Raw genomic sequence first — 71387 nt, 5'->3', positions numbered from 1 at the left:
GCCCTAAGCGCCCTGGTCTGGTGGGAGGTGTTGGGGTTGGGACTAAATGATCTTTACCCTGTAACATTTTGTGATTCTGTGAAACCTTTAAGACACAACCAGGCTGAGCTGGGTCGGTGGGCACGACTGGGTCAGTGTCCAGTGGCATATACACTTCCAGTGTTAAGCTTCATTTTTAAGGGTTTGCATTGAAACATGAGAAAATTTGCATTGAAACATACGAGTATTTTTCTAACTTGGAGTAGACTTTTAAGACCTAAGTATTGCCCGATAGGAAAATGGAGTGGACATTACCTTTGCATTCTATGGATCATGCCCTTGCCTCCACTCCTGTTTTAACCAATCTGCAATACAATAGACAAAACATGAGAAGTATTAGACAAAATAACAGAGGGAAAACCTAAATTTCCTTGTCAGAATATCTGTTTATATAAGGCTGACAACGTTTCCTGGCGTGTGCCATGAGCAGTGGGATTTCTGTGGGCGCAGACGAGGGGACACTGATCAGACGGGACACGCCGAGCTCTGCCGGGCAGCTCGATAACATCAGGTCATTTAATCCTGCCAGATATCTGCCAACGGGGCAGCCACAGGGAGCTGCTGAATTGTGGAAGAAAGAGATAGCCTCATCTCACTCCAGTCATAAAATCGCAGTGCTTTTTCCTCAGGTGACCAAGGCGCCAAGCAGCATTTCCCTGCCCAAGCTGGAACAGGAGCCATTGGGGAAAAGTGCTTAAAAACCTCACTAAATATTTTCCTACTTGAAGGTATTACCCAGTTTTGACAGGTTTATCTAGCAATACCACTGATATCCTCAGCAGTGGTGTTCCTGCAGTGAAAAAAGAGCACTTGCTCCAAGGGTGGATATCTAATTTTTCAAAAAACTAAAAGCAGTCCTCTCATGCTGCCTGCCCTGAACTCTTACCTATATTTTCTGAGTTCCTGAATCTGCCTTGCTGGGGGGCTCAGGTCGTGCCATGAGCTTAGCTGGGCACTTCCCGTCCTGTCCTTTACTGACATACCCGTAAAAATCTTCATTGTTATGGTTTTCGAAGATATTGTGGTGTAAAGGATCACATTTGAAGCTAAAAACAACCAGAAGTCAAAAGCCAGGCAGTGCCATGTGGGGTCAGCACATCTGTGTGCAGGAATCCTGTGGTGTTTGGTCCTTCTGTGACTGAATGCTTAATTAAATGCTAAATTGATAATTAAAATAGTAGATATGCAACTACTGGTCACAAGTGGGTACTGGAGAACAGAACTGGGATGTGATGAGCCAGTGCTGCTGCTGGCAAATTGAAATTCAGCAGGCAGCAAGTTTTTGGTCCTCCTGCCTGCTATCTGGGTTGACACCCACAATGCAGAATTTTGTTGCCAGTGAATTATGGTTCAAAGCTGCACCCACAAAGCCATTGTAGAAGTGTTTCCATTTCAATCCATCAGAAACACCCTGCTCAGCCAGAACTAGACTTCAGTTCCCTCCCAGGACAGTGAATGTGAGTAACTCAAGAGATTTATCCCCATGAGCTTGGGTGAAGGACTAATATTAAAGAAATGCTTTTTGTTATCAACTCTTCCTAGTCCATTAGGACTTATTCAGTCATTCCACTGTCATTACAGTCCATGGTTTCTGAAATTTCATCCTTGGATTTTCTGTCAATTGTTTTTGAAGCACTGGACTGGGGAAGGAAGGCTGTGAGGAGGCATCTTTTAGCATATCGAGGTCTTTTTTTTTTCCTCCTTTAAAAAGAAAATTGCCATTGTGTAACATGCCTGAACGAGGAAGTCTGGGGTCTCTGGACAAGCCTGTTCAGCCAGTTAACATCAGATTCCTTTCATTGCTTGTGCATGTCATGATTACTCTGCTGCTGAGCTCTGGAGGAGCTGGAGGAGGCTGGGAACCTGCCCCATTCATTATTTTGGGTGAGCACAGGGGTCAAGGCCCCCTCCCCCCTGGCTGGGCACCTTGCACACCTTGCACATCCTGGGAGCAGTTCTGACAGCTTTGATTTTCCTCACACACAAAGTGTTGGTACAAGATGTAATCTGGGAATGAAAGGGATGTGGACAGGATGAGTGGGGACAGCTGCTCCCAGATGCCTCCCCATTAAATACCCTGTGCTTCCCATGGCCTCGGGACAGGAGAGGTGTCAGGCTGCAAAGAGGCACAGATGGAAGTGGACAGGATTAAGCAGCCCTGATTAACTATAAGTATTTTTTCAGTAATGTAATGGCACTTAAACAGAAAGGGGAGGTGGGGATAAAGAAGGGAGGATATGTCCTCAGCAGCTTCCATCCATCCTGAGGACGAGCCAGCTGGGACTGAAAGGGGTCACCTCTGTCTGTGGGCTCATCCCTGGTGAACATCACTTGGCTTCAGACAGAAGGAGTGCCTGTTCCTGCTCTACCTCATCTGATTTAGTGATTAAGTGAAGAAGACATGTCCTGTTGTAGAGATAGACCTTGAGCCCTCTTCAGTGAGCAGCAATGACTCTGGTAGGTTTTGGCTCAAGTTTATGCAGTGCAAGAGATTTCCATCTTTTAACTAGAGTGCACCAGCATTTTTTCATTTCTTCTACAGGAAGAGGTGATTCCAGCAGCTGCTCATTTATTTCCTGCTGGCTCTCCTCTGGTGGTAAAGTGTTATGTGGAGTCGTGGGGTGGAGACAGACACACGACAAACCTCAGCAAACAGCCATGAGTTTGATATGCTGCCCTTTTTACAAGGGTTTTGGATTTCCCAGGCTGAGAGAGTTGTTTGGATGAGACCTCTCTCTGTGCAGCTCTCTGGCCAGTGGTGTATCTGCAGCTCAGCTAGAATGGGCTTGGCTGAGTCTTTGCTTGGGTTTGAATCCAGCCTATCCCAATCTTATCTGGGGACTTCTTTTCTTCTAGGCTGGTTGGGTGTAGGGGGCAGCTTCAGACCAGCTGCACTGGGACAGTAAAGCACATGGGTGGGGAAATTCTGCTGACCTCTAAGTGGAAAGAGTCTTTGCTGACCACACAGAGTTCTCACTGTTTTTAAAAACAAATCTGAGATATAGTAAAGATGGATGAAGTGTAAACACAATTTAGCTGTGATTTTCTTCTGATATAAATGGATGACATTCAATTTTTTTAAAACTGGTTACTCTGACACAGTAATAAGGGCTCTAGGAGGCTTAAAGGTATGTTGGAAAGGATGAGTTGAAGAATCCATTATGTTCTGATCAGAGATTCATGGAAGAACCTGATGTGCAGGATAACTGAGTTGGTTTCTGATGCTGTGATTAATCTGTGTCACTTTATGGGCTTTGGCTCAATGGCTCAAACCAACAGTTAGTTTTATTTAAGCTAGAATGAACATTTTCTGCTGTCTGCTGTTTGTCCTCTCAACTGCTTTCTTCATGCTCATGAGGTTCTGCAGCGCTCTGACTGTCAGCAAAACCTGGTATGAAAGTGATGATGCTGTATCTTGTTAAAGTTGTATTGCTAATTCCAATTTCCCTCACCTCCTTAAATAACCAGTGACAGCAGAATCAGCTGACAAGTGCTTTAATTTTCCTCTCAGTTCCAAAGGCACCAGCACAGGGAGGTCCAGAGCTTTCCCACCTGGACTAATGGGAGCAGTGAGGAGATCCAGGAATCATGGATCAGGCCCCCTCACCATGGGTTTTATGCTCTCAGCTGCATCTGCTGCTACCAAACCTTCCTTACATTTCACCATGTACTTAAGGGCTGCACAAAGAAGGATGAGCTAATCCAAAAGAGAAGGAATTTCCACCTCCACTAACTTTTACTGTAATCTGAGAAAACTCTTTCCAGATTGTTTGTGGGCAAATTGCTCTTGTTAATGACCAGAGTGGAGCTGGAAATATCGCCTTTCCTGCTGCTGCCAGCCCCTGGCCTGCTTACAGCCAGCCCTCACTCTGCAGCCTTGACTCCCAGCATGTGAAAAAGGGGAGCCAGAGTTCCAAGTGAGATATTTAAAATTCTGCAAGAAATGGGTTGGCTTTAACCAGGGTTTTCTGCTTTATTTCTCCTATGAAATCAGTGGTTCTGTGCCTAGAACAGGAGAGATCTACTCAGCGATAGGACACTTCCAGTTTGATAAAATGTAATTTAGTTTAAAAAGTAATGGAAAGCCACTATAAACACGTGGATGCCAGCAGTGCCCCTAAAATACCAGTAAGCTGCATTCTCAGTCATTTTTCCAACACTCCCAGCTTGTGTGGGTGATTTTGGGTCTGCCATATTCAGCTAGAGGGAATTAGACTGCCAGTCCATTTATCCTGCCTTCCCTGGCAGATAAACACCAGCCACTAAAGACAGTCCATCTGTCCTCCTCTGTGCAGGACACAGCACCCAGAGCAGCTGGGGCTGCCCCTGGATCCCTGGCAGTGCCCAAGGCCAGGCTGGACACTTGCAGCACCCTGGGACAGTGGAAGATGTCCCTGCCATGGCAGGGGGCAGAGATGAGCTTTCAGATCCCTTCCAGCCCAGATCACTCTATGATTTTATGACCCACTGAGGCATATTTATCAGCCTCCCTGTCAGGGTGCAGGCTCCTTCTGCAGCTCCTTTCTGATAACGGCCTCATTTTTCTGTCTCATGGACAGAGCAGGTGGTACTCATTTTTTCAATTTTTTAAATTATTATTTAATTTTGTATTGACATATTGACATGGAAAGTACAATTCTGTAGTCAGTTAATTAACCTCTTTTTTTGTGCGTGTTCCATGGAAAAAAGTCATCTAATGAAGTAAAATTGCAGAATTTTAACTGAGCAGATACAATTTCTTTCAGATCCTGCTGGCTCTGCTGGCTCTCTGTGAAGGATGACAGTGGTGGGGGTCTCTGGCCCCCATTTCCCAGTGTGGATGGCATTTCGTTACACTCATTACCCAGAAACATCATGGTTCTCAAATAAAATGTTAACACAGAGAGTGAGTTGCTCCCTCGAGGATGGGAATGTACCAAGAGAGAAACTTCCAAGAGGAGAAGAGTGCTGTTTTCATGAACTCAAGTGCTGCACTTGGAAATGGATAATAGTGGCTGGTTTGATTCTGTGTTTGTACATGAAGCCAAAACTTCACCCTGAAGCTGTTCAGCTACCACAGGAAATTGGTTTCTTACAAACAACTTAATTCAGCTGCATGCTCACTTTGGGGGAAATTTTTAGATAAAGCTGATTTAAAATAGTCTCAATCATCTTTTTTTTGTAATTACACCTGGAAAAAAAAAAGTCTGAATCCCTCAATCTGCCATGGCTGGGAATATTTCCTAATTCTTTATACTTTTATAGGCTATAGTGGGAAAATGTTGCCCTCACAACATAAAGTCCTGACCTTGCTTCTTCATGCTGTGTACAAGATGTGTAAAGGAATTCAGAAATGGTGCAACACAGAGTATTTCCATGTCTTGTCCTCTTGGACTAAGTCAGTGGGGAGCAAGGAGGTTTGGTGTAGTTCCCTCAGTATCTTTAACTTTTACCTGCAAATGAGCAGAATTACTTGCTCAGAAACCACTTGCACACTGTGGCAATGAAATATAAGTTGCCAAAGTCTCCTAAAGGTGAATGTGCACACAGCAGCCATCAGGAATCTGGCATTATGCCTCAAAAAGGGTCTTTTACTTTGCAGGTGGGTCCTGCCCATTTCTCCATAGGTCATGGTGGAGATTATGTTTTAGGTCAGCAGCCTGATGAGGAGTGGGCCTGCCAGGTGAAGGAATGCCAGATGGCTTGTTTCCCCTCCTTAGCACATGATGAAAGCTGAAAGAAAAGCGTTTGGAGCTGTCTTGGATTGCTGAGAGCTCGTGGGGTAAGCAGGACTAAAAGTGCCATGCAGTCTGTGAACAAACCCCAGCAGAATTAGTTCTGTACCAAGCAATACCAATTTTCCATCTTCTAACAGATTCTGACAGTTATTGTTTAACGTGGCTTGGCAGGGCATGAAAAGCTCTGTTCTCTAAACAAGACCCCACCTTATTGTTTACCAGCATCTTCTTTTCTGTTTCCTGTAAGTAGAGGCAGCTTCCCTATTCTTTCTGCCAAATGAAGAAGGCATTGAAATAACTCCTGTGGGTAGATGAGCCAATCTGTCCTGGACAGTCCTTGCCCTGGACATTTTTTGTAATCATAGGACTCCAAAGGTGGCGTGCAGGTGGTGGGCACTGCCATCGGAGAAGCTACTGAGAGTTGAAAAGTGACAAAAAACCACTCTGGTGAGAATCATGGGATATTTAGACTGAACTCAAGTTCATCTGGCAATACTTGGCAAAAAAATTAATGGCCAAAAGACTTTAAAATTGAGACATTTTTCTTTTTCTTCCTTTCCCTCTTCTTCTTGCAAAATTTTTGTCAAACTTTTTTTGGTACTTATTCTATGTGTTTGTGAGCCTGTCCATCTGTTTCCTTCACTTTCTCTTTTTGAGTGGAGGGCTGAGAGGCTGGCAAAGAGATAGACTCCAGATGTCAAGGAAAAAAAAAAAAGACAGGAAAAAAAATCCCAGAACTGATCCCACCAGTGAGTGTTCTGAATCAATGAACTCCACAGTTAAGAGCCCGAAGAGCCGTGCTCTAACAAAGGCATTATCTGTGCCAGGAGCAAACCTGCCCCACTGTATTTGTACTCCAAGCTTATTCATATTCAGAGGAAGTGCCCTGGGTCGGTGAGTGCTCAGCTCCCTAACCCCAAGGTCAGGTTTAATTGCTCTAAAAGGTGGCACATGGCAATGAATGAGCTCTAATGATTTAGATAGTATCTATTTCACATCAAGAAGTTTCCACTCTGAGCAGACCCTAATTGAAAGTAATCTGAAAATTAGGGAAAATAAAAACCATGCCCACAATGACCTAAATACCTATTTCCTTGAATTTTATGCCCTAAATAACCTGATTCCTGGGAAGTTTAATTTTTCCCTTCTGCTAAATATACAATTGCTGGGAGAAATGATTGGTCATAATCAAGGTTTTTAAAGCTGCAACTGTTAAAATATTATCATTCTACTAAGAATTTTGGAGGGGAAATCAGCCAGTGTAGCTGGAGGGAGTGAATATCCCCAGGCTGTCGGAGTGAATGTTGATGGGAACTCTGCTTGTACAGTACTGCTTCCACTTCTTTATATACATGCAAGTTTAGATTCTAGATATGATTTCCATATTTATATATTTATGTAGTTACTTACATGCACTAACAAGATGCCCAGTGGGGATATTGATATCTTATTGATGGTTCCCTGATATGGGAAATGCCTGCTGAAGAGATGCTGAAGACTTCCCAGATGTGTTCAGGTAACTGTGGCACATCAGGCATCTCCCACCCAGCCACTGTCAGCAGGATCAGGACAGCCACATGTTCTTCCCAGTGCTTTGTCACATATCAGACCCAAGTCCAGCCTGACCAGACCCTTCTGGACATGCTGTGCCCCAAGTCACTGGGTGCAGTGCCTGAATTTGGTCAGGGAAATCCCAGGCAGTTCACCCTCCAGTCAGGCACATAGTCCTACACCCATCTCTGCAGGGGCTGTGGGAATCTGGTTTGCAAGCAATTAAAATACTGAAGTATTTGTTTGGAAAAGCGAGTGATTTCTTTATGACCTTGAGCCATCAAAGACTAAGTATGCAATTAGTTTTAGCTGCAGTGAAGTATTTAAAGTCAAGCATGTGTTTTAGGGCTTTGATAAATCAGGGCATAGCAGAAACAAATTTGAAAATAAAAAATATACAGAGAGTGAAGGGGAGAGTCATTTCATAGTGCAGCCCTGCCATTTTTGCAGGTTACTCACGTTACACAGATCTTTTGCCTAACAACATTGTTGGAGGTGATTGCCTGTGCATGGACAGAGCTGCTCCTGCTCTGCCCGGGGGCAAGGCTGGCAGAGCCCAGAGCCCTGCTGTGCTCAGCATGCACTTCGGGGTGGGGGAAGCTGCAGAAGCAGAAACCCAATTTATGTTGCCTTCAGGTATAGGTGGAGAAACGTCTACTTTAAATTTGAGTATTAGTTTTAGCAGAGGAAAATGATCATTCTGGAACTGGCACAGGGTGCCCAGTGCAGCTGTGGCTCCCCATTCCTGGAAGTGTCCAAGGCCAGGCTGGAGGGGCTTGGAGCATCTTGGGATAGTGGAAGGTCTCCCTGCCCATCAAGGGATATTTCAGATGATATTTAAGGTCCTTCCAGCCCAAACCAATCCGGGATGATTCTATAATTGTTACCATAAACAGCCTTAGGGGCACAAATCGTGATTTAAAACTTACCAAAGAGAATTTCATGTTTATTCATTTACAAATTAGTAGGATTTAAACTTTCAACAATTTTTCCAGGAGGCTCAGCTGTGGGGAGGAAGGTGGCAGTGGCTTATGGGCTAAACTAAAAAGACCTCGCAAGTCTCCATGGGGACGCTGAAGACTGGGAACTGGGAGATGTGTGCACATCCTGGCTGACTTCTAGGGGAAGCTAAAGGGACCCCAGTTCTGCAGTGATCACCCCTGTGCTCAGCAGTGTGCTATGTGCATAGTGGGAAACAAGACGACCCACCTATTTCAGGGGTATTTAATAATTTTCTCACAGTCTTTTGTCATGCTGAATCTTACACTTGTTGCTATTTCTTCTCACCTGTGTAATATCTTGGTATTGTTGCTTATTTCTTTATGGCTTTTCTAATATAAAGTCTTAAGAAAACATAAATGCAAAAAAAAGGTGTGGGAGGAAGACCCCAAGGACTATGGGGCGGGGATGCCGTGGGAGGACACTCTTGTGTGCATCAATCAGCTGCGGCTCCCTCCCCTAGTTCTGGAAAGTTCTGAGTTCTCTCCTTACCCATTGGTTCGTATTTTAACACCGCCCTCTCCCCCCTCTTTCATTCGTGTACCCCTAATCACTCCCCTCCGGCTCCTCCCCTGGTCCCCCTCTCCATTGGATCTGTGTACCCCGGACCCGCCTGCTTGTCACATCGTTATAAAGCCTGGCCCCGTCACTCTTCTGGGCTTCTTGCTGCCTGCTCCGCTTCAGGCTGGTTGTGTCCCTGCTTCGCTCCTCTCCCCCCCACCCCCGGACCCTTCGTGGACCCTCTGCATCGCCCTGAGTAAACCTGGTTGGGTTCCCGGCAGTGTGTGCAGAGCCCTCGTTCCTTTCCTGGCCGGTAAAAGAAGAGCTTATCCGGGACTGAGTGCAAGGTGGGCTGAGGAGGCAGTTCCCCTGGAGCTGGTCGGCCCGCCCCCGCCCAGGATTTCTCCCCCGCGGGGAAGAAGTCGTGCTTCGGATTCCCGCAAAAAGGAACACAACCCTATGTATGAAAGGCTTTTCTTTACAAAAAGATAGAAACACAGTGGACAGTTAAAAGCCTGGAGAGCACCATGCCCTTGTCTGTATGAAATGACGATCTTGGGTCTGGGTGTCTTTCCTACAGTAATGGACCAGCAGTCCGTGGGTGCAAAGGATGCTTCTGGTGTGTGCAGAGTGAGCCTGTGACTCCAAGGAGTGCAAAAAGGGGCTATCCAACCACCCTATTGTGTTAAAATGTCCCTTTCTTCCTTCCTCTGCTACCATCCAGGCATCTAGTTGCAAAACGTGGACATTTTAAACTGTAACTTGCCTTTGCTGAGCTATTGAGCCTGATTGTGTCTGAGGTTTTGGAATTTCCCAAACACAATAAGTATGTTTGCATGCAGTAGTCAGAGAGGAAATCACATGTGAAAGCACTCAGTAAGGAGATGGTATTTTGTTGCAATGCTCCATAAACCTTGTGTTTACATGGGGTTTTTAAAGAGAATTCAAAGCATATCTCCTTTTTGTGATGCATCAACAAGCATATCAAATGATTGTTCAAAACGCTTGTGCTTTGTGCAAGAATAGAAACCAAATGGTTGAGTAATTTCCAAGAGGAAAAAACCCAACCTGTTACAGCAATTCCATGGTCTGTTTAAAATTTCTTTATAAAACCTTTTAAATAATAAAACTCTACACTCCCAATTAAAAAAAACCTACTGGCATTTTTGGGTTCATGTTTCTAAATACTCAACATCTTAGGGCCATTACAGGGACAACATTTTTCCCCACTCCAAAGGTTGTTCCTGTTTCTTTTGCAGTGGCTCTCAGCCCTTTCCCTGATGTGTGTATGGTGCCATGGGACATCTCAAATCCCATGTCCTTGGCACAGCTTGGAAAAGAGAGGGGAGGGGAGGGGAAAGAATTCTATGTACGGGAAGCTGAAGAAGGAAAAAACCCAATTTATGTTACCTGCAGGTACAGGTGGAGCAATCACTTAATATAATCAGTTTATATCTTCACCAGACCTTGCACTGACCGCTGCTGCAAGCAGATGAGGAGGTCTCACTCTCACAGGGGTCATGTGCTGCTTGAACCTCCACAGATCTTAGCTGTCAGTCCCCAAACTTCCAGCCACCTCTCATTTTTGACTTCACTCCTTTGCTGGGACATTTCAGGGCTGCCCACCACCAAGCCAAGTTGGTGCCACTCCACAGGCCCAGTACTGGTTGTAGTAATCAGAGGAAACTTCAGTGATTTCAATCTGGCATATGGTTCTGTGTTTAATGCTGTTTAATGAAAGCTGCTTTACTCGTGCATGTGTATGTGCCATATTTTTCCAATTACTTCTCTACAGCTGATCACTCTCAAATGGAGCTCTGAGGCTGCATGATGGTAGGTCAAGGCACACTGGCTCCCTGCAAACACTTGTGATATGATAAAATCTGTTCTTGACAGAGCTGCTTTGTTGATAATTTTCTTTTGCAAGAGGCTGGCTGCTTAGATAAAGAGGAAGTTCCATGCAGTGGCAGAGTCAAACCCCTGGTACTTCCCCTGCTGAGCACTGTGTGATTGCCTCTGCACTGCAGGGATCTGCCCCAGGGTTCATGGGTGCTCTCCGATGCAGGCACAGCTGGCAGTGCAAGCCAAGCCCCAGGTGCACCTTACAGAGTCATCTTTCCCAAGCCCCATCCTCACAGAAAGCACGGACATCACGTGTTCCAGCCTTTTACATCCTGCAATTCCCCAAAACAGTGCCACATGCCAGGCTCAGGTTAGGTTAACACTCTGATTTTCCACGCTGCTGGAGCTCCAGGAGCACCATTCTGATGATCAAAGCAAGCTGGTCAGCCCATGCCATGTTTGTCTGCAAGGAAATTGGATGTTTATGTTTATCCCAATTGATCCTGATGGATGACACTTTTGTTCCATTTAGCAGCTGCTTGGCCCATTTAATACCACAAAAGGAGATTAAGATCCAAAGTATGTACGGCTGTGTTATGAGTAACAGCCGCTTAATAGCAATAACACTGGATAACAAATGCAAGTTTGGCTTTCAGCTATTATTATTGCCTAAAGGTTGGTTTGTTTTTCATATAAATAAATACATATCTGTATATTAAATGAATATACCTAAGGGCAAAGTGATGCATTTCCAGATAAACCCTCCAACTGTTCTAGATTTCTCAACCAAATCATTCTGGAAAATAATGCCTAGGAAAAAGTGTAATGTGTCTTGTGAGACCATAGGTAGAGCCAAGCTCAAGAATTCCCCCATGGAGCTGTGCAGAAGGGCTGCAGCCAAATTGACCACCCAGGGGTCCATCAGTCACAAAGTGGCTCACAGGAAAGCTAAGCAGACTTTTCCAGAAGGAATGCCAATCTGTTCTGCCAGTCTGCCTTGGGTACACGGAATTAGCTCATGGGATGCTGGTAAGAACAATGCTCCTTCACCAGCAGCACCAACAACCCTTCTCCCTGTTGGAATTGCTGAATGGAATACACATAATTCCTGTCCCTGCTCACCTCCTGTGCCTGAGCCAGGGTCTGCCTTGGGAAAGGGACCTGGGCCAAGGTTTATCTCATCCAGCGCAGTGTGGCTGGGTTGGAGACCTGCAGCCCAGAATTGTCTGTTTATTTATGCCTGTGCAAATCCATTCTGTGCACGGGATTGCCGTGACTTTCCAGGACAGGCATGTGTGTGGGAAGAGCCTTGTCCAGCCAGGCAGTTCCTGACCACTGGGGCCAGAAGGGAGACAGTTTTCAGACAGAAATCTCCTTGATTTCTGCATAAAAATAAATTACCACTGACAAGACAGCTAGCATAGTCAGGGCCCTTTTATTACTGACTACACAATGAAGAAGTCCATCCCGGCCTTGGACACTTCCAGGGATGGGGCAGCTGCAGCTTCTCTGGGCAACCTGTGCTAGGGCCTCACCCCCCTCACAGGGAGACAATAAAAACTTTTCTATTGCAAGCATGCCTCAGGTCAGTGTGAGGTCTGTGGGAATCCAGGGGATCCTACCTGGAATACACCTAGCAGGGCTCTGGAAAGAATGAGTGCAAAGCATTAGTGAGCATCAGGAGCTCAACGGAAACAGGACTGCAACAAGGGCAGTGAGACGTGATGCTTTAAGAAGCATCAGGCATGAGGACTGAGTCACTGCATGAGATAAACATCCCCTTCTGATGTTGTTTCCTCATATGCTACTGCACACAGCAAAAGCATTCTGAAAACAAACAGCAGTTTCTTTACTGCATTTAATTGCTTTGCTTGGGTCTGTTTAATTCCCTGTTCAGTTCTGAGCATTGGACAAACTCAAGACTTAATATTCTCCTTGTTTTAAACAGCAAATCTTATTTAAGAAGTCTTAGTACAACACTCTCAGGCACAGGGTGGGATTTTTGGGCTGTCCTGTGCAGGGCCAGGAGTTGGATTCAGTGGTTCTTGTGGGTCCCTTCCAGCTTGGGATATTCTGTGATTCCACGGTTCTTGTGTTACTCAAATCACATTTGTGTCACTGCTCAGAAGACGGAGAATCACAACATTCTTGGTGATTTAGTTCTCCCTTTCTGCACGTGGCTCAGATGGAAAGACATGACTCTGAATGTCACACACCACTTTCCCTTTCAACCTTTGTGACTGGTGTTGGAAGTTGGTGGCCCTAAGAGCCATCAGCAACTTCCTGAAGCAGTCCTGGACAAGGTTGGGTTGTTGCTGGAGATTTAGAAAAGCATTAGAGAGAATAATGGATTAAATGTGCAAATAGTCAGTTTAAGGTGGTTTTCAAACGTCTCCATGATAGACAAGCTGCAGTGGAAGTGTCTGGCAGGGAAACAGCCTCTTGGAGAAACTAAGGTGTGTGACTGGGGAAAAAGAAAGGTTCCCTTTGTCTCGAGAGCAGAAAAGTCATCGAATGTGATGAAGGTTTAATCCCTGCAGATGGTCTTTAGCCACAGCATCTTTATTCACTCCTCACCAGCATCTGTCGAAGAGCTGTCATCACCGCTGATACCAAAAGCCAGGCAGGGAGCGATTTGTACAAACCCCACTCAAGATAACAAGCTGGTTAATGGTGATACTCCCTGTCAGCAGCCCGCTACACTCAGACTGACAGTTCCCTTTCAGGCCCGGGGAGCTCTTATCCACTGTGACAGGGCCCCACGGGTGGAATGTGGGGAACAAAAGCCCTACACAAAGGGAGCACTTTGGGGCTGGAGTGTGTCTGGCTTCCCCGGGCTTCCAAGAGGCCACACAGTGATGGCGGATGACGAGGCTCTAATTAATATTTCATTCTCAGAGTGAGTTATCCCTTGGGGGAAGTTAAAGGTTTGCACATTTTGAGGCAAAGTACTGAGGCTGGTGATCTTGAATAAGGAGAGTATGTTGAAAGGAGCTGCTGCAGTCTTTAACCCTGAGCAAGGGACATGTAAACCATACAGCATTAGTGCACAGTTTTAATTGTATAACTTGTTCTAGGTCCTATTTTAAGGTCTGCTCCCATAAATTCATACATAAGTGCTTGTAGAAAACCTTTGCCCCCTCTTCCTTTTCTGTCTCCTCAGGATTCAGACATCTGATATTCCACATCGTGTGGAAGGTTTGTTCTCCAAACCAACCCACCCCACTAAATATGTTTTACAGCAGCGAATGAAGTGGCTGTGGGCTGTAACTGCTGAGTTCAGCAAAGAAAGGGAAAACAATGGCCAGTGGAGGGGAATTTCTGCTGCACAGCCACGTGCTCCTCACAGACAGCAGGAAGGCAGGGAAGGGACAGTGAAAGGACAGTGGGTTTTGAGAGACGACGAAGCAAAAGAGCTGTGGCCATAGCAGGGGTCTGGCCCACGGTGTCCACTGCCCAGCCAGTGGTAAGAAATGAGTGTGAGCTCTTCTGCAGCCCAAAGATGAACCCAGGGTGCCCTGGTGACCTCAAGACGAAAGGGTTTCCCTTGGGCTGCTAAACAGAGTTCATAAATGAAGAAGTAGGGTAAACACAAAGACTTTTAAGATGTGTCGCCTAATTGACTCCTAAGTGACTGCTAATTATTTGATTGAGTTGAAGGTGAGAGGAAGACACGTGGTCACACACAGTCTCCAAACACCTGCAGTGTGTGATGGGAGGAGTGAGCTAGGAGCAAGCTGAGTGAGCCAGGGAGTGAGCCAGGAGGTGGACAGCCTCCGGCTGGTCTGTGCCTTTCCCCGAGGAAGAGTGCACCGTGGAGCTCAATGTTTAGCAAATACAGTGAGCTGGGGTACAGAAGTATGTGAAGTTTGACAGGAGAATGACCTGAAAACGAGTCTCAAAATGTGTCTTCCCTTCAGGCTGGAAACAGAAGAAAATAGAATTAATTATAATTATTATGCTTTCAAAAGAAGAGGAGAAGCAGGCTTTCTCTTCTGATATGCAGAGAAAAGCTTCCAAACAGTTTACACAAATGCCGTGAGTCCTGCGGGGCGGGCGCTGAGGTCCGCGGCAGATGGAATGGAAAGAACGGCGCCTGCAGCGCGGGATGGCGTCGGGCCACGGCTGGAAGCAGCCCAGAGCCCGGGCAGAGCCTGCCCCGGCCGGGGGAAAGATGAATGTGAGGTCTGTGAGACCAAGGTGTGCTTGTGCCAAATGTCAGGGTTGGAGTGATTCTTGTCAGTATAAAGACAGAAACAACAGAAACACGACTGTCGTGAGTAGCGGTTTACCAGGAGCAGCCAACAGCCTCTCTGCACGTGTGCACAGAAAACACCTCCCTGGCCGGGCCATCCTTTGTACGTGGAGCAGCACGTTTATGAATTCACAGGTGCAGAGGTAATACCAAAGGTGAACCGATTGTCCCACACCGGCACTCAGGACCTTGTGGCAGCCCCGGGCTCCTGCCCAGGAAGGCTGGCACAGCGGCTGTCACCCCTGGTCCCTGGATGGGAGCTCCGCGCTGCTTTTCCAGGCGCGGCTCCTCCCGGCTGCAGCGTCCGGGCCCTGCGGCGCTGCCTGCGGGGGCTCTGCGGAGCTGGGGCACAGCCGGCGCTGGCTGGGTGCCCTGGCTGAGTGCTCGCTTTCACCTGTCACAGCGCAGCCTCAGCTGGTGGTCCTTGCGGGTCCCTTCCAGCTCGGGATATTTTATGACGAGCCGAGGCTGCTCGCCTGTCCCCGAGCCGCGGGAGGTGCTCGGGAGGTTCCTTTCCGACGGGTCCCATTTTCCTGGCTGCGGCTGTTTCTGAACTGTGAACTCCCCCAGCTGGCGATAGCTCGATATCGCCACCAGCCACAGCAGCCCGCCCGAAATGTCCCTGCGAGGACGGACTGCGAGGATTCCCCCAAAGTCGCGGAGCCGGGGACGAGCGCTCGGCCGGTCCGGAGCAGGGGGCTGGGCCAGGAGCTGTCCGTGGGGGACTGCTGCGGCCATCAGAGGGGAACAGGTAACTATGCGTGCTGCAGGTGGCTCGGGCCACTGCCAGCACAAGGTGTCCAAGAGCAGGGAGTAGAGTGAGAGGTGGGAATGGCCTTGCATCAGCAAAGAGAAAAAGGCAGGCTGCACATGTCCCCAAGGGTCAGGAATAAATGGTGAGATGCTGCATGTTTCAGTGAGCACAAAGAAGGGGAAAGGCTGGAGCATCTGGTGACCCCCAAGAGGGAGGAAGCAGAGGGAAACAGACATGTATGTTGGTCCATGGGAGGTGGATGATGAGCTGGGCAGTGGGTGGACATCTTTGAGTGGACCATGAGGTGCCTTACTGGGACACTCAAGACCATGCCCAGGCGTCTGGGGCTTCTCGTGGTAATGTAGCAAGCAAGTATGGGGGTGGGTGACAGATGGGGCAGTGGCAGCAGAGCCACCCCATGCCTGTGCCAGCGGTGGGTCCCTGCTTGCTCCTTCAACCACCCTCAGGGACCCCTGGCTACCTCCCCACCCCTCCTTCACCAACCCCACAAAAAGTCCAGGCCCAGGCAATTGTGTACAAAACCTGAAATAGTTTTACTTTGCTTTCTTTTTTTTTTTTTTTCCTTTTTTTCCTTCTTTTTTTAAACTTTGCTCTAGGTTTACTTAAGATTTTGTGAAGTCGATACAAGAGCATTTGATATGAATCGGTAAATAAAACACTGTCATAGATAGATAGCCACGATAAACTTTGTTAGAAATGTACATGTCGCGAAAAAATAATAATACTAATAATAATAATCATAATCATAATAAAAAAAGCCGGCGCGACGCCTGGGCCGGCGTGGCCCCGGTGGTGGTCCCGGTGGCCCTGGCACACGGCGGCAGGTGGCTCTGGTTCCCTGCAGGCGCCGCACCCCAGTAATGTGTGTATATAAACAAAGCCCATAAGAAATGTACAAATATAAAAAGCTACAAACATTAATAAATTACATCGTCACAAAACACGGAAACACTCCACAAGGTGCTAGTAAAATAACTGTCTCCCTCCTCATACAAGAAGTTACGCAAAGAGCTGGTACCGGCGGGCAGCGCCCGGAGAGACCCTCCCCGTATAAAAACCCGGCGGTGGTTATTCCAAAAGCTATGTACAAGCTACATTCTAGGAAAAGGGGCCTGGCTGCAGGGGCGGCGGTGACTGAGAAACGCGCCCGCCACCTCGCTGCCCCACGCCTCGAGTCCAGCGGTCCCCTCCTGCCACGTGGCCCTTCCTGCTCCTGGCGCTGCCGCTCCAGCGGCTGCGGCCGCCCGCCCTGCCCTGCCCGCTGGCCGGGCGGGACAAGGGGCCTGAGGCCGGAGCCGGGGCCAGAGCAGGGCCCGGCGCGCTCCTCCCGTGGCCGAGATTAGTATTAACTTTTTGCGGCTAGTCGCTCTCAGCACTCTGAGAAAGGACATCTATATTAAAAAATATTTATAGCAGGATTCTGTACAGTCCGACCGCTGAAAGTTACAGGGATTCTTGTGGTGGTGGCCCAGAACTGGGTGGCGGTGTCCCCAGGGCCACTAGAGCAGCAGCTTCCCGTTCCGGTGGATCTTCAGGATCTTGCCGAGCCGCTGCTTGGCCGTGGCCATCCCCTTCTTCGTACGCTTCCCTGGAAGGACAGCAGGGGTGGGGTCAGGACCCACACCCACCCCACACCACCCCGTAGGTACAGACCCTCCAGCTGCCTCCTGCCTCCACGGCCCTGCTGCCAGCCCTGCCCACCACCTTCAAGGACACCCACCGGCACCCCTCAGGAATGGTGCTGCTGGCCACAGGACAGGGCTTGGCTGGAAGCACAGCCCCTGGAGAGCCAGCCCTGCTGAGACAAGGCACAGAGCACACCCACCCCCATGGACACATCCACACCTGCTCCTGCACAGCTCTGCTGGGCACCCTCCTGCCCCTGCAGTGCCAGCCCTGCTGCCCTGCACCCTCACCTGCCCTGGCTCACTGCTCAGGGTCACCTGTTTGCCCACAGGGTGACAGTCAAACCCAGCCCCACCAGTGCCATACTGCTCCTCAGGGAGAGGCTGCACAGACACACAGACACACAGATACACAGACACACAGACACATGTCCTACAGCTATTCGCAGCTCCAGGCTCCTGGGCACCTCTCTGCCTTGGACCTGTTTCCCACCATTTCACCAAAAAGCGCAATTCCAGGCAAATACATTCTTTTCACTCCAGCCCTGCAGAGAGCCACAGGTAGCACCAGCTCCTAGTAGGACCCAGCCCCTACCACAGGCTACACACATCCTGCCCTACGGCCATCCAAGCTACCAGGGTACTGTGCACTATCTCTAATCTGCTCCACTCGAATACATGGAATTCAGGAAACATCTGCCACATTGCCTCACTTGTCACTGGGGCCTTTCCCAGTGGGATCACACACAGTTTTCATGCTACACAGTGCCTGTCCCACACATCTGCCTCAGTTACACTTCCTGAGCCAAGCTCAAATAGAGAGCAGGAGGTCCCAGCCCAGACTCTGGGAGAGCCTCAGCTTTCTCATGCTTTCCCTGTGACAGACAGCAAGCAACCTCTTCCTCTCTCCTGCCTTTGGTTGTAGTTGTGTTACTCCCAAGGTTTGATATCCTTCTGCTTCCTTGCGGCAACCCTCCAGGGAGATCTGTAGTGTACCCTGCTCTATGTGTCCTGCGACAACTGTCCTCAGCTACAGGCAGCACAGAGCTGGTGTACAGCCACCACCAACACCACAGCACTTGCCTCAGCCCTGGGCAGAACAGCCTTCATGGATGCATCCTCCCCAGGCCAAGGCTCCACCGGCCAGGCTGTCTGGGATGTGACCCTGCAGGTGCTCCTCCTGAGCTGGGGCCGGGTTGGGCAGCGCTCCTGCCAGGGATACCTCACACCCTACAGCCAAGAGCCCAGCAGAGAAACACCTACCTGGCCCTGCAGTGCCAGGACAGTCAAGGCCACGAGTCCTATCCTTGACCAGATCTGACTTGCATCCACACACCTGCGCCTGTGCCTGCCCACACCATACACTGTGCTGGAGGCCCTGCGGAAGGCTCGGGTTCCATGGCCCTGCACCCTTCCCCACTCCTGCACCACAACCCAGGCGTTTCCAGGTACCTTTAGCGGAGGCATTGTTCTGCGAGGATGATGAGGGTCTCCTCTGTGTGAGGAAAACACCGGGTGCCATCGGCTGCGATCCCCTGTTAGGCTGGGCGACCCCAAAGGTGCTGGCCCCTGCGGTGTACTCGTGATCTGTGAGGCTGCTGGCCTGTGACTCCAGCTTCAGCTCGGGAGAGCTGCCTTCCTGAGCCGCTTTGCTTGCGTTGGGGGCTGACAGCTTCTTTTTGGTATTTTTTTTCTTCTTGCCTTTTTGTTCCTCCTTTAAAATGACAAAGATGAAGCTCAGATTAATCCCCAGAAGACCTTTAGCTAGGGCAAGGGCCAGCGGCGTTGCTTAGGGTCCTGATACAACGACACGCCAGGAGATGGCCATGGACAAGCGCTCGGGGGCTGCTCCACACGTCTGGCTCACAGCTGCACACACACGTTTGCCTCTCGTGCCTCTACATCCTCGCTCTGTGCGGGGCCTCCTTGTCCTTACCACTGTGGCGAGCGACACCGCCCTGGCACAGCAGCGTGGTCAGCATGGGCAAAGCTTTCCATCTTCCACAAAAACTGGCACCTCCTATCTTCGGGGATCTTCACACCCTTGCACAACAGCATGAAGGATATTAAACATCCCACTGATTCAGCCTCTGTTTCCTGCTAGGACACACACATCATCTCCTGACCTGTAACTGCACCTGGACACGCACACTGGGATGGCAGAGGTCTGTTACTGTCCTGTGTCCCTTGTCTACTTTCAGTTCCTTCTTCTTGGAACCCTGCCACCATCCTTAAAGCTCTTCTACTCAACAGTCCACATCGCAGAAGCCGAAGGCCACCACAACCTGCATCTCCACCAGCTTGCTGAGGCACCTCACCAACCTCGCTCCAGCAGACCTTGTCACTTAGCATCTCACCATGTCACCTTTACAGGGCTTCTCTGACCCCTTCAGAGACCAGACACTTACCAAACATCCAAACTGCCCCAGTTCCTTTCCTAAACTCCCCCTTTGCTCACAGTTCACCAATCCTTTGGAAGCAAGCCCTGACACTTCCCAGCAGCCAGTCTGCACAGACAGGCAATCACACCAGCCAGGCTCTCAAGTATACATCAAATACACTTCTTTGAGGCAGCCTTCTCCTGTTCTACCCCAGTAGCCATTCTCATCTCCTCATCCTCCCCTGTGCTTTTCTCTGTCCCTTGCTACCCTGTGACATGCTCAGGTGTGTTGTGACACCGCTGGGCTTGGATCCCCTTTATTTCCCTGAAATTGCAGAGCCTCGTGTCACTGGCAGGACCAAACACTGTGCAGGGCTGGCACAGCACTAGGCTTGGGCACAGCTCTGCTGCTGGGGACAGGGCTCTCCTTTCCTGACAGCTCCTACTCTCCAGGCAACCTCTCACCTGCTGTGACAGCTTGGCGGCGGCGGCGGCGAGTCCAGTTTCGATGGAGGCGACTCTCGTGCCTTCTCGCACCGGTCTGTCCTGCCGGGGCACCGAGGGACCAACTCGTGCTGCAGGGAGAGCAGAGGCAGGTGAGGGCCAGGAATGTGCCCGTGGGAGCAGCACAGCCACCACAGGGCAGCGGGCTCTGCCCTGCTCAGCCAGGAGAGATGGGGACAGCCTCTGCCCTTCCCTTCCCCAGGTACGAGTGAAGGCCCGAGAGCCAACGGTCTCCGGGCACAGTGGCACGGGCAGAAGCTGCTGATGGAGATGTCACACAGCTGAGCAGCTCCACAGCCACCTGAAGCCAAAGCCACGCACATTTGTGCCCACATCCTGGATTATGAGTGTTATCTCCAAAGCAGCAATGCTCACCTGCATCCAGGGGAGGACATGCAGGGCCACAAGCTGATGAGACCGTGCACGGGCTGCTTGTCACACACAGCACACACAGAGGATGCCCTGCTCATGGGCCACAGGGGTCAAAGGGGTCTAGGGGCTCTCTTGCCTGTCACTGCCCCTGGTGAGCTCTAGCAAACCCAGGGCACACCACGTCCTTCCAGATCATGAGCTTCGGCTGAACCTGGAGGAAACTATTCCTGCTCTCTCTCCTGGAGGAGACTATTCCTGACTATTCCCACAGTCAACACCTGAAATCCACAGCAACTCAGCTGTCCAGGGCTTGATTCACTGTTACACCACTGCTAAGGTGGCAACCAAATGATCTATCACTAAGAGTGTGAGGAAAAATAAACCAACAAAGGAATTACTTTCTCCTGCCAGCTGATTGCAGGAGGAAGGCTAAAACTTCTTGGCAGGAATCCCAGCACCTGGATCACCTCCTACTGCCCTGGAAAGTGTTAACCATCATGTAATAAAGAAATCACTAATTGTGTGTTATAGTTTCCACACTCCCTGAAAACTTTAGAAATTTGCATGACACAGCCTGGGCAGCACAGAGCACACAAACTTACCTGTTGGACTGTAAGGGGCATCATCTGAACTTTTCCTTTTCTTTGATCGGGACTTGAATACTGGATTATCTTCATCTGATTCGAGAGAAGGGTAAACTACAGTAGGAAACAAAGGCAAGAGTTTCAGTTTAGGAAACAGCTCTACCCTGCACAGAGGACCCTTGATCTGTCCAGGTGCAGTGACCACAGGCATCACAGCTGGATGATCTCCACAAGTGCACTTCTGTCACAGCTGTGACACTCAGGGCACTTTCCTGTGCTGTCATCCACACATTACTATTGGGAGCTGCTGTCATTAAACTGTGACTGGCTCTCTATATTCCTCTATAATCACAGAATATCCTGAGCTGCAAGGGAGCCACAAGAATCATTGAGTCCAACTTGGTTGCCCAGTGAAGCTGTCGCTGCTCCATCACTGCAAGTGTCCAAGGCCAGGCTGGACAAGGCTTGGAGCAACCTGATCTAGTGAAAAGTGTCCTTGCCCACAGCAGAGGGTGGAACTAGATGGCCCTTGAAGGTCCCTTTCAACCTAAACCACTCTATGATTCCACGATAATTAAGGCAGAACTGATGTAACTGCTGTAAACTGTCTTTGCGTCCATTTCTGCTGCAGATGCTTGCCTTCTCTGCCAGAACTCTAAATAGCATTAGATCCCTTTTCCATGTACAAATTCAACTTCTCACTCCTCTCAGCTGGAGGTTTAATTGCTGCTGTGCAGACAAGGACATTTCTGCCACAAGTAGCAGTACCTGGCCCACGTTTCTGGGACAGTCCCCCATTTCTGGGTTGACTGCTGCAGTTTTGGGGCTCTTCATGTTTCTTGAGAGTTTCTCATTGTGCTGTGCCTCAAATCCAGCCTGTCTGGATGGCTGTGTGACCCTGGGCTCTGCAGCCAGTCTGCTATCTTGTGTCTTTGCTCCCTTTGGTGTGAAGGTCCCTGTTCCACGTGTGGCTGATCCCAGGGTGGCAGAGCAGAGGAAGCGCCCAGGAGCAAAGGGACATTCACCAACAGGCACAGGTGTGTCCATGGAGCCCCAGGCACAGCCTCACTCTGCTCCCTCCTACTCACCATAATCCGAGTCCTTAAAACAGGCATCCAAGTGGTCCTGGTCCTCATCGTAATCCTCAATGTCGATGCTGTTCTTTGTGCTTTTCTTCAGCAGCCGTTTCCCAGCAGTTTTGCTGCCACCACCACCAGTTTTCTTCAAGTTTTGTGTGGAGAAGGAGTTGTTCTTTGCCTGATTGGTGCCCCACGACGTCTGCAGGCAGGACTCTGAGGCCTGGAGGTTTGCCATAGAGAGCATGCCCTGGATGGCTTCCTGCGTGCTGGGGGAGGCAGGTGGCTGGCTGTGGAGCAAAGGGAGAGATGCCAGAGCTCTTAGTGATTCCAGAAACCCCAACCCCTCACAGGCAGCTCACTCCTGCCAGGCAGTTGTGCTAGGAGAGACACCCTGATTCCTCTGAGTAGCTGCACATACCACCAGGGCCAGTGGGAAATTTTATGGGACAGGAATAGCACAAAGAGCACCTCAGATGTGGGGGTGATGGCCCAGGAGCCAGGGAGATGTGGACAGGTCCCTGGGGCTGTCAGCTCTCTGGGCTGAGCTCAGGAAACTTCCCAGAGCCCACAGCAGAATCCCTGACAGAGCAGTGTCTCTATAGCAACTATCATCATCATCCTCCTCCTTCTCCTCTTCTTCCTCATCATGATCTATCTATCTATCTATCTATCTATCTATCTATCTATCTATCTATCTATCTATCTTTAATAATGTTATTTTCAGTACTACCAAATCATCCTCCTCATCATCATAATATTTTAATAGTATTATTCATAATCTACACTATCAGCTTCTGTAAAAGGAGAGCTTATGCATCAGCACTGGTGGGGGACTCTACTCAAAACTGCCTGGAAGTTTTGGTCCCAGTTCACATCATGGGCTGTATGGGCTGTCACCACTTCAGGACCTGCTGGAAATTAATTCTGAGACCGGCAGAACTCATCATCCAGTATTTACAGATGTTTGGAGTTTGGCAAGTAGTGAAATGCAAAGAAACCCCTTATTGTGGCAATAATGTTTGTTACACTTGTTATACATTTGTTGTGCAATAGAAGCCACAAACATACAAGAAAATGAACAGCACTATGTCACTTTCCCCTACTTGAGCTTAATCTGGGCTCTTTATAGAGTAATGTACAAGACCATAAAGGAAGTTTCTGGGCACTAATGGCATTTAGCCATAATCTTGAAAATGAGTTAAGACTAATTCACTGCTCAACAAACAGAAGAATATCAAAAAACTTATTTAGGAAAGAGCCATTTAAATCCCTCCGATATCATGCCTTCTCCTCTGCCTTCTCCCTGGCAAAGAAATATTTTGCATCATCTACAAGGAATTATCATATTTTCCTCCAGGCTTTTTCCCTGAACTGTTTTTCCAAACACTGGATTCTCAAAACACTGCAAACAGACCATCAAATACTGACCACTAAATGGGCAAATGAGAGAGGAACTGCCTTAAGCAACACAAGCTTCAACAAATAAATGGTGGGATATGATCAAAAACAGTGGTTCTGAGACTCAAACACCAACCTGAAGAGGGGGAAATGTCTCAGAGCTGCACATGGGGCAGAGTGTTTCTCATTAGGGCATGTGCCTGGTGGGCTTCCATCAGGAGTATTTCAGCTTTCTAATCCAAAAAAAAATTCAAGATGACTCAGGAAGCAGTTTTGAAGCTCTGGAAGAGCCATATCCCCTTTCTGTAGCTTCAGCAATGATTTTTAAAAAACCACATTTATGAAAGTTAACTATCAGTGAGTTACAATTATGGCTTTAAAAAGCATTTTAAAAGAGCACTGGAGCAGGAACAAAGAGCTTCTGTCCCTGCTGTATCCCCACAGCCATCTCCAGACACACAGGAGGTGGCACTGGGGGATAACTCAGACCTGCCTCCAGGCCAGCAGCCTTGTTGTCCTGTCCTGGGGCTGACAGCTTCTCTTGTAGGTGCACAGAGAGGAGGACACTCTAACAGACACACTGGCACTGCTTTGTGCCTTATCTTGCTTGTGGCAGCCCCGGTGGGGCAGCAGGCCCAGGGCAGTGCCCGTGCCTTGTGCTGGCACTGCTGCGGCCCCACATGGAATCCTGGGGTCACTTCTGAGCTCCTCATGACAAGAAGGACATTGAGGGGCTGGAGCATGTCCAGAGAAGGGAGCAGACCTGGAGAAGGGGCTGGAGCACCAGGAGTGGCTGAGGGAGATGGGGAAGAGGCTCAGTCTGAGAAAAGGAGGCTCAGGGAGACTGTGGTAGCCAGGTTTGCCATTCTGTCCCTGGCATGTCCCAGAGCAGGCAAACAGCTGTGCTGGGGACAGGAACAAGTACTGATGAACTCAGGTTCTACCTCCTCAGTGAACAGGACACAGGAATGATCCCAGCACCCTCCATCATGCAGGACACAGTGTAGGGGGCAAGTGCCTTGCTCTTCACCACCAACTCTATCACTGACATCTCTCTCACCCTCTCGAGGCAGATCATCTCCTTCTTTCCATCAGCAGTTACCGAGTCTCCTACTTGTATCCTCATATTTAGAAACCGAATTTATAACATTTCAGAAGAGTATTACTGATTGAGCAGTGGCTGTGGAAAAGCCACTCCAACAATTTCAAGCACAAACCCAGTGTTTTCTTCCATTTTTGAGTCAGATCTGGACATGAGTAATTTTGCTCCTTTCAAGATAAGGTGATGACCAGCCCTCCAAGCTTTTTGCATATTCCCTTTCAGTTCTTTCAGCCTGTTCCCACACTCACAACAGCCTTTCTGCAGGAGCTCTGTCCTTCCTTCTCCCTGTCTTGCTTTCACACACAGTTGAGCTGCAGCTCTCTAGAGCACTCCAGGTAATGCCATCAGGGCCTCTGGGGTGGCCAGCTGCTGGTGACAGCTCAGTATTTTACAGAATAAGGCTTGCCATGGTTCAGATAAGGCCACTATCACAAAAAGCCCTGACCTGCTTCCCAGTGCCTGGGAATCCAGCACTGGTCTGACAAGGATGCAGGCACTGAGTGCTTGTGTGGGAGGAGATCCCACAGTGACACAGGGCTGCTCCACAGCACCCACAATGTACGTATACAGATCTATAAATACACACATTCCCTACCCTTCCTCTGCCCTGCAAGCAGAGAGAGGTGGGAATTGTTCCTGAGAGTCAGACATGAGCACACTGGCCTCATGCTGTGACACAGTGTGTTTGCAGATCACATTTCTTATGCTTCATTTTCAAAAAGACCACGTTATGGCCATTGGAAAAGCCAAGCATAATTATGAAATGAAACACAGCAATTACATTTACTCGGGGCTTTTTCTAATCAAGATGCAGCACACACACTGCCAAAAGCCAGTGTCTGTCCCAGAGCCAGCATTGATATGACACATTCCTACTGAACCACCCCACAAAGAGCAGTAACTCAGCTGAGTCTGGGGTGGGAGTTTGATTTCAGAAACCACAGAGCCTTCAAACACCCTGGCTACAGCACCCAGGCTGAGGGGGGAAAGCAAAGGCCTGACTTTAACCTCTCTTCTGGTTAACCCCTTGCAGACAGCAAAACACACCCTGAGCAAGGCAGACAATGGTCAAGGACCATTTTAAAGCATGCAGTGAGCTGTGTCATCCACAGAATGGCCAGCAGTGTACACAGGGCCAAGGGAGATTTCTTTGAGTTCTTGTAATAGTTGATAATTTTCCTTTTTTTATAGCAAACTTCCAGCATGGGAGTGTTAACCTGGGAACTTTATGACAGTGTCAGACGCACCTAACTACTTTTTGATGTGTCTAATCACCTGATAAAACGTAACTGTAAAATCAACATAAACACTCATCCCATTATGAACCATAATGCAGAATGGAAAAGGAATTCACAGGGATGGTCAAGCAGACAAGTGTAAATGTGATTTTTTCTTTCCACCACTCACTGTTTGGATCACTGAAGGATCTGGTGCTGTACCTTACTGGCTATAGCCCAAAACATCCAGTGTCACTTTCCACATTTCACATAAGACACCACTAAGCCCAGGCAGACATTTCCATTTCAGGTACAGAGGTGCCCACGAAAGAGTGTGCTTTTCTTCCCCAAGCCTTACTTTTTGGTGGGAAGAAGAACAATAACCACAGATGGGAGGGAGGGAGGGAGGGAGGGAGGGCAGACAGTTTCCTATATCCTTCTTTGAAACACCTGGCATTTGTGGCACCTCAGAGTTCCTTGTGGGAGAAATGCTGGCCATTTAGATAACTTTATTACAATCTCAGTACATTAAAAACCTTAATTCCTACCCTCAAGCTGCAGTGACTGGACTCTCTCCTTCTTTTGAATTATTCATCTATTACAGCATTACTGCTATTTCAGCATCTACAGATGTGAAATCCTCTGTTTGTTCAAATTATACCACCAAAATCTTTCCTTCCTCTCCCTCTAGATCACAGGATAAAGGAAAAGTTTGCTTACTGGAGAAAAAGCAGTTACCAAGCTGCAAAATTCATTCTGACTCACACACAACCACAAAAGGGCAATTTTGTTCACAGGTAAGAGGGAAAAGCATCCCCTGGTGCGTACCTGTTGGTGTTATACTCTAAACCCCCAACTTCCTTGCTTGCCTGCAAAAGATCAAGAATTCCTGCTGAACTTCCACTCTCTTTCTTTACTTTGGAATTGCGTCCTGGCTTTGCTTCTGTGTCAATGTGAAGCAAATCTTCATCTGATGAGTCCTCGCTCTGCAAAAACAAGGAAAGGGCTAAAAAAGGGGAAACTCACTCAGCTGGTCCCCAAGAACAGCACAGTGATTTCTGCAGCCTGCTGCTCCTCCAAAGACACAGGCCTAGCCTTTGGAATTTGCTTTCTTTAAACAAAACAAAACAAAAAAAAAGAACAAAACCAAGTACATGGTAAAAATCCATTTCCTTGTAGCCTGTAGGCATGGTAGGTTTTCTTTTCCCATCCAAAGCTTTGAGGTCTGATCCTGTTCATGGGCTCTATTCCCTTTACCAGTGGTGTTTCTATCCCCACAGAAGCAGAGTGGGAGGATTCCTCAGGCAGAGGAACGGGACAGACATGTGGAACAGTGTGATGTTAGGCTCTGGAAGGGAGCTGCCTACATCTGGCCCTCTCTCTGGGGCTGAGATTTCTAGGCACTGTAGTCTGCCTAAGAAAACAAGTTCTCCACCCCTTCCTGCCCTGCTTTCAGGCTACTACAGCACCAGCCCTTATTGCTGTGGGTGCCAGTCTTGTCTCCAGGGACTCCCTCCTTAGGCTCCTGCACAGGGATACACCCCTGGCCCCAGACCTCAGGTACTGACTCAAACAGAGGTTTGTACTTCCTCCTGAATGTCTCAAACCACGGTGAAAAGAACTCCTTAGTACTGAAGGCCAAACACTTTGGTCATCTTTGGTTCTATCTTAACAAACTATTTTGCTTTTTCTGACTTATTCTGGTATTATAATATGAATTTGTATTAACCACAGTTGGGCAAAACATTTAATTTCAATGTACTTTGATTTCCAGCACTGAGCTTCAGACACAGGGCCCACTCACACCTGGGCTGTCCCATCCTGCAGGTGAGCTCCACCCAGGCTCACTGACCCTGCAGGGGCTGGGCCGGGCTCACCTGGGTCAGGAGTGTTCCAGAGTCAGCCCATAATGAGCAGAGAGGCTCTGCCAAGTGGCACAAAACAAACAATTGAGATGCTACATCACAGGAAGAGAATCACAGAATGGTTTGGGTTCGAAAGGACCTTAAAGAACCATATGTTCTAGAAGTGTCTCCTTGTGAAGGTACAATAACCTCATACCTTGTATGGTACCGACTCCACCTTTGGCTTCTTAACAGGAGTGTGATGCAGGGCTTCCTTTTTATCTGATAAAACTGAATAAATAAAAAGAAACAAAAAGTCATGGGTTTTTCCCTTCAAAAACCAGCCCTCCTATTCCACTCGCATTGGACTGATAGGTAAGACATGGCTTTCTTGATTCTAAATCACAGAGATTTCAAAGATTATATTGATTGTCTTGAACAATCACCACCTAAGACTTTGTTGAGCAGATAAAGATAAACCAGGAAATATCCTTACAGGGCAGTTCTCTTTTTGCAATGTTTTTCTTTCTTCTGATTGGAAACTCATCAATTTTTAGTTCACCATCATCTGACACATATTCATATTCATCCCGTACAGGTTTGGCTTTGTCCTCTTTAAAATTCTGCAGTGACCCAAACACGCTGGTATTCAGATGAGTTTTGACTCCCTTTGAACTGAAAAAAAATATTTACAAATCAGTAACAACACTCTGAGTAGAAAACAGCTTGTGACTTGACAGACAATGAGTATCTTTATGCAGAAATCTCAGTCAAACTGAATCCCTTCAGGGGTGCCAAATCAACTAGAATAATTTTACAAACACATTTCTGAACGTACAATTTATATCTCAAGACAGGACTCTGACTAGAGCACTAGAAGAAGTTTTAATGAGAGGGTGTTTTCTGCATTGACCAGAAAGGCAGGTTTTCCTCATCTTGTATAAAAAATATAAATAATGAACTTCCAATTTCCTTTTTCAGTTGATGTGTGTTGTCATATTTTTACTTACCCAAGCAACTTCTTATTAGAGAAAGAGAATGTGAATTTGTTGTCTTTATTTCCTGATAGAGGCGTCTTTTCTGATTTGTGTTCCTCTTCCATTTTTAGAAGTGAATCAGGTTTACTGTTCTGAAAGGCAAAAGACCAAAACAAAATAAATAAATCAGTTAAATGAGGCCTTTATGTTTCAGCTTCCCAGGTACCCTCAGAATCTCAGCCTGTTAAATTTTCCCTTATTAAAAACCCTGTTAAATTTTCCCTGCAGACAAAGTGTTCTATTCTGTGGGTGAGTTTCACTTACCCTGCATTAGCCCTCAAGAAAGGCAAGCTTTTAATCCATAGGGTATAATTCAGATTTCATTAACTCTAATTTTATGCCACCAGAATTAGATATTGATTATTAGCCATTAGTTAGCTATTGATTTCTCATTAGCTATTGATTTCAAACTTAAACTAGTAGGACTGTGTCAGAGCTAGGATCACACTGAACCATCTCACTCTTAACAGTCTGGTGTCACTATGGACAAATGGACAATTCAGCACATGCTGAAGAATCCATTCCCCCCCCCCCCTCCCTTTAACTGGGATTAATTGATTATTTCTGCTTGATTTTCTTTTCTTTGGGAACTAAAAATTGGTGCCTCATTCTCTCTGCTTAGGCAGAGCCACAAGCATTTCCCTACCCTTGGCTTATCATCATGTGGCAGAATTTAACAGGAGACATTACCTTGTATTTCCATTTGGCTTCTGTTTTGCTTTTATTTTGCTCTCGAACTTCAAATTTCTCCACCTCATTCTGCTTGCTTGCAGATTCCTTATTGGGAACACTTAAAACATTCTTTGCAGCCTGGGAAAAAAGTCAGGAAAAAGTCCTCTGAATGAGGATGGAGTGCTGGCATGTCAGAAACATGGGCTTTATCTGGGAAATAATGTGACATATTTTTGAAAACTCCCTTTTATTCTTTTTGAATCCCAAACTGAGGTTCAATTAAATATTGCTCCGTCAGAATGTGCAGAAGAGCAACTGCACTTCTTGAAACACCAATACTCTCCTCTCCCTGTGTGTCACCCCATGACAGGTTTCACAAACTGCACACAAACTCTTAGAACTTAAGAAACATTTTAGGAAATATTTTTCTTCATAAACATGGATATTTCTTCACAAACAGCATACAACAATTCTGTCAGAGCCTTGATGGATCCTGGCCCATACTGAAATCAGTAGCAAAATTCATGCTGAATTACAGGGCATCAGAATTAAAGGACATCAGAAAGAAACCTGTCCTGTGTGGGCAAAAGTGGAAGAAAACTATTGTTCTGTTTTCAGTCACCCATTCTAGAGTAACATTTCAAGCAAGTGAGATACTTTAGAAACAAGTTCTTTCATCACTGACACCTTTTGATATCAGTGGGTTTCTGGGAGGCTCCACATCAATGAATAACCAGCAAAGAGTCAAATGAAACCCACCAGGTGGGGCAGAGAAGGCAACGAGCCAGCAGTCACAAACCTTTCCTTTGCTTCTGCAGAGCCAGGCTTTCACAATGTGCTGTGCACATTACTTTTTGCATGAGACTTAGAGAGTGATTTTGTCTCTCTGAGGGTGGGAGAAGACGGAGAGATTAAACCACGACCCACCTTCCCCTTCTTTGGCGTCTCGATCTTGGTCAGAGCCTCCTTCGTGTGTGCCTCCAGCAGGTCGAGGTTGGGGATGGCTGGTGGTGGGCTTTCCTTCGCCTTCTTTCCTTTCTTTTTGCCTTCTCCCTTTACTTTCGGTGTTTTGGGAGGTTTGGGGGGTTTGGGAGGCTTTGGGGGTTTGGATGGCTTCAGTTGTTTGGGGGTTTTCACAGTTTTGGGAGTCTTTTTTTTAGGAAGCTTTTCTAGAGGTGGGGGTGGAGGGGTGACTTGGACGGGCGATGGAGCCTCCTCCTTGTCCACAGGACAGATCTCCTCGGTGGGAGGATTGGCACTCGTGTCTGCTTTGCTGGCCTTTGAAGCATTCTGTGGTTTGGCACAAAGCACAAGGTGTTCAAACACTCCTGTCCTGCTTTTGGTATTCACCTGCACCCTCTGTTAGATGGGGAAACAACCCCAAAGATGCCCAAAGATGTGGTGGAGGGGATCTGCAGCACAGGTCAGTCTGGCCGAGGAATGAAGATCCCATCAAGGCCACAATAACGCTCTGCTCACCAATCCCCATCCCCAGTTCCCAGCCCCACATCCTCAAGCCTGAGCTGCAGTAGCTCCAGAGGCTTAGTAGGGAATGTCACCCTCACTGGATTGTACCCTCTTGTGGCCTGTCCACACAGGATGGATAAAATGAACAGCCTTCTGCTTAAAATGCTGATTGACTCGAGTAAAACCCTTTCCATTTAATTCTGATGTGATAAATATAGCAGAATCACATTTCACGCCCTCAGGAAAAATTAGCAGTAAAATAGCTGCCCAATTAAAATTAACACAGACTAATTAAAAAGAAATTATTTTCTGCTTAACTTGCTGTTCTGACAATCAGAAAACTTAAATACTACATCAAAGAGGGTCAAAGGACATTATAGGTTTCAGTTTTGAGGTCTCTGGATGTGGTTAGGAACAGTGTGGAATGCAGCACAATGTCTTTCTGAAGGAGCTGAGCCAGCTGTGGTCACCTTTTGCTGTCACATATCTCCACCCAGCAGGATTTGGTACCACACTCAGTGGGTGATACCTCCATGCATTTTATAGCCTGGACCCCAATACAGTAAATATTATAAAAACAGCACAAACCTCACTTAATCTTATTTCTTTGGCAAGGTCCTTGATAAGTTGTGCTGGTTTGAAGTTTTCTGGTAGTTCATCTTCATGCTCTGCTAAAGCCTAAAACACAACAAAGTCAGATTGCTGTTTCTTTTCTTTTCTTTAAAAAGAAAATTAAAAAAAAAAAAACCTCTTGAAGTGACTTGTCTGTATTTTTTCCTATGTATTTAAATCAATCTTGATTGCATTAGATATTCAAATAAGAAAAAAATTATTTTTTTCTTGTTCTGGATGTTATTGTAACAAGTTGTCCTGAGAGAACAACAAAGCCAATCGTCTTTTTTCAGATATTATTTCATTTTCACAACTGCAACATCACTTTCCTCACCCCCTGTTCTCCCAGCTCCTTCTCTTTGGCCTCTTAGAATTGGATGTTTTGCAATGGAGATGTTATTTGTTTCAGAATTTCCTCTCTGCTCCAGCAACTGACAAACACATATTATTAATCCAGGCTGCCTCTCCTACCTGTTTTTTAGTCCACGACCTGAAAGCACCATTGAGAATCTTTGCTCCCTGAAGCAGATGAGCAGGAGGTTGTTGTCCAGCTTTATGCAAAACTAAGAAAAGAAAAAAATAGTGTCATTCAACCACTGACAGCTAGAGTTGTTTACAGAAAGCATTTAATTTGAAAATTGTAACTGTTGATCTCACAAATGAATCTCTCCTAACCCTAACCCTAACCCTAACCTAACCATTACACCCTGATGGTAATAAGCAGTGCTTTTCCTGGGTCCCAAATCCAGCTGAGCCTTCCCACCCTGTGCTCCTGTCAGTTATGGCTACTGAAATTCAAGGGAGCTGTCCTCAGATCCCAAAGCTGAGCCATCAGGGCAGGCAAGGAATGTTTTACCTTTGAATTTCTCTAGCAGATGCTTCCCCATGTACCAACAGGCCGTTTCAAAGTTGGGGAACTGGGTCAGACTGACGATTTTCAATCGCCTTTCCACTTCATAGGCCCTGCAAGACAGAGTCACAGGAAACTGAGCATGGCAGAGCACGAGTGTGCCACAGAAGTGCCAGGGTCACTTTGCAGTGGGTCCCCTCTTTGTTCTGCTGCCACATAGGCCGGCCTCAGGCCAAAAGCAAAACATGACAGCACTGGTAAAATACTGAGATACAGATGTATGATGGTTTTATTGCATTATTTGACCAGAATCAGTAAAGAACTTATTGCATTGTCTTACACTGGGCAAAGAGCCCAGCTGAGCAGGTGGGGGCAGATCCAGCAGCGGGTGGCAGGTGCCAGGGTAAAACTCCAGACAGTGTGTAACTGTTCTGCCTTCAGGATGGGGCCACATCAATCCAGGCCCCTCAGGCATCCTCCCAAGCCTTGTCAACAGGTGTAAGGACAGCTCAGGACAAGTCAGCACGAGAAAACATGGTCAGAGGGGACAAAGATGGGTGCACCAGCCAAAACTGCCCAAGAGCTGCACCAGCATTAATGTCAGTGATCCATTATTACTGATTTATTAAAAAATGAGCTCTTCAAAACATTAGATTTTAAAGACAGATTACCTCATCTGCATTTCCACGCTTAGACTGTGTAGAAAATGTCCTGCAAAGGCCAGGCAGTCTACTGGTGTTAGAGTTGCATAAATCCAGCCTAAAAGAGAGAGAAGAGTCCTCAAGACAAGAACTCGAAGGCCATTAGCACGGACTTCAATCCCAAATGATGTCTACACTTCACTGAGCACCTTGCTCCACAGGCACCCACACAGCTCAGCCCCAGAACCACATACACTGTGAACAGAGCTGCCTCTGGTCCCTTCTTTGATTTGCTACATAATGGCAGTTTTCTTGTCTCCACAAAGACCTGAAACAGCCCCTGACATGCTTTATCACAGTGTCAGAATCAGGTGTTTTCCAAACATGTATTTTCATACAAAAATCTACTCAAGTTTGTGAATCTCTGTAAATTGCTCTGTGTTTGTTCCACCATCTGCTCCACAGATGGTCATAAGAGAAACACCTACTTTCCACTTCTTACACCCAAGGTAAAATTCAAGTGTGTAAACATTTGGTGCAAGAATCTACTCACATACAATGACCTGTAGTTCCTTAGTGTCACAGGGGATTAATGTCTGTGACAATGATTTGGGGGTGTCGTGGTCAGAATGCAGGGTCAAATTCGCTCCACGTAAATAACCTGTTAGATGTCAGATAGCACCAATGCCATAGTGGATACAGAAAGAGAACTCATGAGTTACTACAACCCAGCTAGACCACAAGTGGAACACTCTCCCTTTCAAGTTCAACTTTTAAAAGGCTGCTAAAATGTGAACAGAAAGCAGTAAAAGTTCTGATTCGTTTTGTTTGTAAGCACATGAAATAATATCTCTACTGAGAATTAGACTCTGTACTTTGTCAGAGAGAGTTGTCAAATCCCACCCCTCTGGCATTTCGGATGTGCTACTCTAAAGGATGAGGAAAGCCCTATACCCCCAGCTGCTCACCTGATGGGATGAAGAGTGTCTGGCCTTGTTTAACAGTGCATTTGTAACATTTATCTACTTGGTCTGCAAAAAACATCTCACTGTGATTTGCTGCTGACTGCCAGCGTTCATACAGAGAAATATTTGCAGAGGCTGGTTTGATGAGATAAAAGATCTTTTCTCCCTGAATTAGAAATATAAAATTAGCAATGAGCAGCCAAATCAGACAACACTGCACTGGCGTACACACACACACACACACACACACACACACACATAAATAGTTATCTAAATATACATGTATGTGTATTTTGGCAGTATTTAAATAAAATTAATTAGTCAGCTTTTTACAGAAGGGCTGAAATAATTAAATCACACCTGACCACATCTGCTCAGATTTGCAGGAGTGATGGTACAAAAGGTTTACAGTGCCAGGTTCCCCCACACTGCAAAAATAGGATGTGGTATCTTTAAGGCCTAGGGTGATGTATATGCAGAAGGCACTAAACAAATATTAAAATCCTAATAGAGAGAAAATACACAGAGGACTTCCATGCTCCAAGTGCTTTCTCACTCAGGACACCCTGGCACCTTGGGGAGGGCACTCAGAGCAGTTAAGGCTCAGATGCAACAGGACAATGACAAAAAAACCTGAGAACTGAATTTTGGAGAGAATTCTATGATGGCCTTTGTGGACAAAACGGAGTTTGTTACTAGCTACACCTGAAAGCCAGGCTCCCTCACCTTCAGCACGTGGTACCAGGCAGAAGCCCCCCCAGAGTCTATGTGGAAGTCAGTGTAGCTGTCCTTCACGCAGATCAGGCAGTACTTGGTCACTTTGGGTTTAGCCAGCAGAGCATCGTCAGGCCAGTAGTTTTCCACCCAGGACAGCTTCTTAACGATATCAGGGGGCTCTACAAAGCTGGACATCCTTATAGACAGAGTGGAGAACAGACAGGCAGCTTTTAAAACAGAGCACCAGGACCCTGGTACAGCAGGAAGCAAGTGGGACAAATACTTCCACGGCAAACTGGAGCAGCTCCTCTTGTGGCAGTGGAACTGCTCATCATTCAGAAAATTAGGGAAAACTGTTTACAGACAGAGATTTAAGGGTTTTTTTAGTGTGATGACTTAACAACCATCCTTTGCCTTCTTTCAGCAGTATCATCTATGATCAAATATGTGCTGGTTGCAGTTTTCCAGTCCCTGCTACACAGGCTCAGGGACCAACACTGCTGTGATCACAGTCACCTTCCCAGCCCCCTCCAAAACAGAAAGTGAAATGTGTGCACTTGGACAGAAATCCCCTGGTAGCAAGTCAAGCTTAATATAAATAATCCAAATAACAACAACATTAATGCTTGTCAATAAATAACTCTTGATCTGATGTTGAAAATCAGCAATCTTATTTAGATGGAGTAAATTATATTAAAAGCTCAGAAGAAGGAAAAAGTCTAACTTGGTTTGATAATGTGAATATATTTAAAATACAAGATATATAATACATATTTCTATAATTTATATGAATGAATCTATTTATGTACATTAAGAACATACTCTTACTGGATATAAATCTAAATTAATATAAAATATCTTCATTCACACTGAACATATGTTCCTATTTATTTATTTATGTCATCCATATATTATGTTTTTGTCAAATACATAACACATACTATAATCACAGCTAAGACAATGCAGCGGCATGACAACAAGATGTTAAATGTTTTGTACTAGAATGTGCTAAACTTTTGATTCAAATAGTCCAAAATTTGGGCTGATAGTGCAGGAGGTGAAGATTCACTGCTAGACACTCTAAAATACCATGTCAGTAGGAGTATCTGCACTTCAAGCCAATATTAAATGCTCCCACATGTCATTGTGCTCAGTGTCAAGCCCTAGTGACAATAACACCATTTCCATGGCAGGGAAGATGGAGCTGTGCATTCAATTAAACTGACACTCTCTACGCTAAGAAATAAAATATTTGCTATTTATGTCTCAATTAACAGACTATGAACGACAGCTCCAGCAGTCCTTCAGGAAAAAAGACATCCCATTATTTGGGGATAATGGCAGAAAGCTGAAAAAATCTCTGCTGAGAATCACGGTGGTCTCAAACCTACAGTGAGCAGAGCTGCTCTCTGCAGTGATGGGGGTGAGCCACTAAATCCAGCCACAGGGATAAGGGGAATGCCTGGGAAAAAGGAGCTTGGCATTACCCACCAGCCTTCTTTTCCAGCCTTCGTGCTGAAGCAGAATGCTCCCAAAAACAACCATTCTTTGTTTTACTGGTGACATTCATTATCATCTGTGCAGTGTGTTTGTGTGTAAAAGGATCTTTTCCTGATGCTTCCCTTCTGGAAGCATCAGCTACCCCAAAGGATCCAGGGCCTGTGAAAATAACCTGCCCAGCTTTTGGTGTTGAGTATCTCAGAGATGCCCCTGCCCACTGCTGGAAGGAAAGCAGTGTTCAGTTATGGTAGCACAGCTACAGAGAGCACCAGGCAGTGCCCTCAGCACTGGTAACAGCTAATCATGGAATCACAGGGTGCTTTGGGCTGGAAGGAACCTTAAAGACCAGCTGATTTCCATCTAGTCCTGGGCAGGGACACCTTCCACTGTCCCAGGCTGCTCCAAGCCCTGTCCAACCTGGCCTTGGGCACTGCCAGGGATCCAGGGGCAGCCACAGCTGCTCTGGGCACCCTGTGCCAGGGCCTGCCCACCCTCACAGGGAGGAATTTCTTCCCAATATCTGATGCCTCTGATCTGCACCATCACCTCCAGCCTGCCACTGGGAAGTCAGCACCACCCTGACCCTGAGCTGCTGGCAGACAGATCACAGGTTAGCTGGTAAAAGCACTGAAACCAGAACTAGAACACATGCTGTAGGATTACAGAATTATAACAAAATTCCAAAGTTATTCTCCTCAAAGGACACCCAGTGACATGTTACCCTACACCTAAAGTCAGAGCAACCAGAAGCTGCTAAACAACTTTCCCTAAAGGGGAAAAGCACTGGGGAAGGCAGAGGCTGAACCCAGCCACAGATCCCAGACGCAATGTGAGATTCAGTAATTTAAAATTATAATTTATCTATAATTCTATGTGAGCAATATTAATATAATTCAAAAATAAACACATAGGGTAGTATAGCATACAGCTATGTTATCATATAGAAATATGTTATATACAAAATAATAAATTAAATAAAAATTATAAATCAAAATAAATCTGTAGTAATTACTGTGCAGTAGGCTCGACCCTTACCTGGTGTCAGAGAACTCCAGGTTTGTGACATTTAAGACTCTTTTCCTGTTTGTGCTGTAGTAGTAATCCACAAATTCCTTGAGCTTCATCTTGCAATCTTTCTGCTTGGTGACATCAGTGACATCAACGCTCCGCTCCGGCCCTGCACACCAATTCAGTGGAGAGGACAGGTTGATGGGCAGCCTGCCTTGCCCCCTTTTCAATGCTTGGGGGTGAGTTAACCTGTCCAGAAACATCTCAATCTTCTGATTTTCTGACCTTTTCAGCCCTTGGATCCTCCCTGTTGCTTATGTATGCACCCACAGAGACACACATGCACGAAAGACCTGCATATACATAAATACCTATCAAATGGTGCTTTTGTAGTTATGTCCCTGGGAAAACCATTCCTTGATACTACTTTGGCTGTTACTGCTTATGCAGAGCTGTGGAGAGCAGCGCAGGCTGGCTCAGCCTCACTGCCGAGCTGCCACACAAAACAAGAATGTCTTAATTGCTAACTACAGCCTCCCACTACATAAAAAGCTGCACTGAGAGCAGCACAGCTCACGGCATGGACAATATTTTAGAATACATTTTACAATTTTCCATACAACTAGTTACTTCTATAAAGCAGCTGAGCTCCAAGCACTGCAATGCCAGGTACCCACCAACGTAGTTCTCGACGTCGCTGACGTAGAAGGTGGGGGCAGGCACAGCGAGGCCCAGCCCATCCTTCTTGGGGACCAGGATGGGCTCAGCAAAGCCCTTCTCTTCCAAATACTCTGCTGTCAGCTGGCTGCCTGGCACTTTCACCACTATGTCTTCAGCACTGCAAAAGCAAACACAGATTCAGTGGTGAGGAGCTCCATGCTGAGTTTGGAATGTTCTTCGTTTCACTGCTTGCTACCTTTGGTCCAGCACTAGGGCCAGACGAGCCCAGGCACGTTCCACTCAGCAATACTGGGATTTTATGCCAATATTTTGGCGCGGAATGTGAGTGGAACGTGCCTGGGCTCGTCCGGCCTTAGTGCTGGACCAAAGGTAACTGCTGGGGATGTTTCACCTCAGAGACACCTTTGGCTCGCTGGCAGTTGCAGCTAGGCACTTGGAATGAGTCCATGCATGGTAGAAACTCAGTTTACCTCTAGTGAAAAAAGTTCAGGCGATGGTGAAGAGAAAGAGAGCGGGTTCTGCCGGAGAGTTAAATCCAGAGTTTATTCCAGGGTGACAGAGCTCTGAATCTTTGCAACAGCTCCAACATAATAAGGCCGCATGGTTTCAGTGACTTTTAAGCCCACAGGGAGGGGGGACGAGAGGATAGGTGAGCACCAACCAGGTGGGAGGGGGAGGGTTTCAGGGGACAATGACACCTGGACAGGCCAATGACCCCAGGTCTGAGAAGCATCTTTTGAACTTCTGCCAATCACACGATGCCCTTACTGGAATGTGGAACTTGACAGACAGCAGTTAGGAAGAGGGCAAGGGGGCAGGGGGAGGGGAAGGAAGAAGCTGGCACACCTGAGGGACAGGATATAGCTTCACACCGCAACAACTGCTGAAAGGAAGACATTGGGAAAAAGGAATTATAGACAAATTAGGTACATAATCCCAAACCCCATTTATTGCAAAGCACAAAGGGCACAAAAAATCATGCAATGGCTTGAGCCTCATGCTCCAGCTACTGGGAAGTCCTAAAATAACAGCTTATAGCAAAAGACCATTTTCCTCAGCTGTAGGATCAGTCAAGCTACCAGTGATCAATGTAAAAGAATTAATGTTAAATGTTTCACTCTAAAGAAGATGAGGTTAAAAATGATACCCAATCTCAAATAAATGGCCTTAGAAATGCTTTGCAAATCATTTTAAAGCAGTTGAAAAATGTGCTCAGGAAGTATTCTGCAGATTGTTTTGAAGTGGCAGGGGCACCTCCCACTGTCCCAGGCTGCTCCAAGCCCTGTCCAGCCTGGCTTTGGACACTTCCAGGCATCTAGGGGCAGCCACAGCTGCTCTGGGCACGCTGTGCCAGGGCCTGCCCACCCTCACAGAGAATAATCAATTTAATTGTTTTCACTGCTACTCTTGCTATTCCAGCACTATTTTGGTATTAAACATTTTAGAATGTTTAATATGAATTAATAATATTTTTTGCTTTTTTGCTCCCTTCAGTGCTCCTTTTGACCTGAGACCCTCCCAAGCACTCACGGGGCGTTGTCATTCCCTGCCTCGTGCTGGGAGGCACCAGCGATGCTCCTGGTCTGACCCCCTGTCCCCTCCAGCAGCCTCTAGGTGCTGAGTGCTGGGGCCTGGTCTGTCCCACCTGCACATCCCATTCCTTTGCTTTGGGGGAGAAAATTCCCCCACAAGACTTTGTGTCTGAGTCTTGGATCTTGCAGGCATTTCTTTGTGCTACAGACCCTCCTGTCTCAGGAGATTTCATTTGGCAGCAGGATTTTCTTATGCACACATTAATGAGTAACAAAGAGAAAAAATGGGGGCTTTATTATTTATAACAATGTCGGAGTGCCTCAGAGATACTGTATGTGTGACTGCAGTCTCAGAGGCCACCCGAGGTTACTGAGATCAGTCTGCCTGGGCCATAAATCTTTCTTAAAATGAGCTGTGCAACCCATCAAATTACAAAAAAAGAAAAAAGGATTAACAGCAAAGATAAAAAACCTTGCAGGCCCCAATGAAAATAGCCAGGCAAGTAAAAATAATGGATCCTGAGCTCAGCAAAACACATTTATAAAAGCTGCAAAATACTTTACAGGATTGTTTTCCGTTTTTTCTTTAAGCAGCCTAAGACTAGTATCTTAAATAAAGTGTGAAATTAAATTCTCCATAAAAAGGAAGTTCTGTGTTTACTTTGCCAGTCTCCAAGGATTCTTCTAAAATAATTAGTTATTAATAATTAAGGATTTATTTAGCTACAGCCTACATTAAAGAGCCAAAAGAAAATGATCACTCTTGCAAATGGCTGTGGAGCAGCCTAATAACATGTGGGACATGTCACCTAACAATTAGCACCATTCATTACCCCAGTGAGAGAGCCTTTGTCACCCAGTAACTGAGTATGTCATTGTTCTGTCCAAGATGGGGACAGACTTCAGCTAAGTCGTTAGAATTTTAAGAACTGGAGGATTCTATGCAATAAGTGGGTTAGTTTCTTATGCAAGTGGATGTTCTAGGGGCCAAACACACTCTGGTTCAGCCTGGAGAATGGAAGGCTCTGGGGAGATCCCAGATCCACTTTTAGTGCCTAAAGGGGGCTTATAAAGAACCACAAGAGTGAGTTTCTCCAGAGGCAGGTAGTGACAGGACAAGGGAGAAGAGTTTTAAACTAGGAGATATTTAGATTGGATGTTTGGAAGGAATGTTTGCCCACCTGGGAGGGTGGGCTGGCCCTGGCACAGGTGCCCTGAGCAGCTTTGGCTGCCCCTGGATCCCTGGCACTGCCCAAGGCCAGGCTGGACTCTGGGGCTTGGAGCAACCTGGCACAGTGGAAGGTGTCTCTTCCATGGCAGGGATGGAACTGGATGGACTTTAATGTCCCTTCCCAACCAAACTATTCTCTGATTCCATCATCCTTGCCTTCCCAAATCCCAGCATCTATGGAAATCCACAGGCAGTGGGCTCAGCTGAGAGGAGATTTGAATACAGCTGCACAAATGTGAAAAAGGGAAGAGCCCAGGACATCTGCAATCAAACAGCACTGATTTAATCACCAATACTCTTCAATGCTTCCAGCACAGAACCTCCCCAGCCTCCCAGCACCCCAGCACTGCCCCTGTACCCCGTCCAGAGTGAAACCCACCTGGGAAACGTCCGACTCCGCAGCTCTTTTATAAACACTTGGCTCCCGTTCTGCACAGGCTTCACCTCTGTTGTCTGGCCGGTATCATGCTTATGCCAATTTCTTTTCTTTTTTACTGAAAAAGAATGAATTGGACAGCTATGTTAAGTTGAAGGTAATTATTAAGACATTGGCAGGAAGGATGAATCTTCATTTAATTTCTCTCATGAGCAGAGTGGAGGGAACCCGCACCATGCTGCCCTGCAGATTTTTAATGTTGCTCTCAGTGCCCCCTTAGACAATTGTGGTGCAGCTGAAGATCCATTACAGAGTGAGCAGTGAGCATTTTGGAGCAGAGGGCAGCAGTTGGGTAATTGCTGAGCTGCAGTGCCTGCAGCCTCACACAAGCACTGGCTTTGGACACCCTGGGCTCTCACAGTGCCCCTCATCCTCACCAGGAAACTCCCCAAAAGCCCCTCAGCACAACCTGCAGGACGGATCTGTGGGAATTACCATTCTGTGGAATTAATGTGTTCGTCAGGAATTACCGCAGAATAAAGCTCTGTCCAGTAGTGCTGCATTTGATACCAAGTTTGATGGGATTTTAGTGTGCCCTGCACACAGCATGGACAGGGAAAGAAAAGGAAAAGGAATTAGTTGCTAGAAGTGCAGGAAAGGAAATTTATTATGGCTCAGAGCTGCAGCTGATTGAGGCCCCTTGATGGTGCTACCAGTGAGGGATGGACACACAGGACAGTCCATCAGGGGTAAAGGGCCAGCAGGAATGAGCACACCTGAGCCAGTCAGGTTTCAGTGTGGTTTTGCCCTGCCTCTGACAGCCAGATAACACAAAGCAAGAAAAACTCGTCCTGCTTTTTCCCTGAGTCAGCACTATCTCCCTCAGCTGTTCCTGCTTCCACAGTGAGTGCAGAGAAACTCACTTTGGTAGGAAACCAGGTTTTTCCTCATTTGCATAATTTAAAGCCTCTGTTAACAGAATTTTCATATGTCACACACTTTCATTTTCCACCCTTGTTTTACATCATGAAACTCAGTATTTCACCCCAAGTCCAGACCTCTTATCAAAACAGTGAGGGAAGGCAGCAGACTCCTCATGGATGGCACCCACTCCTTACTCTTTGCACACACACAGATCCATACACTTTTCCATTAGGAAAGGAATCCGGAGGCTAGAGATATAATACATGAAATTTGGAAAGAGCAAATTTTGCTTTCCCAACCACATCCCTGGAATAACTTGAGGAAAGACATCTCCCAGTGAGTCCATCCCAGGTTTTGCACAAAGCATGTTGGGTTTATTAGTTCCATGCAGGCTCCAGCCTAGCTGGAGGTATTCATTAAAGCTGCTAGTTCTTTATCTTAATGACTCTCAGGCTTAGTGTATTAATTCAATGCTCCTGGTAACAAAGGAAACAAGCCTGGCTTGAATGCCAAACCTTCCTCCTCTCCCTCCCTTCCCAACCTCCGCCTCCTCCCCCTCTCAGCACATCCGAATTCACACCATGAGTGTGCTGACTGCACTCTGAGTGCAAGTCCCAGGGAAAGAGGTGTCACTTGCCACAGGAAAATTAAAGAGCTTAAGCACGTTACTTTATTACACTGCAGATAGCACAGAGCGTCAGGAAATGAAGGCGATGGATCAGTGTGGAATTAACAAATCCACTGCAACGCTGCCACAACCTCTGGGGAGCTCTTTGCCTCGGCACCAAGAGCTGGCAGACATCCAACTTTCCCATGAACCTCCCCATCCAGTCTGCCATCCAGCTCTCCCCTCCAGCTCTCTCCTCCAGCTCTCCCCTCCAGCTCTGCCATCCAGCTCTCCTGCAGAGGCAGTCTGGATTCTCTCCCCAAAGCATTCCCCAGGAGGGGCTGTCTCCTGGACAGCAAATGGAGTCCATTACACTGCATCAAACGCTTGACCCTTGGCCATTTTCAGCCACACTTTCTATACTTTATCTTTGCCATGAACACCACAAGGAAGGTAAGGACTTAAGGCTCATTCTCATGTGCAACAGATCCCAGCTTGGGCCAGAAAAGCTACTTTTTTGTAATTCATCATCGATTTCTTTTTCTGCAGATCGTTCTGATCCAGATTTAACCTTGGGAGTCCAACACTGGGAAAAGGGAATAAATTTTTACAAAAACTGTATCTCAAAAGGCATGATTCACAGGTATACATATATTATTTCAAAGCTATTTGTGTAGAAGGTATCATCAACTTGAATTCTTGGGAAGAATGAAAGGGTGATCAAGCATGGGATGGGGCTGCCCAGGGAGGGGTGGAGTCCCCATCCCTGGAAGTGCTCATGGAAGTGCTGGAAATGGCACTCAGTGCTCTGGTCTTAACAAGCTGGTGATCAGTCACAGGTTGGACTAAGTGATCTTGGAGTTTTTTCCAACTTAAATGACTGCTTGACTTCAAAGCAACTTGTTCCAGCCATGACCAGGGTGCTTCCCTAGAGCAGGAATACCCAGGAGCACCCTGTGAGCTCTCTACTGATCAACACCAAAGGTTGTAAGTACTTAAAGCCAGCCACAGCCTTTGGCTCACTTGCAGCTCTGTAACTCCACTGATTCCAAAGGATTTCTCCTGATTTTCACTGTGGCAAATGAGGCAGCAATCAAACCCAGCATTTCAGACTGTGCTATGAAAATGAGCCAAGCCTGCCCAAATGAAGCCCTTACATTTTCTTGAAATGATGTCAGAAAATGTTGGATGAATATGGATGATTTTTCCCAAAGAGAAGTCCCTACACATTTCATTAAGCGGGAATGGCTTAAAATGCCATGTGACATGAAGCAATCTTCTGAGAGCAGCCACTCAGCAGTGGTAATGTGGAAAAATGTAAGGAGAGGAAAATGATTTTTAAATTTGACATCTGGAAAACATATCTGGTAGAAGGCGAGCTCCAGAAATACATGTATATTTTTAAATCCAGACAAGTTGCATAACAGACAATTGGTGTCTGTGTTTCCCTTTGCTAATCTCACAATAATTAAATCCTACTAGTGAACTACTGGTGCTGGAACAACACCTACTCCTTTATTACAGAGCTGATAGTGCTGGGTAATGGGTCTAAACAGATTCTGGAGCAGTTAATAAGCAAAGGAAGTGATGTCCCAGCAGTGCCCAAGCCCTGCAGCAGGATATCCTCCATGCAAATTCCAGCAGATGGAATTCACCAGCCAAGCCGCTCCCTCCTTCACTTCTTCCAGCTTCTAACTCCCCTGACCTGGTGCACCCTGCAGGGATGGGCTAGAGTAGAACAGCCTCCTTTTTCCACAGAATCCACAACTCTACACATTAGCAGGGAAAATTACTATGCAGCTTGTGATCTTGTAACCAAACCACAAGGTAAGGAGAGCAATGATTTATATTTAAATAAAATTGTTTCACTTCACTTCTTTGATGATTGGTGTTGCATGTCACTAAACTGCCTGTATTCAAAGAGAGAAAAGGAAGTGTCCTTGCTGTCCTGCAGAATGGATGTTGGTCTGTATTCCCACCATGCTGCATCCCCAGAGGGAAAAGGGTCGAGGGACCCTTTCCCTTCTTACCTTCTAAGACCCCAGCTGCAGAGCTGCCCCAGATCTGCAGGCTGCAACATCAGAAGGATGTGGAGCTGCTGGAGAGATCCAGAGGAGGCCCTGGAGCTGCTCCAAGGGCTGGAGCCCCTCTGCCCTGGAGCCAAGCTGGGAGAGCTGGGGGTGCTCACCTGGAGAGAAGGCTCCAGGGAGAGCTCAGAGCCCCTGACAGGGCCTGAAGGGGCTCCAGGAGAGCTGGAGAGGGACTGGGGACAAGGGATGGAGGGACAGGAGCCAGGGAATGGCTCCCAGTGCCAGAGGGCAGGGATGGATGGGATATGGGGAAGGAATTGTTCCCTCAGAGGGTGGGCAGGCCCTGGCACAGGGTGCCCAGAGCAGCTGGGGCTGCCCCTGGATCCCTGGAAGTGCCCAAGGCCAGGCTGGACAGGGCTTGAAGCAGCCTGGGAGAGTGGGAGGTGTCCCTGCCATGGCAGGGGCTGGAACTCTGCTCCAGCAGCACTTTCTGCTGGGTTGAATGCTCTGGGACACATCAGTGGATTTTTATTTGGATAAAAATAAGTGGATAGACAGAAGCCTTTTAAAAAGCATCAGAATGTTGTTGTCAATTCAACTGTCCTCATCAGAGCTGGTATATTAAATTTGCCATCTTTTTATCAAAACTGCTATGTCATGAATTCTAGGATGATGCACCCTGGTTTTTATAGAACTGATATTCAATTCCTGATTATAGGCTTTTGCTGCTTCTGACTGGGTTTTTCCCCTTGCCTTGAAAAGTAGGTGACTTTCATAATTTATAATTTTTTTTAAAAGTGAAAGAAATCAAAGTATCAGACCCATCTCAATGTTATGCACTGGCAGACTCAGAGGGTGGAGATCCTGGGCTGCTTCTTCTCTCCTGGGTTAGGAACAGTCTGGGAGTGCCTGCAATCACCCCCCTTCCAATCCCAAATCATTCACTTCAAAATGATTTGTGGTTATTTGTGTAACCAGGAAAACAAAACACTAGAAAGGCTGATCCTTTCAAACCACAACATTTTGGAGGGATTTTTTTAAGTCCTTCAGAACCAGCCCCCCAACAGGGATTTTGGCAGCTTCTCAGTTGGACCCTCTGGTTTTTGCCCACAAAACAAACACTTCAGACTCCACCCCATTCCCACTAGAAATTTCTTAAACTTTAACAATTAAGGCAATACAGAAATAATTGCCTGGGTTAAAAATTCTGAATTTTAACACAACAGGAGTCACTTTCCAGTCATCCCTTATTTCACACTAAATAGAAGGTCATCAGGATTCCCTCAGCTCCAGCAGATGAGCACAGTGCTCTTCCTCTGCAGGATGCCCTCAGGCTGCAGAGCAGCAGGATCCTCCCTGGCACTGTTGCTTATTTATAATAACTGGTTTTCAAGCAAAGCATTTCATCTTTCACAGGGATTGGTTTCTTTTCTTTTTTTTCTCCATTGTATAATAGAAAGAATTTGTGAATTAATCTGACCAAAGCAAACACAGCCCACGATTCCTTCCCAGACAAAACACCCACTGAGATCAACTGTCACTTTTGCTCGGGAGAATCTTTTTCCTATGAAAGAACTGCAAGAATTGGCACCCTCAGTGTATCCTACAATTTTGACTGACACTGAAATCGCTGCAATTCTATATCCAGGCCAAGCACAACAAACTGCTTCTTACTCTTCTCATCTGCAGACAGAAAACTCCATGCAGATTCTAAAACTCCCTCTATTAGCACTTAGCTGCCTCCACAGGGTTTTTCTAGCCCACATTACTGAGTGTGGGCACAACTAAACCAAGGAAGGACACTCAGGTTTTTTTTGTGGGGCCAGGGACTGCAGTTTTCCAGGTAAGTGCCTGCATGAGCTCACACACATGCCTAAGGCTGCAGCAAAAGCTCCATGATCCAACCTGCAGCTTCCTCCCACTGACATCTTTCTTCACCTTCTGGTTTGAATTCCAATATTTATGGCACATGATACTGAGGTGTGCCTTTTGTAATGACCAAAACAAAAAGCTCCTGTTGTTCAAACCCCCCCACCCTGCTGTGTCAAGGACTGGCTGCACAGGGGTACTTACAGGTCGACTTTCCGTGGGTTTTCTCACAATTTGGACAATGATAGATGTCAATATCTGGTGCCTCTTCTTCTTCCACACCAACACAGCTGGAACACAAGAAGGTAAATCTGACATTAGCCTGACCATGCCCAAGCATAGCATTGAGGATGACAGCCCCATGCAGCCGCACTGACCAGCAGCACCTTGCCCAAACCAGCCTTGGGGCTGTGTACACTGGTACAGACTGTGTTTTTGTAGCCTACATTCCTGAGGGCTTCCAAAAGCTGCCAGCCAGAAGCCCACCCACTAGCCCACTGTGGAACTCCATGAAAATGTGACAGAGAGACCCACAGAATTTTTTTTTCCCCAAGGAGACTATTTTGCACCTACAAAGAGTTCTCCCAGTACCATCCCACATAAACCCAATTAACAAAACACACCTTCACAAAATATGTGTGGGCAGCTGTGAAGTGCCAGAGGGATCTTGGCAAGGGATACCATGTGCACAACTTCCACAGTCGTGTCCCACCTCTGCTGCAATGTGGGAAGATGAGGAGGTGGAGCAAACACCCAGCTCAGCACTCCTGGCTGTGCCAGGATGCCACCGAGGTGAGTTTGGATGGGACACACCAGCAGCAGCCCTGGGCACGCCCATGGACAATCCCGTGGGAGCACAGGCTGGGGAGAAGCCTAGCACACAGCTAAGCATTGAAGCACCCAAGACAAGAAGCTGCTGCACAGTCCAAGTGCCAAGCAGCCAGCCGAAGAATCCAGGTGCAGCATGGCACTGTCCTGCCCACGGAGGAAGGGCAAAGGAGAGTCTGCTCCTGCTGCCTGTGTCAGGAGCAGCCGAGGCTGCAAGGCACCACACAGGGAAAAGGGTTCAGTGGCGTGCTGTGGGATTCATCCCTGGTGTCTTGGCTCCGTGGGAGCCTAGCTAGTCAAGATCACTCACCAGAGGCATCAGAGGCACCATAAGCTCCAGCACAAGGAAAGCTGGATCACAGCATGCCAAGAGCTCTCCTGGGCTTTCTCTACTTCATCTCCTGAAATGCCTCCCCAGTGCTTTGCAGGGAGCAGGGAACAGCTTCCAGTACTCTGAATCAGCAGAGAGCACCTCTCAGTGCTCCTCAGCTCGCAAAGAACACCAACACTGCTTTTCTGCCAAGGAAAAGGTATGGGCAGGGCTCACGCAGTGCCACCTCCACACACAAGGCCACATTCTGCCTCCTGGCATTCCCCAGCAGGGCTGAGCACTGACGAGAGCAGGAATTCAGAGTTTATAGCTCCTGTTTCTGCACGCAGGAAGCAGAGCAGAGGATGGCTGCTCCATCCCAAAGGCCAGGCAGCAGTGTGAGTCAGTTCTACCAAGCACCTCCCAGAACCTCTCAGATCATTCTCGCTCCATTCAAGCTCTGCAGGACACCAGCGTGTCCAAAAATCGGTTCAGCAATGGGAGAAATTCACACAGGGTGGACACACCAGCAGCACCTGGTGCTGGTCCAGAAGCAGGAAGGCCATGACCTGGGTGCTGATGAAGGAGGATAACACACAATCCCGTGCCCACCCCTCCCATGAGAGTCCCCGGACCCGCTCCCCGAGGGCTCTGCATGCCCTCGGCAGGGTGTGCAGGTGTCCAAGAACCAACAGAAGCGCACCTGGGGCAGGGGAACAGCTGCTAAAATGCACTGTGAGCCCCCATTGCCAGAGGTGGTTTTGAACCCCCTGCCGACCCCGAGGCCCACAGTGGCACACGTCACCATCGCAAACCACAGACACACCTGGTGCTGGAGAACAGCAGCAACAAAACCAAGGCTGCAGCCATGCTGGGAAAGGCCAAACTAGCTAAGATACAGCAACACATCCTTTTTATTACCATTGTAACTGCTGTGTCAAAATAAGATCCTGCCAGAAACCTTGGTAGGTATGGTGCTCCTGTTGCAACTGTCAATGTGGGAGCCAGCTCCCTTCCAAACAAAGAGCCCAGGGTGACAGAAGCTCTGCAACTAAAGCCACAGACACTCTCATCTCTGTGAAGCCAGACTGGGAACAGAAATAATTATTTTGGAATTGTGTCAAAGCAACTGCAGATTTGGCTGATTTTCTTCATTAAACAGTTACTTGAAAAAATACTAAATTATTGTGTGTCCCTGGGAAGCCAGCACAGAAAACTGGAGTTTGCCAACAGGAAAAATCACCATCACAACTATTCAGTCCTCAGAATCCTGTACCTATATAGAAAAAAAATCAGATTGGTAGAAAATACCAGAAAAAATAGTAGAAAAATACCAGATTAGTCAGTAGAAAAATTAAACAAACCTTGGTAGATTAGGGCCAGTGTAAGAGAATGTAGAGGATTCCTCTACCCACAAAGCTATGTCAACTGCTTATGTCACTGGATTCAGCTGGCTAAGCTCAGTAGAGGTATGGATTAGGCTCTCTACAAGAGCTTGAAAATGCTATATTTAGCTAAAGCAAGGAGATGAGACCCTTGGTACGGGATGAGAGGAGGTTTGAGCAGCTGTGGCACAGGGCAATGGCTGCAGCGTGGTGGGAGCCTTTGTTCTGAGAGAGTCAAATATCTGAGAGAACAAGGCAGAGAAGTAAAAATAACTGACCACAAACTCCAGTGGGCCCCTGCAAGACACAGTCAACTTTTCCGACTACAGCATGGCTTTGGAGTAAGGTTTAGCCACTTACAGCTGCTCACAGGGAGAAGCTGCTGCCCTCTCTGTGTGGGAAACTGGGAACTGTCAAAGGGATCTCCCAGCTGAACTGCCACAGGAGATCAGGAACCAAAACACCAACCCACTCGAGGCTGTGCTGCTCCTCTCACCCAGCAGAGCTGGGCTCTCCAGGCACTGCCACTAGCAGGATTGTTGGTGGCTTCCACACGGATATAGGCACAGGAAGCCAAATTCTCACCAAAAGTTAAAGCCAGACTGACAGACAGCCCCAAGCAACCATTCTTGCCAGCAGAGGAACAAGGTTTTCCCACTGCCTGTGCTGGGTTTACAGAGCAAGATTTGAGTAGCAGAGGACCGTGACTGACCCTTGGGTTGCTCTGAGCATTTCCACCTGGGAATAAAAAGCAGAAGGGGACTACCAGCTGTGGTAGAAGCAGAGCCCAGTTCTGAAGCATCTCCTACCCAATTTACTGTTTTTTCTCGGGGTGGCTAATCACCAATAATGTAGAATCAAAGCATTTCTCCAGCTGAAGAAAACCAAGTCATCTTTGGTGACTGAAGAGTGGTGTTCTCCCCCTCAGCCTCTGATGTGCAGCACAAATGGCACTCTGTGGTTTATTCTATTGCTTTTTCCCATGAGAACACTCACTTTGGTCCCTCCAGATTTTTTTCTTAACCCCATTTGCCCAAGAGAAACAAACATCAAAAAGACTCAAACCAAGCATCTGAAAATGATCAGATGGGTCTAAAGGCAGCTGGTATGGCATCACAGCCAGTGCTTGATCACAGGTGATGTCCCTGGGATCCAGGCAGTGTGATCGGGATCCGGGCAGTGTGTTCGGGATCCGGGCAGTGTGATCGGGATCCGGGCAGTGTGTTTGGGATCCAGGCAGTGTGTTTGGGATCCGGGCAGTGTGTTTGGGATCCAGGCAGTGTGATCGGGATCCGGGCAGTGTGTTTGGGATCCAGGCAGTGTGTTTGGGATCCAGGCAGTGTGTTTGGGATCCAGGCAGTGTGATCGGGATCCGGGCAGTGTGTTTGGGATCCAGGCAGTGTGTTTGGGATCCGGGCAGTGTGTTTGGGATCCAGGCAGTGTGTTTGGGATCCAGGCAGTGTGATCGGGATCCGGGCAGTGTGATCGGGATCCGGGCAGTGTGTTTGGGATCCGGGCAGTGTGATCGGGATCCGGGCAGTGTGTTTGGGATCCGGGCAGTGTGATCGGGATCCGGGCAGTGTGTTTGGGATCCAGGCAGTGTGTTTGGGATCCGGGCAGTGTGTTTGGGATCCAGGCAGTGTGTTTGGGATCCAGGCAGTGTGTTTGGGATCCGGGCAGTGTGATCGGGATCCGGGCAGTGTGTTTGGGATCCAGGCAGTGTGTTTGGGATCCGGGCAGTGTGTTTGGGATCCAGGCAGTGTGATCGGGATCCGGGCAGTGTGTTTGGGATCCGGGCAGTGTGTTTGGGATCCAGGCAGTGTGTTTGGGATCCGGGCAGTGTGTTTGGGATCCAGGCAGTGTGATCGGGATCCAGGCAGTGTGTTTGGGATCCGGGCAGTGTGTTTGGGATCCAGGCAGTGTGTTTGGGATCCGGGCAGTGTGTTTGGGATCCAGGCAGTGTGATCGGGATCCGGGCAGTGTGTTTGGGATCCAGGCAGTGTGTTTGGGATCCGGGCAGTGTGATCGGGATCCAGGCAGTGTGTTTGGGATCTGGGCAGTGTGCTCAGGAGCAGGATTCCACAGTGTCAGTGTAGTACCATTCCCACGGAAGAACTGAGAAAAGCTCTTAATACCACTGTTGAGTTAGAAGGAAAACATTTTTCCTGGGTCAGAAAGGAAGGACAGAATCACAGAGCCATAAAATTGTTTAGGTTGCAAAAGCCCTCAAAGACCATTAAGTCCAACCATTCCCCTGAACTGCCAAGGCCAGCACTGACCCCTGTCCCCAGGCCACATCCACAGGGCTGTTAAATCCCTCCAGGGATGGGGATGCCAGCACTGCCCTGGGCAGCTGTGCCAGGGCTGGATAATTCTTTTGTGAGAGAAAACCCTTCCCAGACACCCCACAAAGCCCCCCACTTGCTGCGCCATGGCCACTGATGCCTGAGGGGCTGCAGCCATGCCAGCAGGAACTAGGGATGCACCTGCTGTGCAGGGCAGGGATGTGGGACACTGGAGCAGCAGCCACCACCACCTCCCACAGCTCAAAAAGCCTTTCTGCCCAAACACAGCAAAGATGACCTAAGACATTAATTGTCCTGCATCCAGGAATCTTGTTGGAACAATTTCAACCAACCTAATGGTTGATTTTTAAATGGTCATTAAGTGATTTAGCTCGTGTTGAGGGAGTGTAAAACTAATTTGATAATGAGATAAAAGGGAAATATTATTAAAAATGTATTTGAATTTCACCAAAACTGTTGTAGGGAAAAAAATAATAATGACAAGTAAAGGCTTTGATATTGAAGCTGTTTAAGCTGATATCTCACCCATGTTACATGGACTTAAAGGAGAATTAGCACATTAGAAGCTTTTGCAGTCAGAGACTAAAAATTACATTTTTATTAGAAACTCTGCCCTTTGCCACTTTAAAATGAAATTGTTTCTGTGTTCACAGTGAAGAGATGTTCAAGTTTCAATATTCTGATAAAGTTAACGATTATTTTTTTATTATGCAGGCAACACTAATAAAAGGGGAGTAAACTAAGCTGGTTTTATAGCATGAATGTTTCTGGCAACCTTGGGTTGTCATCTGCAGGGAGGTGACATTTTAAGTAGCTTCAGGAGAAAAATTAACCCACATAGTGCCTGTTCTATCAAAACCATGTCACCTCCATTATCAATGAGAAGACAATATAGAAAAATATGAAAAATAAACAAGAAAAAGACTCTTAGATGGTGAGGAAAATAAAATCGAGGAAAACAGAAATAGAGCCGAAGAAAAAAATAGGCTAACATCCCTTCCCTTCCCTTCCCTTCCCTTCCCTTCCCTTCCCTTCCCTTCCCTTCCCTTCCCTTCCCTTCCCTTCCCTTCCCTTCCCTTCCCTTCCCTTCCCTTCCCTTCCCTTCCCTTCCCTTCCCTTCCCTTCCCTTCCCTTCCCTTCCCTTCCCTTCCCTTCCCTTCCCTTCCCTTCCCTTCCCTTCCCGAAACCTTCCCTTCCCGAAACCTTCCCTTCCCGAAACCTTCCCTTCCCGAAACCTTCCCTTCCCGAAACCTTCCCGAAACCTTCCCGAAACCTTCCCGAAACCTTCCCGAAACCTTCCCTTCCCGAAACCTTCCCTTCCCGAAACCTTCCCCACCCCAGCTCATGAGGACAAATCCTCACAGGTCCATGAAGCTCAGAAGCAGAGCTCACAGCATTTTTACAGGTCACAATTAGTGATTACCCTGAGCTCATCCCCATCCCCCAGGAGCAGCTGGTACTCCTCAGTGTGTCACCAGCCACAGTGTGCACAATAACGCGCCTCCTTAGCAAGGTGTCATTTCACTTACTTCTGTCATTTGTACAGAAGACACCTGTCCGGTTCCAGGGGCCTCTACCACCTGGACAAAGCCACAGGTGCTGCAAAAAAGCAGCACTGCCCAGCAGTGGAGAGGCTCACACTTTATGTTTTGATGCCAGGCCAACTTTAAGTGTCCATCCCAGCATCCAGAAATGCAACATCTAACACTGTGAGCACAAGAGAAGTTAATAAAAGAAGAAAAGGGGAAAGAGGGAGGCTGTTTTGAGAGCAAGGAAGTGAGCTGTTCCATGGGTTCATGTCTCCTGGTGGCTTTACAGGGTGAACTCTGACCAGAGCTCTCTCCAGTGTGCTCTCCAATGTCTCCAGAGCAAACAAACAAGCCTTTCCCTAAGCAGAAGGATTTGTCTCATCTAATCAGTCACATGTTTTCATGAAATAGAGATTTTGGAGAGCTGAAGCCTGCTGTCAGCTAGGGTTAAAGCAAAGCTGTGAGCTCAGGAGTCATTCAGGAGAACAGGGACACAAGTTGGTGTCACTCCAGCAGGAAACCTAAGACCAAGGACAGCAGGAGGAACCCAGGCGCTGGTGTGGGCACAGGGCTGAGGGTGCCCTGCATGGACATCTTTAATTAAGGCCTAAATGAGAGAGAACTCAAGCTGTACTGGACAGACAGGATTTCACATCACCTCTCATTCACTCACAGAAACACAAATGTGGGGAGAAAAGGATGGGAAAAGGGAAAAAGCCTCCTCTTGCAAACTGAACAGCATCTGCACAGTCCCTGCAAGGAGCCCAGCAGCTTCAGCAACACCTGAATGAAGGCACAGGGACAATCCTCACTGCTTATCAGATTACTTGGACTGCTTTCCATCCTAGGAAATGAGCTCAGCTTTTTGACTTAGTTTCCCCCCTGCAGGCAGCAGCACCACCAACACCTGCCCCATGGCCTCGAGGCTGCTGTTGTAGAATAGACAAACACTCATTAGGTGCTTTGAAAATGCCCAGCTCTGTGCAAGAGCTGGGCTGTGCTGCCCACACAGAGAGCTTTCAGAGACTTCATAAAATCATGGAATATCCTCAGCTCAAAGGAGCCACAAGGATCATGGAGTCCAGTCCCTGGCCCTGCACAGACCACCCAACAACCCCACTGTGGGCATCCCTGGCAGCGCTGTCCAAAGGCTCCTGGAGCTCTGGCAGCCTCGGGGCCGTGCCCATTCCCTGGGGAGCCTGGGCAGTGCCCAGCACCTCTGGGGGAAGAGCCTTTCCCTGAGATCCACCCTAATCCTCCCTGACACAGCTCCAGCTGTTCCCTTGAGTCACCAGAGACTCAGAGCCTCCAAGTAAGGAAGGAGATATTTGTGAGGGTTGCAGGGGCCTCTGCAAGTCTGCACTGCTCTAAGGGCTCTTAGGCTGGTACATAACTCTCACTGCCATCACTTGATTTCCACCAGTGAAACATTTTTCAGAATGACCAAGGTTTTTGAGGAGCCAGTGGAACCATCCACCTCCTGTGTGTGTTGAAGTCAACACCTCCGAATCTGACAGTGCTCCTTCAAACCAAGCAGTTCTGACATCAGCATGAGATGAAACAACAGCAGCAGAGATGTGCATCTACCACAACATTCCAGATCCACTGAGACAACTGGCATGTCTTCCTTCCATCCTTATTTCTGGGCCTTGGTGAACCACTATGGTTATTTCTGGGGATGATGAGAGGAGGTCTGGTCTTGAATCAGAAACTGAGACCAAAACAAAACTTAGGTCCACTTGCAAGACAGAAGCCTTGGACTGGGGGCTCCTCAAGGGAAGCTGTGTCGCAGCTGGAGCGATGCCCAGGGCAGCAGGGCACTGTCCTTTCCAAAGCTCATCTGCTGCAGGCCCCCGAGCCACATACACAAAGGTACAGCTGGTGACTCTGTGCCTTGCTATAAATAATAAGGTTTCATTTCCTTCTCAGAGCTTTTGATTTGTTTCCTTTGGGAGACTCATGGGTTATAATGGCATTAATTCCTATTTGCCAACCTTGTCCTTATAAATGAGGATCTTCATTAAATGAATGTTAAGCGATGAGCACTATAATTAGGACAGATTTAAAATGCAGTGTGCCTAAATCAGAGACTACCTAAGATGTTATCTTTTTTATTAAGAAATAATTTGAAGGAGAATTACTGCTTAGTTTAGAATGAATTACGTTTTCCAACAACCTCTTCTTACTGAAGGAATGTACAGAGCAAGGAAAAACACCCTGCTTCAGTAGTGAAGCCCACTCTCCTGACCCCTACTGCTGGCAGATGACTCTCTCATGAAACACACGTGGCTGAAAAGTGCTAGATGAGACTCTTTTCCCTCTAATTATTTTGTGTCAACTCAAAATTCTATTCAATCTTGCTGTCATATAATTTGAAATAATTAAAGACTTAGAGACTGACCCCAACAATCAGTCACACAATTCCAGCTGACTGCAATGCCTGTCATCTCGATGACCTCAGAGGCAACACCTTGAAGAGGTGAACACCTTCACCACTGACTGGGGAGAATGTCTCATGCCCTTTTTTGCACAGAAACATATCTCTTGCCCTATCCCCTGGCAGTACCAGCCCATCCTCTGCCACATGAAAGACCTGAGCTGGGCACAGGACATCTGTGGACCCACTATTGTGCCAAGGTGCTGCTGCTGGAAACTGGTCTCAGCCTGTTCAGCAGAGAAGCTGCTCAGCCCTGTGTGATTACAGCTGCCCTGATGTTTGTTCTCCTCCTTCTCAGCACTGGGTTTCCCAAAAGCAGATGGGAAATAAGCCAAGAGGGAGGGAACCAGAGAAAGAGAGTGGTAAAAAGCAGGAATAAAACAAAACTGAAGGAAAAAACTGCCAAGCCCAAATTAAAGGTTCCAAATTCTTGACCCAAAAGGTCAAGAAGTCCATTAAACAAACAGAACAAAAATATATCTCCTCTCAAAATCATTTTGTTAAGTTTCATTTATTCCTTGTGTAATTACAGTGAAAGAAGTGGCACTGGTCCACAAAGGAATCTGGCCACATCCAAAACTTTTTCCAGACTGGGTGGCCATACTGCTACTGCAGGGAGCAAGAAGGGCTCATCCCAGCCTGGGAGCAGGGGAGGTGACAAAGCAGACACCAGCACTGTGCAGGCCCTACACAGCACCCCAGGGCATCCCAGCCTGGTCCCAGAGGGTGCTGCAAGGAGCTCCCGCCCCAAGGGCTGAGCCAGCTGGCTGCAGGTGTGAAAAGTGAACTGGTCTGCACATGCCTCGTCTCTGCTGCTTTCTTCCTCTCTCCCACTCCTTTCACCAGTCACCTTCTGTTCTCTGTGTACAGTTTCTATTTCATCTTCAACTGACATGCAGGTGTCAGCCAGAAGCACAGAGGCAGCAGAGCTGCGACACCCATCCCACTCGGCATGACACCATCCACACAGCTCTGCTCTGCTGCCACACAGCTCCAAACAGATACACCTGAACAGCCACACTGCACTCTACAGAATTCAGAAAGCTAGTGAGCAGGCAGCACACATCCCAGCTCCCCCTGCACAGCCACAGCCAGGTGCAGTGCAGGGGCCCTTCCCCACAGCTCATCTCCCCAGTCTCTGGCACTCAGCTCTGTGACCAATACAGCAGCCCCTCCACCCATGACCCACACAGGACCCTTGGCCCAGCAGAATGACAGAATCATAGAATCATTTAGATAGGAAAAGAATCTGAAGGACACGGAGTCCAACCGTTCCCCCGCATTGTCAATGCCACCACTAATTAATGTCCCCAAACCCTTTCTGCTCCATCCTAAGGAAAGCAGCAGCTCCACACCCTGATGGAGTGCATAGCACTGGGGGTTGTTGCCAGTTTGCTCAACAGACTAGGCTGACACTCACCTTATAAGCTCCATCTCCTCACACCTGTCATCCTCACAGGACACTCCTAGCCAGAGCCTCTGTCAGCTGAACAACCTCTCACATGGAGCTTCCCCATGGCTGAGATCTACACACAAATGGGGTGGACACCAAGGTGATGCTGCTGAGGTCACTGAGAGCTTTACAGAGCAAAGGGCACTTGCAAGAGGAGTCCTGCCCTGGGGCCCTGCCTAGGTGTAAACACTGTGTCAGGTTTGTGACCATAAACCAGAAAGTGGACTCATGCAGAAAATTGCCCTTTACCCTTCCTCCGTCCGGCTCCCAGCTCATCCCAGTCTGCACAGGCAACTCTGCAGACCCCTAAAAACCTCCTTTTCTATCTTCAAACATACTGCAAAACTCTGTGGAATTAGTGCTGGGTTGATCAAATAAATCCTTGTTTATCTGCTGCACATAACTGGGGGATGGAGTGATGGAGTGCATTCTCTCACGTGCACTGAGGCAAGCACAGTAGGAAACAAAAGATCCCAGGAATGGACTGATTTTCATGAGCATTTTAGAAACCACAGGCTGTATTCTGCCCAGTGCAGAAGGGAGTAGGAAAGAGAATTGTCTCAGGGAAAATAATCCTTGAATTATTGTATGACCAACAAAATTCTGTGATATTAGTGTCTCAGCACTTCTTCCTCATGCAATGTGTCACCTCAGCTGTTGACCACTGCTCCATGAAGAGCTCCAGGAGGCAGCCCCTGGGAAGAGCCCACTGTCAGACCCGCCTGGTATGAACCCAGCACAAATCATCCTCCACAGAGAAGTGCTGGAATCCAGCCTTCATGTGTTTTCACTCACAGGGCACCTTCTGCCCAAGCACAGGTCAAACTACTTTACAAAAATATCTACTATTAGCACATGCCTTTTGTTCCTCAGCAAAAACCGACTGGTGATATTGTATAAAAGAAATCTCACCCACCCTGGAAAAAAAGAAATCAACCAAACAGAAATAAATGAAGTTTCTAGATTGCAGCAACCTGCACCTACTGCACAGCCCAAGTCTTTGCCAGCATCACACTGTTATGTGGCCTAACTAGAACATGTGCATGCCAGCAACAAATTTGTTATTCAAAGCTGGAATTCAGAACCCCCAAAATCAGCCAGGGCTCACTGCTCAGTTCCTTGAGACCCTACAGAATGAGGTGTCAGTTTCAAGGTTCAGTACAACACACCACACATCCACAGGGATGACGAGGGTGGACACTGCCAACTCTCTAACCAGGATGTATCCAAATCCTACAGACCAACAGAGCCAACTCCTGTGGCAGACTGGTCCATGGCAGAGTGAGCCCTGACAGCCACCAGCCCAGTGTGGCAGCAAGCAGCACTGCAAATGAGACTGGGTTTAACCTCAGCCTTTTTTTGCTGGCCCAAGATCTCAAGATTATAAGCATCTCTATCAGGAATGGCACTCCGCAAATGGCCAAGCAGGCAGGCCACCTTTCTGGGAGAGCCACACAGCAGAAGGAATCCCAAAAGCTGGGCTAAACCTGAGCCCTGAGGAGCAGCAGCCAGGATCAGCTGTGCTGCAGTACAAACCTGTGTTTACCAAGCACTGCTCGGTAAAACATCCCTTATGTTTTGCCCTCTGCAATTCTAAGAATTACATTTAAAAATGAGCACATACACTCCAGGAAATCAGCCTGTAAACCCTTACAAACTGCAGCCTTGCCCTGATCCTGTCGCTCCATTTCTCCCTCCAACAGGAACATTACTGCAAATAAATACCACTGCTGTAACACCAGCTGTGCAGGACCCACAACTCACCAAACTCCTGTGACACTGGCCTGTTACAAAGTCCCACCTGTAACCAATGGATCCCTCTGGAATTTCTGATTTTGTGACTTGTCCTCCAAAAACCACAACACTGTGAGCAACACCACTCCTTTGTGTTTCATGTTCCTTCTCACTCCTCTTGACTGCACTGAGCACCTGCTCATCCTGTGTGCCACATGCACAGCCACAGCACGGCAGGAGCAGGCTGGACACGGGCAGTGTACCTGGGTGACTAATGGCAGATAAATGCAAATAAACTAAACACCAGCAAAGCCCCAGACATCATTGACTTTGTACAGCAACAGCTACCTGTACCTGTGTATTTATACATCCATGTATATATTTATACACATTCATACAAATCTGAGTACTGTGTGTGTTTGCTTTAATTATGACACCCATTTATATAACAATTTATATAACTTACTTTTAAATCTGAGGTAACTTATCACTGTAATTTGCATAAGCATGCTCAGATCTTGCTAAAAATACTGATCAATGGTTGGCTGTCCTTTTCAGTCACAGGACCATTTTCATGTATTCTTTACAGATACATGTAAATATATAAACACATGGCAATCCTGACAGTACCCCGGTGTTACCTTTTCATGCTCTGTTTTGCATGGCAAACACTCTGAAGCAACTGCAACGTTCACAGGGGAAGCTCCAAAATGAGCAGACAGTACAACAAAGAGGGAGAAGGAACAGGAAAGATTTTCACTGTCATATTTACAAAGAACTTACTATATTAAACCCAACAACCACACAATTAAAGAATGATAAATTATTAACAGAACCTTCAAACCATTCTTGACTGTTCCTGTTGTTGACATGCATAACCCACTCTTATACCTTAATTTCATTTCAGCACTTCAAATACATTTTCAAAAGATTATCATCAAATTTCAAATGACCCAATTACAGCTTTATCACATTTTATTCCTGTTTCAAGATGCAAACTGGCTTTATACATCTCCACATACATCCATGCTGTGCTCTGTGTGTTCTTCCCATGCCATTCTCCAGCTGGCTCACCTCCACCACCACTAATCCAGGTGACAGCAAAGGGTCCCCCGCCCACAGCATGCTCAGCACTGCCCCACTGTGAAGACAGCCATGGTGGGGATGGTCCATCATGCTTTGGTACAGCATATGGCATGTGTGTGTGGGAATGATGGCTAACATCCTTGACAGAGGAAAACAAAGAGAACCTGCATGGTTAGAAAGAAAACCATGGTAGCAACAGCCATGAATCACATGAGTGTCCTTAGATAAGGCATTCACACTGGGCACTGGGCTGGTATGAAGGGGTGTCCTTCTGTCCATGGACTTGTAAGGATTTGCTCCACCTGGTAACTGACAGGGAAACCCCAAAATATTTCTTAATCACCCATGATTTTGAACTGTGGAGGAGCAGTAACAGCTCAAAATAAATACCCAGTGACACCCAGTGCCACTAGCAGTGAGTTAGCAGTGAAGATTGCTGATGTAAAGTGCTCTTTTCTTCAGCTGATTCAGACATCTGCACATCAATGCACCCTGACAGGAGGTGGGAACAAGGTGAGGTTTAAGGTCCCTCCCAATGCAAATTATTCTGGGATTCTATGGGAAGTCATAAATTTCCTCTTTTTCTCCAGATACTTCTCTTAACTTTTTATAAACAGGACATGAAGTGTTAATATTTTTTCACTGCTTGTGACTTATCAACACAAAATTAGAGTTCTGCCTCACTCTTCTCAAAGGGAAAACCTCACCTGACTGAACCCTTCCAGCCCATGCAGGATGTGCTCCATAAGACACTCCTTAAAAATACTCCACAAGACATCCTTCCTTAAGATTGTGACATTTTCTGTGACATTTCTGTCCCACAGAAGCCCTGTGGCATGAGCAGGACCTGGAATGCCAGCAGGCCAGTGCCACTGAGCCTCCCCAATCAGCATGGTTTGCAGTTAAAGCAATCAGTTCTGCTCTGAGAGGGATTCAGAGTTCCAAGAATGCAAAGAAACACAAAATTCAGAAGGAACAATGAAAAGGCAGCAGCAGCAGCTGGCAGGTTGAGGCTGTGACTGCAAGCAGCCAGACCAGCTCTGCTCTCAATCACTGTAAGATTCCAGGTAAGTGCTCTTCAGAAACACCTCCTTGACACACGTTTTCCTTCCTCAAACCATTCACCAACTCTCACACCACAAAAAAGCAGAAATAATTATTCTGAAGAACATTTGTGAGTGCTTTGTATCTGAAAAACTTCCTTGCACCAAAGCATAAAACAACAGTTTTGGTTGTTCTAAGTAAAAAGTCCCAAGCAACCAAAAAAAACCCCAACTAAACAACAAAACATGCCCACCCTCCCTGCAGAAATCCTCCTGGGAAAAAGCTTAGGTCTGAGAACTTAAAAACATTAAGGCTGGGTTCATCATTGAACACTACAGGCAACAGCAGTTCTGACTGCAAGGGACATGTTGAATAGATCATTTCCTACAGCCCTTGCTTTGGAAGCATGAGGGAACAACCCCAGCTCCAGCTCGTTCCAGCCCTTTGGGTATTTTTCAAGCAGGACTGTAACTGAATTCCAGCACCTATTTCAGTTCAGCATTTTTTAAATGGTAACATTTAGCAGTATGGTAAAAAGGCACTTAACAGTATATGGGACTTAGCAGCCAACTCCAGTTCAGGGCAGCCCCAGATGGTAACTGGGAGCAGAATGCTCTGCCCAGAACCACCCTGGGTGCAGGACTGCTCTTCACACCATCTCCTCCCTGTTGGTGTCACTCACAGCACACATTTCCTCACCTGCTCCTCTCTCCATGCAGTCTGCAAACGTCACAAGTGAATCTGAAACATGAACTCCCACTTTTCAGCAACACCCAGAGCATCCCACAGAGGCAGCAGGATGCGTCCTGCCTGCAAAACAAAGGAATGTCACCACATTCCCTGTGAACTGCTCATGGGGAGCAGCGAGGAGCACACAGCTGATCACACCCAAACCTCCGAGGTACCTGAGATAGTGAGGGGTTCCTCCGTGGGGCTGAGCAGGAATCACCACTGTCCAGCCAGCCTCAGTACTCTGCCTTTTACAGGTGTTTGGGCCTGCTCTCTGGCCAGTCTGGTGCAATGCCAGAAAGAGGGTAAAACTTGATAAAACTGGAAAATGCCACGGGCACTGACAGTGCTGCAGGAGAATGGTCCTGCAAAGCCTAGCGGAGCCTGGGAGCAGGGCTGGGGCATCTTTGAAAGCATTTGCTCAGTTCCTAACAGTCCTGTGCAAGTCTGTGTCCAAAGAATGAAGGAAAATTATGTATTCAAGTCCTCGTGAGCCCTCTCTATCATTTCGAGCAAAGTGTCCTGACACACTGTGCCTCTGCCTCGCACTGACTGTCTGCTCCAGTCTGTGATTTACAAGCTGCCTCAGGAATAGTAACAGTTTCTCACCCACAGCTGCATTTCACCCCCCTGGTATTGCTCATAGTCCCCTGCAGTTTTACTCCCACACCTTCCAGCAATCCTTGATTTCTAAGGACATTGCTGCATCCATGGACACACACCCATTCCTTCCACAGCACCTGGTGCTGGGGCTGTGGGGGTGCAGCAGTGCCAGCTGAAAAGAGGGGTGAGCGGCTGTGCTGGTGAGGCTGGGAGTGAGGGGGAACAACGTGCTGCAGCCTGGGCTGAGAGTGGAGCCTGTTCCTATGAGTGCTGGAAGGACAGTGCTGTGGGCAGGCATCTCTCAGCAGGAGCTGCTGTGCAGCCACCGCAGCACCTTGTGATTCCACCAGGCTGAACTTTGTCACAGTCCCATGTGATAGTCTTAAAATTTCTTTTGAGGCACTGTTACCTGTTTCTGTCTGCTTTCCTTAGTCCTTCAGCACTTTGACTTATCAGTGCTAGTTCAGCAGACTGGAGAGATTTTTCTTGCTCCAACTCCGAAGAAGGCTGAGGCTTTCTGATGTTATTCATGAGCCAATTCCAAAGGTAGAAATCCAATTTCAAAACCAGACTGGAAAAGTAACTAGTACAGCCACATCTGGCTCCTTTACAAGTTTAATGCAGATAACCAACATTTGTCTGGTAAGTTACTGCAAATATAAACAAAGAAAAAGGGAAACCTGAATGTGGAGTAGAAGAGATGGGAAAAATATTCACCTCACCATGGTCAAAAGTTAAAAGGTCTCTGAACAGAACTAGAAAATGAAGGGTATTTCTTGGACTGTAGAAGAAATGTTAAACTATTTTAGCCAAACCCAGACAAACAGTTTTATCATCTTACAATTAAAGAAGATGACTTGAGCAGAAGCACATCAAAACACTGATAGAAACACCTCCGTGAGAAAGAAGCTCTTCACTAATGCAATAATACAGTACTTGGAAACTGAAAATAAGCAAACTTGGATTGGAAATAAACATGATTTTTTCCAATAATGCACTAATAAACATTGGAACAAATCATAAGTGGATATGTTGCCTTCCCCTCTAGAACGGCTGTGCTTTCATTTGGCCAATGTGTGTGTCCTGATGCAAAAGAGTTCCAAATGCTGCCAAGAACCACTTTGGCAGTAAAAGCTGTGAATTCATAGGATCTTCTCAGAACACATCTGAGTGTTTTAAGACCTCCTCAGCCATCTCAACAAGAGCAAATCCACCTCTTTTAGAACAAGCCCCGCTTTCGCCTGTGAGGAAATGGCATCCTCACCTTTTCCAACCCTCTACCCACCCTTTCACCTTTCAGTGAAAGTTTCACTGAGACACAATTCCAGAGGAGGAATTAGTCAAGTCTTTGGAATGATGAATCCCTTATCAGCAACCAGCTGCAGAGTAGCAGGGTCAGTGTTCCATAGGCAGGAGCGGGGATGAGAGAGGAGAGGCTGTCAGAAGCGGCCCCTGCACTCCCAGCCTCAGGCACCTGGGCTCTCTAGGGCTCTTGGGCTTCTGATGGCACCTCTGTGGCTCGGATTTCTGAAGTGATCATGGAACAAAACACTTAGCAGCCCCACATGTTTACCATTCTTTGCTCAATGACTCCTCATTCAGGTATCAGGAGGACAGCTTTTTTTAAATTCTTTTTTTTTCTTTAATTCCATGAGAAATATTTCTGGGATGTGAAGGAGCACATATGCTGTTCATATGCTGTCCCCATGGCCTGTAAGGAGCTAGGGGTTCCAGTAGTCCTGCCTGCTCCTGGCCAATAAACTGCTCTTTTTGGCTAAATAAATTAAGAGTCCACTAGATACCCTCCACATTCCTTAGTAACTACTGCAATCTATTTAAGGGCATTTAGTGATCATGAATGGAGAGGAAATCCCAAGTGGATGGGATGGTGATCCAGGAGACACTGTCCCTGTTAACACATAAGCCCAGCAGCAACAGCACTGCAAGTCCTTTTGCTTCCCCCCACCTGCCCCAACCCAGAGGCTTTGCTGAGATTGCTGAGATGCTCCATAAAGACATTAAATCTCACTTACAACCTGGCTGTGGGGACTGTGCTCCTGCACAATGATCCTTGGCTGTTCTGTGTACTGCTGACACAAGGACACAGCACATATGGCACAGGAACAGCATTCCAGCCAATTTTCACATTTCCATTCCTTTCCATTGAGATGTTAACAGCAAAAATGGAGGCTTAATAAAAAAGCACAGCTACTGATACCTAGCAGAAATACTTCACTTCTTTTTCTACTTGTTACATCCTTCCAGCCTGCCAGATGAGGCGAAATGCTGTTTCTGAGAGTAAATGTACTGCGTATTTTGCTAAAAGAGGAAAACACTATGAAATCCATGAGCAATTCCATAAAAACAATAAGGCAGCTCTCACATGGTTCCACATTACTGGGTTGACAATTGCAAACAGGAAATTTAAAAATATCTTTGTTTCTGCAATTCTGGTTTATTTTTTCCTGTCAAAATATACTATTGCTTAACTTTCTGCTTGTCTTGACTACTTGCTAAAACAAATGGATGAAACACTAAAAATTGCTAAATATCCCAGGAGAAGTCTGTCCTGGTTAGCTGGGAAGCTAAGCACAATTACACACAGGGAAACTCAGCGCCCTCACTCCTGCTCTGCCTGTAAGCACAGGACTAAGCCCTGGCCTCACCTGGAAAAGCAGCAGCCATCAGTTTTTGGGGATGTGCCTGAGAGGAAAAGAAGGAACTCCTCCATGGGCTGCTGGCTGGGAGCCCTGCACATGTTGTCAGCCTCTTCCAACAGCTCTTCCAAAGGCCCAGGAGAGTACAATAGGGAGGGACTTGCACTCTCCAAGACTGTGAGAAAATATTCATCCCTGGCTGTCCTGGGCTGTGGTCCCAGGGCTGAAGAGCATCAAACACCAGAACAAAGCAGGAGTTCACAAAATCGTGGAATTGTTTGGGTTGAAGAATACCCTAAAATCATCAGGTCTAGCCATCCCCCCAGCACGGCCAAGTGCAGCACTAACCATGTCCCCCATCTACACTTCTCCACTTCTCTTAAATCCATCCAGGGATGGTGACTCCACCATTGTCCTGGACAGTCTGTGCCAGGGATGACAACCCCTCTGATGCAGAAATTTTCCCCAATATCCAATCTAAGCTTCCCCTGGCACAACGTGAAGCCATTTACCTCAAGATGTTGCAGCCTGATCACACCACACTGCTGGAGACCGTGGCCCCCAGGACACCCCTGTCCCACAGAGAGTGGCTTTCTGGTGGTGGGGAGAGATGCTCAGCCATCACACAGGGTGGAGGACCAACACCCCAGGAAGAATCTACATGAGAGACCTGGTGAGATTTGCCAAACATATTGTTATTGCCATTATATTGTATACCAGAGGTACTTGGAGGCAACAGCCAAGTAACATCCAAAAATAGCCATGCATAAAGTCATAAAATGGACTGTGAACAGGCTCATTTTTTTCAGATGAAACTCTGGAAAGGAATTACTATTGGTATCAGTCAGCCAGTGTAAGATTTGATAATGTACACCCACGTTACAGAGTTATCAGTCACTGATAAGATGCATGACACGGTCACTATGAAAAACCCATGTGATTCCAAAGCATAAGCTCGCCTGTAGCCCAAAGAAACCACCAGCACTGCTTCAGAGCATCTTTATAAGACACCCTTAGTGCCACAAACCATATTTTAATAAAATATTTTAAGAACTGTAGATCGACAGGCTGCCATACAAGAGAGCGCTATCTGGGCAAGGAGAACACACTCAACTTTCAGTGTAAATATACTACACTGCTACTACAAAATTTATATTGGTCAGAAAGAAGAAAATACATTAAGGCAATATTAAAGATGATGGCCTCTGAGCTTTGGAAAGCTTTATAGTGATTGTATAACACTTTTTCTCTTCACCGGCATCTCCCCATATGTAGTTACATTCCTTTGATAATTTTTGTCAAGACATCTTTACCCATGTCCTTTATTATGGAGATATTCAGCACTAAGGAAAAAGTTCCCCTTTGCTTGCAGAACTCATTTCTTTGTTATGACATGGCTGATAAGGCTGCCATCCCACTAATGCTGAGCTCAACAGGTACCTAGGTGCCCACAGGGCTGCTCACAAAACAGTGCAGCTGAAGGCTTGGGCTGCTGGAGAGTACTCATTAAACTACAGTATTTTTGTCTTTTTTTAAATTAAACATGAATTGTGTTTATTATTTCTAATTTTATCCTTTCAGAGGTAAAATCTGGGTAAAAGCTTCTAGAATTAGAAGAATCTTTTTATTCAAAAATCTTCTGTGATCTATACTGGCTCTCAGGTACCAGGAGGTTCATGCAGGTCTTTCCACACTACTGTCCATTCTTGGTATTACTTAGACTTGGATTTTCAAAAGCATTCTAGTACAGGCATCAGCATGGCTCGTTCATGATACCTGTTGTGGGCAGACTCCCAGAAAAATTGAGCCTGTCATTCATGTCAACTAACTCTTCAGGAAAAATTGAAATAACCTGAGATTTTTAGTTATTTGAAAAACTTACACACGTTGGTTCCATCTGAACTCAGCATATGAAAGGAAATAATTGTGGGCACAGCTTGATTAACCTCAGGGATTCCCTCTGCTGTGACAAAACCAAAGCAAATAGCACTCTAGTTTTAGGATTATCCTCATCTTCAAATTTTACCCAAAATTCCAAATTCGCCCATAGCTAATGATAAGCCTGGGTAAAAGAGTGGGACTAGATGCTGCCATGTAAAACCAGACCTGTTTTTGAAAGGGAAAATGCTGAATGCTCCATTATGAGCATAAAATCTGCCCACACAGAGTTTAGCTTTGAAGTGTAGCACAGAAGTGCTTTTCTTAACCCAGCCATGTTTACTCTGGGTGCTAGGGCATCCTGAGTAACTCCCACCATCACTTTAGGCTGCTCTGATAACTGCACGAGCTGCTTTTTGGTAACTAAACCTTTTACTAAGTTATTGACCACTGCTAGGCCTGGAACAAGAAGGTTCAAAGTTTAAATATACACAGGGTAATAAAACCAATACTTGTTATTTCATTCAGTTAGCACAATCCCTACAGCACCAGGTGTGGGTATAAGAACAGGTAACAAAATACTGCAGAGAAAATGAATAATTTACCTCCCCTCACCTACAGCTGTAATGAGTAACCCCGTACAGATTTCTAGTTGAACAAACTGGAACAAAAAGACTTGCCTTGTCCTGGATACAGGTTCTGTAACGTTTCCATTGCAGATGAGACACTCAGAGACCTGTCATCATGTACAGCTTTTCCAGCATTTTTTACAGCCCCAGCAGCCTTCCAGCAAGCCGCTCCCAGGAAGGGGGAACGGAGGGTGTCCCTGCAGGGCAGCACACTGTCACAGTGTCACCAGGCATGGACAGCCAGCAGCATCACCTGCAAGCTGAGGAGAAGGCGGAACTCCACACCACACAGCTGAGCACCCCTGTCCCACATCAGCTGTGCCCGAGAAGCACGTGGCTGGCCCAGGGACCCTGGCCCACGGCCTGTGGCACAGCTGGCACCAATCTTTCTGTCCAGCCAGGGCTACTCTTGAGGCAGCAGAGTGACCCATGGCATCTGCTGAGTGTCAGCTTCTTCACACATCAAGACCACTCCCCTCTTCCTCCTCCTTTCCTGGTCTTCAAAGAGCCAGTTCCCATGCCAACCACCAGCACCCTGGCTGTCCCTGCTGCCTGCAGACCTGCTACCAGACAGAACAACTCCAGGACTCCTCTTCAGGATGGGACCCAAAGGCAGAGGAGACAGCACAGGCGATGGAGGGGCCAGAGCAGCAGACTGGCTGCTCAGAGCAGAGCCCTGAGGTGTGTGGGACTTCATCAGCCCAACCAGCCACACCAGAGAATGCCCAACCTGCACACGGAGAGGAGACAAACAGCCCTGTGCCCACTTTGGCATTAGTGTCCTTTGCCTCTAAGATCACCTCTGGCCTTTCCAGACAGCTGGAAGCTGCTTGCCTGGAGCAGCTCAGGCAAACAGAGAACAGGAATCATCAAACCTCAGTCTCACAAGGAGTCACAGGGTTCTGTGAGCATACCAACAGCTCCACGGCTCAGCACACTTCAGCAGTGTCCAAGGGTCCCCAGTGCATTTGTCCCAGAAGTGGAGAGGGCTCCATTGCCCTGTGTCCAACTTCTAAACTACATTACATGAGCTTAACACACTTTAGATACTTTGAAAATATCAATTTGCCATCAGAACTGCTGAAGTTGCCACAGAGACATTGCCCAGCCTTAATGAGAGGGAGACTGTGACTGCTGCAGGGATAACCCATGAAAAATATTTATTTTAGATATTTGGGAACCCCTGTCCGAAGGGAAACATGGAAACACCTGATCTGCTTCTACAAAACTAAACCAGAAATTACACCTTTTTTTCTGAATTGCACACTGTACATCATGTTAAAAAGAAACAGAAGTATGATTAAAACACTAGGCAATCCTCCTGAGCCCTGTGCAGCTGGGCGCACTGGGTTGGGTTTGGTTGCCGAACCTATGTAACATTGTCTTTTTTGTTGCAGTAGTATATAACACTGAATATTTTTGTTGCAGTTTCTTATTAACATTAACATCAGGGCTTTGAGTGTCGGGGACAGACACGATTTTATACAATTAAATCCTGATTTTTTTTCTATTTATTTACTTATATATTACCAAAAAAAGCAAACAGTGTCACAGATAAGGTGCTTGCTCCTAATTCTCCATTAACTTCTCTGATACAATTATGTCAGGCTTTGACACTGTGAGAAGTGAACTCCTCCTCAGTTTTCTTTCTCTAAAATCAGTCTCTGGGCACTACTATAAACTAAGGAAAAAGAGCACAACACCCCCCGCCCCCCCAAACCCCCAGCAGCACTACAAATCAATTCTGTCCCTTATGCCACAAAATTAAACACCTTTCCTCTTGCTGTTGACCCTCACCTGTCCACAACATGATCATTTGGTTGATCAGCTACAAGCAACCTCTCTTTGTCAGTTTCAATGGAAATCCACCATCCTGCGCAGGCAGCTTACCTCCTGTCGCTGTTGGCTCTTCAGCAACTCACTCTGTCATTACTTTGCCTGAAAATCTTAATTTGTTCATGTCCTTAAAGTTTCTAAGTTTCAAGTGCTCATGCTTGAGGCTTCTCTCCAGCCTCACCTCACCATCTGTGCCCGAGTCCTCAGTGGCACGGGCCAGCGCGATTCCTGCGAGCCTCCTGTCCCGGATCACACGTGCGGAGCACCCTTCTGCCAGCACTGGCACTAGGACTGTCTGTTTCTGTATTTCCCTTCCTGCTTCTACACAGCTTCTAAAATAAACGGTAGAATGTCATTCCTAATGCCACGGCAAAGCGTCTGGAGTCCTTTATTCTGCGCACGGAAGATCCGCGGATGCCCCAGTGCCCGCTCGAGCATCCGTGAGCCGCACCAGGCAGAGCCTCTCGCCTCCGCCTCCTCTGCCAGCTGTTAGGAGACTGCTGGGCGCTGCTTGCGATGAAAGAGCGACAGCCTAAGCTGACTGGACCCCTGTCGTAAAAAGCGCTCATCCAGGTGATTTACCTGATTTTCATTGCACTTTTTACACTTCAATCACTCCTGGGGAATTGTTGTGATGCCGCTGACACTCCATCCTCCTCCTCCGTCACATCCGAAGGGAGCGAGGGGATCTGTCGGGGGGCTGTCGCCGCGTTTACCCCCTTTCGCCTAGTGACCCCCTTCGTCGGCACGGCTGCCCGGGCGGTGCGGGGGCTGTTGAGGCTCTCGGTCCCCAGTCGCCGCCCTCGCCCTCATCACACCAGGCGCCACCGAAGTTCCGCCGCCCGCCGCAACTCCGCCGCGGCTGCCCATTGTCTGCTCGCCGGGAGGCGCTTTGGGGAGAAACGAGCCGAAAAGCCGAGTCCTCCGCCCCGCCCGGCCTCCCCGTCGCTTCCCTGCCCGCGGCCCCGCCACGGCAGGCCCCGGCTTCGGGCAGGACCAGGGGTGCGCGGGGGTCCCCGGGGACGGGGCCGCTTCCCGGCGGGGCCGCGGGGCGGGCGCTGCGCCAGCGAGGGCTCCCCCGCCCGCTCCCACCGCCCCGCCCGGCCCCAGCGCCGAGGGGCTGCCAGGGCGGGAGCTCCCCGCAGCCCCCGGCCCTCCCCGGCCGTGGCCGCCCTGACACCGGAGAACACCCCGCGGGCCCGCTCCGCCGCCGCGGGGAGCCGCGGCCAAAGTGCCCGAGCCCTGCCCGGGCGGGAGGCCGAGGCGCGGTGGCCGAGCCCGCTGACAGCGCGGCCGAGCCCCGCAGCCGCCGCCGCCGCCGCCGCCGCCGCCGCCGCGGCCCCTCGCTCCCCGCCCCGGGCTCGGCTCCGGGAGGGACACGGCGCGGAGCTGCGGGCGGCGCAGGGCGGCCCCATCCCCTCCCCGGGCGCGCACAATGGCCCCCGCCACCCCGCGGCTCCGGTGTCACCGCGGGGGGAGCAGCTTTGTGTCGGGAATATAGCCCCAAACCCACAAAACACACAAAACCAGCGCGCGGGGAGCGCGGAAGCGGTGCCGGGAAGCGCGGCTCCTCCTTCCCCGCTCCGGGAAGGCCTGCGGGAGGGAGCGCGGCGGCGGGAGCAGCGGGGACGGCGGGGCCGGGGCCGGGGTCGGGGTGCCGGGCGCGGTGCGTTACCTGCCGTGGAACCAGTCCTTGCAGGCGTCGCACTCGATCATGAAGCGGGTCACGTCGTAGGGCAGCCGGCAGATGCAATAGACGGGCACCGTCGCCATGTTCGCGCCGACCGCGCCGATCCGCTCCGCTCGCGGCCGCCCGCCCGCCCGGCCGAGCGGAGCGGAGCGCGGCGGGGCCGAGGCGCCGAGGGGGGTGGGACGGGGGACGAAGGGGAGAGTGGAAAAACAGAAATGGTACAAAATAATAAAAAACGCTGTAAAACCGCGATAGTGGATTTAGGGCTCCAGAGGGGCGGGCGAGCGGTGCCGGAGGAGAGGGAAGCGCTGCCCGGAGCCGGGGGCCATGGCCAGGTCCCGCCGCCCGCCGGCGCCTCGGGCCGGGGCTCTCTGTTGTTGTTGTTGTTGTTGTCCCTCCAGGATGGTGATTCCCGGTGCTCGGCGATCGCGGCGGTGCCCCCTGGTGACAGCCCGGCGCGGCCTCCCCGGCGGGCCCGGCCTTGCGTCAGCCCGGAGGGAGCGGGGCCGAGCGGGGCCGGGCCGGGCGGAGCGGAGCTCCCCGGTCGGGGCCGGGGCGCGGCGGGGGCTCGGCGGAAAACGCGTGTTTTTGTTAACCCCCGCCTGCCAGGAGGGAGCTGCCCCCAGCCCGAGCGCCCCCGCCCGCCCCGCCGGGGGGGCCTGGGGGGCGGTGCGGGGGCACGGGGAGCGGGGAGCGCTCGGGGGGCTGTGGGAAGGGGGGGATCCCGCTCGCGGCGCCCCGGGGTGTCTG

General features: G+C 47.9%; 1 protein-coding gene across 5 annotated transcripts; it reads right to left on the bottom strand.

The window, feature by feature from the left end:
• Nucleotides 1-16347: 16347 nt before the first annotated feature.
• Nucleotides 16348-71126, bottom strand: PHF2 (PHD finger protein 2). 5 transcript variants are annotated; one of them, XM_059856039.1, is made up of 23 exons: nt 62357-62493; nt 61315-61425; nt 46708-46793; nt 41077-41191; nt 37931-38091; nt 37281-37422; nt 34755-34941; nt 34032-34194; nt 33094-33181; nt 32429-32535; nt 32044-32135; nt 31549-31638; nt 30421-30783; nt 29512-29631; nt 28795-28913; nt 28281-28459; nt 28002-28075; nt 26769-26926; nt 22233-22510; nt 21163-21258; nt 20150-20259; nt 18757-19018; nt 16348-17267 (listed from the first exon to the last, which is right to left on the bottom strand). In XM_059856039.1, exons 1-23 carry the CDS (start codon nt 62476-62478, stop codon nt 17179-17181), a joined length of 3312 nt encoding a protein of 1103 aa, XP_059712022.1. In that variant the 5' UTR covers nt 62479-62493; the 3' UTR covers nt 16348-17178. The 5 variants fall into 5 exon arrangements, with proteins under 5 accessions (XP_059712022.1, XP_059712024.1, XP_059712026.1 ...); XM_059856041.1 differs by lacking the exons at nt 61315-61425; nt 62357-62493 and adding an exon at nt 70623-71126; XM_059856043.1 differs by lacking the exon at nt 18757-19018.
• Between the last annotated feature and the right edge of the window lie 261 nt (nt 71127-71387).

Source organism: Haemorhous mexicanus, chromosome 11 (genome assembly GCF_027477595.1).
Source record: "Haemorhous mexicanus isolate bHaeMex1 chromosome 11, bHaeMex1.pri, whole genome shotgun sequence".
Classification (NCBI taxonomy): domain Eukaryota; kingdom Metazoa; phylum Chordata; class Aves; order Passeriformes; family Fringillidae; genus Haemorhous; species Haemorhous mexicanus.
This window is presented reverse-complemented; position numbering and strand designations above follow the sequence as displayed.

Bases quoted from the DNA above. Each gene is read 5' to 3' on its own strand.
- PHF2 (XM_059856039.1), bottom strand. From the start codon at position 62,478: ATGAATAACATCAGAAAGCCTCAGCCTTCTTCGGAGTTGGAGCAAGAA. The intron at 37,423-37,930 runs GTGGGTACCTGG...ATTGGTGTGCAG, and splicing joins CGACGTCGAGAACTACGTTG to GGCCGGAGCGGAGCGTTGAT. The intron at 34,942-37,280 runs GTAAGGGTCGAG...TCTGTCTATAAG, and splicing joins CTGGAGTTCTCTGACACCAG to GATGTCCAGCTTTGTAGAGC.